Raw genomic sequence first — 72,089 nt, 5'->3', positions numbered from 1 at the left:
CTGAGTAGCCAGGTTGGTGTCTGAGTTATCATTACAGCCCTGGAGCCCAGCACAGAGCCTGGCACATGTCAGATGCTCAGTCATTGTCACCTCCAGCTGTCCTGGGGGCAGAACTTGGACCCATGACACAGAGAAAACCTCTGTAGGTTTTCTCCACGTGACCCTTCGTTTACATTACACAAATCCACACAAAGCATCTGTTGTCTTCCAGTGATGCAGGGGCATGCATGAGCCACATGTTCTGCATTCTACGTCCCCAGTGCCTCCTGTCGAATGAATGAATGAATGAATGAACAAATGAATGAATGCTAAATACATACTGAACCAAACAAATATCTATAAATAGGTACAAACTGCATTGCTCCCATAGGAAAGAAGTTCAAGTTGAAGGCGAACCTCCTAAGGTTACTCTTACTCCCTGCCGCTCAAAATAAAACTACCCTACTCTTTTCTGAAGAGCTCCCAGATGGTAGCTCCTCCTCAGAAATAAAACTGCTCCCTCTAACAGCAGGGGCAGGTGTCTCTAAAACGTCAGCTGCTTTTCCGACATGCTCACGGGACTGCTTATCGGTGCAGCATCTCTGCATCCTGTGGCCAGATAGACCAGTTGGTGCTCAATTCTGCAATTGACTGGATGGCTCAGGGAACAAACCCTCAAATCTGATTACAGGAAAATTCATTACTCTAAGTCTTCCCTCAGGGTTCAGAGCTCATAAAAGAAACCTCTAGAGGCCCCAGCTTAGGGGAAGAGAGGCTCCCATACTGCAAATCTACAGATTGCTAATAATTAACCTGAACTAATTATTGTCAAGCCCGGGGTCAGTTTTCCCAGATCAGGGCTCCCTCCTGACAACTGAGTTTTCAGAGCCAGAACTTTTCACTAAGCACAAAAGGAACATTCAGCCGATTTTAATATAAAAAAGCATGACCCAAACAGGATCCTCTGCAAGGCAAAGCCCCAGCGGGTTGGAGGTTCACCGGCAGGGACAGTTCAGAGCCCCTGGTTGGCACCTGTCCAAGGGCTCTTTCCTTGGCCTTGCTTAGGGCACTCTTAGGATTTCAAAACAAAAGGGACTCTACACCTCGACACATGAAGACAAATAGCAAGTTAGGAAAGATGTGTATATTTTATGCAATATATTAAAGCTGACATGAGAAAATAAGACAAAAAATGAATACTCTGAAGGAAAAAACTAGTAAATTTTAAGGAAAGATAATTCACCACAGCAACAACAGCCAATAAATACAATCGACATGAGTTTTTTTTAATGTGCAACCTCACTCTAGTCATTTATAAAAATCAGGGAAAGAATTTATTGTTTTTCCGAATTGGCAAAATGTTTTGGGGTGTTGGGTTTTTCTAGTGGTAGTGCTCCTATTCATACGGGGAGTGAAATTGGGCACCATTACACACTGTTATCTGGAGTATATAGTGATAACTTTATACTCCAGTGCAACTTGTAGAAGGTAGTTTGGCAATAAATAACAAAAGTCTTAAAATATGCATATTCTTTAAATTTTTATCTTAAGAACTTTACCCTTAGGGCAGTGGTTCTCAAGCAGGGGCAATTTGGCCACGACACAGTGGCAACCTGGAAATATTGATTGTCACCATGTTGGGGGGGGTGGTGCCACTGGCATTTGGTGGGCAGAGGACAGGGATGCTGCTAAACATCCTACGATGTGCAGGACAGCCCCTTAGAATAAGAATTATTCGTCCAAAATAATGGTGTCACAGTTGAGAAGCCCTGCCTTTTGGGGGGGGGGAAGCCCAGGTAAGCACAAAGGGATACATATCCAAGGCTATTCAGTGCAGCATTGTTTAAAAAGTAAAAAAATTAGAAATAGCAGTTTATCAATAGGGGACTAGTTAAAAAATCATATGCCATGCACACAGTACAATACCCTAGGGCCACTAAAAATCAAATAAATCTGTGTTTATTGACATGGAAGTAAATTATCATATTGTGCTATGCAAGAATAACTGGTTTTAGAATCCTCTGCCTACTGCAAGAATCTCTTTGTGTGTGCATATATATGTATAGAAAAAACGTGAAAGCTTTTAACTACCATGTTACATGTTTAATAGCAGTTATCTCCAGGTGGAACCATTATGGGTCCTTTTAATTTTTTGTTTTAGTTTATCAGTGTTTTCTATTTTTCTTCCATTATCATAGCTAATGAAGACCTTTTAATGCAGACCAAGGATGTTAGAATCAGACACCATGAGCTCTGGCCAGTCCGTTCCCAGCACTACAAAAGACTGAAGATCTGGCGACAGTGAGCTGCGTCCCTACATGGCAACAGCCAGCTGAAGCTGCCCCTCACCCAGCTTCACCCCATTCCCACAGTGTCACCTCACAGTGGGATGTCAGTATTTCCCTTTCCTGAACATCATCCCAAAGCAACAGTTTTTATTGAAATGTGGAGACAACCCAAACTCCAGAGCCAAAATTATTTGGAAGAGCTGCCCAAAGACATGGAAATAAAACAGGAGATCTTGAACAGGGGGGACTCACAAGGAAGTGCAGAGGCCGCAGACTCCGACAGGGCCAGCAGACAGAATTCTCCAAAATGGAGCATCCCGTGATGTGCAAAGCTGGAATCGCTTGCTCAGAGCAGTGGGTTCATAGTAGGGGCATGGGCTAACAGAAGGAGAGTTTCTGGACCTGGTTTGCTTCTAAGAAGCAGAGGAAAGGGAGCTAAAGGAGAAATCACCCAAACTAGCTACATTTGCTGGAAGCAGTTTGGGGAAGCAGGTGAGAAGAGTGAATTTGCATAGCAAAAACAAGCATCACTCCTTTTTCTCTTCCTGGGCATAGGAAAAAAAAAAAAAAAAAAACCCACTCCCCTCCCCTGAAAGGACAATAAACAAAAACCAGCTTCTCATCTCCACTGGCTTGGGAGCAATAACAGATAAACAAACTCATGTACAATACCATGGATCACTTAAAAAAAACATTGCACTGGGGACATAGTGGTGAGGCAAGTGGATATACCTCCTACCTTTGCAGAGCTCACAATCTGGCTGGAGACTCACAAATTGCAAACGCAGTATGGTGGGTAAGAGCTTGGGCTTTGGGGTGAGATAAACCCAGGCTTTCACCCCTACTTCTCCAATAACTCCTCAGTGACTCTTTGCTCCTCTGCAAAATGGTGTATAATAGCACCTACCTTACAGGGTTGTTGAGGGTTTACAAGAGAGAATGCAGGTAAGACACTTAGCACAGTGCCCAATAAGTAGTGGGTGCTCGACAGATGTTTGCCATTCTTATTACTAATACTACTAACATGATCAAGTAGCAGCAGCAGCAGCAGTAATAGTATGATGAAGAAAAAGCAAAAGTTGCTGTAAGAACTTATAATAGGATGAGGTTGGGGGAGGTCTTATTTAGGTCGTGGGTCATGAAAGCTTCTCTGGGGAAGAGCTAGAGGAAACCAAAAGAACACGAGTCTTCAGAATTTATGAAAATCCTGGGGATGATCTGGATTCGTCCAGTGTGCAGCAGGGGTGTTCTAGCTGAGTCCCTGCCAACATGGAAGCCACTGATAAAGCAGAGGTCCCTCCCCCACCCGGTTGTTCGCCTCTCCTGTCGGCAGGTGCGGCAGCCTGGCAGGAGCTAATGAAATGTTTACTGAAAAGATTAGCTTGTCAGTGGAGCCCGGACAGATGGCTATTGATCCTCTGCTCATCTGTCACCCCTGTTCCATCTGAGACGAGGTGTGGGAGCAGGCTCTCTCTGACCCAGAGCTCGGGTGGGGGCTCAGGCCCCAGGTCGAAATCCCCAGCGGCACACGGGAAAAGACGTTTGCAGTGTGAGTTCTCTTAGATCCGTGGCCTGGTCAGAGTGGTCTCTCTCTAAGCCACCGGAAGCCCCCCACTCTGCTCCCTCAGAGTGTTTGGGTGTGGGATCCTGGGAAGAACATAGGAAATGCCAGACCTGAGTTCAAATCCTGCCTTAATTATTTTGTGAGCTTGGACTCCGTGAGACTCAAGTTTTCTCCTCCGTAAAACGAGGACAATAAGACCGACCTCAGAGAAGGTGACAAGACTTAATTAGGAAATGGAGACCGAAGTTCTAAGAATCAACATTGTTGAGGGCATATTTGTTTTATTTTTTAAATGAGAAAAGTGAGGCTCGGATTAGAACCCTTGTAGAGTTCGGGAATTTTCCCAACATGTCATGCTCCTTGGTGGTCTTGAGGAGTCTGTCTTGTGTCCTAAAGAGCTTGACCCTGAGGGCAAAGCCATGCTACGGAAGGGTTGACGTGATAAAATGTGGGCTTAGCAAGATGACTCTGCCTGTAGGGAGGTAAGGCTGGAATTTGTCACAGGGAAGGGGATGGCAGTGGAATACAGAGGTTTGTTGGAGATCGGATGCATAGGACTTGAAGATTGATTCACTGGACGTGAGAGAGGGGGCAGGGGACTCCCCTGTGCATGGGAGCGCTTTTAATGAGCTGAGAAGCCCCGAAGCAGAAGCAGGAGAGGGGAGATAATGAGCTCATTTTGAACTTGGCCTGTGGGAGGTGCCTGGGAGACTCCCAAGGGAGTGGGCTCCCAGCCCAATATAGAGATTGGGGGTCATGGTTGTCATCCTCCTTCTCCTCCTCCTCCTCCTCATCATCATCTGGTTGGTACCAGAAGCAACAGAGTGGATGAGGCTGCCCATGGAGAATACGTGGCCGGGAGAGAGGGGCCCAGCACGGAAACTCCTGAGGCGACAGGCAGGAGATGCCTGCACAGCAGGGCGCTACCACAGGAAGGAGGGAGGGAGGGAGGGAGGGATCAACAGTAGAAAATGCTACAAAAAGGTCATATTGAAAACAAAAACCTAAAATGTGTTTCCTGGATTTGGTCACAGGGAGGTTATTTTGAACTTGGGTCACCTACGGCGAGAGCGGTGGAGGCGAGAACGGCAGCGCAGCGCGTGGCGTCCACCTGGGGAAGCTCATCCCTGACCGGGGGAGGACGCGGGAGAGCGGGCGGTCTGGGATGGGGGTCCCTCGGGATGGGGGTCCCTCGGGATGGGGGTCCCTCGGGAGTGTTGCAGGGCCGAGGGAGAGCGGAGACGGAGGGGAGTCAGACAAGGCGCCCCGGAGCCCTGGAGGCAGGGCAGGCCGAGCCGGCGGGCAGGGAAGCTGGGCGGGCTCCACTGGGGGCAGGGGGGACTCGATCTCCTTGGGGAGGGCGGCGAGTGTGCACGGGAAAGGCAGAGCTGCGCTCCAGTGACGCGGCATGGGACCGACAGGACTTGGGGGCCGGGGGCAGGGCGGGTGAGGGAGACGGGGCATCCGCGAGGCCCTTCCGCTAGCTGGGCTGGGGGTGCGGGCGCCGTGCCCACGTGGGGACAGCCGGAGGGGAAGCGGCTTTAGAGCGGGCAGCCTGCAGCGGGACAGCGGCTCCCCACTGGGACGGGTGCCCCTGCCTCCCCCTTCCCCAGCCCCCGGCTTCAGGAGCGCAGGCAAGCCCCAAGTCTGAGCTGCTGCCACGGCAGCGTGCAGAGAGGCCCAGCTAGTGTCTGACCCTGGACCCTGGGAACCTTCCCCAGCCTCAGTTTCCCCACCTAGACACTTAGAAGGTTGTCTCCAGGAATCCCTAAGGCCCCTGGCCACTGCGGACAGTCTTCAAAGTGAAGTTTTATTTATGACTGTGTTTTTTATCCCATGAGCCGCTGGCAGTGGGGTGGGGGGCCGGGAGGTGGGCTGCGGAGCTGAGCTCGGAAACACAGACACATAGTTAACTGTCTAAACAAGGTCTGAATGGAAACGCAGCCCCGTTAATTAATGGCTGCTTTTGAGGTTATTAAGTTAGACTGGGTAGGTGTGTGGCCTTTCTTTCCACTGCCCTTCCAATTAACAGGCACTTTGCTTGGTAAATGTTAATTTAGAGTAATTGGGCGTGCAGAGGAGGGGCGCGGGCAGGGAAACAATGCTCCCACCACTGCAGGTTAATTGCTGGTAAGCGTTGTTCCCAGCAGCCCAGGGCCCAGATGATTAATGGCCTGGGAGTACCAGCTGAAACCCCTGAGGGTCAGCAGAAGCTGCAGCAGGTTTAACCCCTCAGTGACCAGGACAGGAAAGAAATCCCAGTGGCTCCTCCTGGGTTTATAAGCAACAGAGCTCGTCGCTTGCAAAACAGGCTAACAGTTCACTCACGAGGATGTTAGGGAAGTCAAGTACCAATCAAGATAACGTTTGACCAAAAAAATGCTTCCTTCCACCGCTGTAAGGAATACCCGATACCAGTGATTACCCTGAGATAGTATCATCTGGGGAGAGAACACTGATCCTCCCCCAAAAAAACTCTAACACCACTCCCACCCCCACACACAGAAACACTAAGCCTCTGGCCTCACATTATCCCTTTCAGCTAAGTGACTGTGGTGGTCAGTTTGATGTGTCAGCTTGGCTAAGCTACAGCCCTCACTTAGTCAAACAAGTGCTAGTCTAGGTGTTTAGCAGGTGGCAATAGTCAGTTGACTTTGGGTAAGGGGGACTGTCCTAGTGGAGCTGAGCTGAGGCTTTCCTAAAGAAGAAATTCCGCCTGTGGACTGCAGCTTCAGATCCTGTCCCAGGGTCCCAGCCGGCATTTCCTGGTGGCCTGCCCTACGGATTAGGATTCAGACTCACCTAGTCAGCACCCATAACTGTATAAGCTAATTCCTTGAAATAAATCTCAGTATATATCCCCTACAGGTGGAACTCATTGATAAGCAACCCAAAAGTCACTCAGAAGTGGAGGACAGTCCACTGATCCATGCTTATTTTCCCTGACTGCCTATCTCAGAAATGCAAGTCGGGCTCGCTCCTCTCAGAACCACCTGGTAAGAAAGTTTCTGTGCCCCGCTGGGGGCCATAGCCTCCCAAGCCCAGTTTTCTTTGGGGCTAAGGATTCTACGATCACCAGGACAATTTCTCCCCTGAAACCTTCCCCTCAGGAAGAGGCCATGGATGGATACATTTTTCTTTTGAAGAAAAATCAGTTATTATAACAAGCTTGGGATTGTAGCTATACATGTCTTATTGTGAAAAAGAAAATGGATACATATTTTAAATTTATTAATTTAAAAACCTTCAGGTTACAATGGGAAACAATAAAAGAACATATTAGATACCTTCGGTATAGGAAAGGAGGGAGGAACAAAGAATATATGTTGATATTTGCACAAAGAAACGTTGGAAGGATAAACTAACAGACACGGTTATCAGTGGAGGTGCTGGGGTGAGGTGAATTGGACAAGGGCAATGGGGAGACCTTGCAGTGAAAGATATTTTGATTTATGAATTAAGTATATTATCTATTAGCAAATAACATTAGAATTCAAAAAGCTATTCGATCCACAAGAAGCTCCTAAGCACCCTATGGATGGAGTCTGGGAACAGAGAAATGAATCAGACACAGCGCCTGTGTCTGTATGTGTGTAACAGAGAGACAGGCAGACAGACGGACAGACAGACATTGCCAGCTTGGAGAGGGAGTCTACCTAGAGTGGAGGATAGAGCTGTGAGCTAGGTGGGATTCAGACAGGCAGGAGTAAAGAAAATCAGCAAGTTTGACAATACTGCCACGGCCAAGGGCAGCTATAGCTGTCCCAGCCCTGAGACCGATCTCATTCCCCACCCTACACGCCTTTGCCCTTACCCGCCAGCCTGAATGGATTCCTGGCTCCTCCCTCCTTTTTAGAAAGGGTAGGAAGCTCAGAGGAGATACTGTCCAATCTCCAGGGCTTTCTCTCACGAGGTCAGTTCAGGGTACAGAACCAGGGTGGGAGCATGGTCGTGGGGGAAGGGGAAATGGACAGAGAGAAGAGAGGCCATTCAAGGAGGCTCCATTCTTCTGCAAAACATCTGTGCTCAGGGCTTCCATAGGCAGCACCAAGGCTGGGCCAGTGGCTGGACCCCCTGAGCATCCACCTGGAGCACCAACTCCGTCACTCAAAGATCCCAGAAAGATGGGGAAGAGGGGGAAGGGGAGAGAAGAAATTTACTGATTTGCTGGAACTCCTCACAGGGAGATTAATCTGTGTGGGTAGATCACTTCGATAAATCTCTTTTTTTTAGAGGAAAAGGGCTAATGAGTCCCTGAGGGATATGCTTGAGTAATAAACTGCCTGAAAGGGGAGTGGGTTCTGTTAGCTGCAAAGTTTGGATTTGCTGGGGGGGCAGTGCATGTCAGCAAGAAGAGGAAAAGCTGAGCTGAGGCCTGTCACCAGCAAGCCTTCTCCAGACAGAGTTTGGCCTCTTTTTAAAGAATAGCTGTTTGGTACAGTACCATGTATGCAAAACTGGAGAGAGGGCTATATGTATGTATGTATATGTTTATGTATATATCCGTCATTCATGCATGCATGTATGTACTTTTTAGTTTATACATGAAATATCCCTGAAAGAATCCAGCAATATGATCATGTTGGCCGCATCCAAGAGCTGAATATCCTAGAGATTGTATCAGTTAGGAGATAGGATAGGCTGTCATAAGACGTGACCCTAAAATACAAGGCTTAAGCAAAATAGCTTTTCTATTCCCTCTCCCATAACAGGGCAGGCACAATGGTGATGAAGTGTCAAGGGCCCAGGTTCCTTCCACTCTGTTGCTCTGCCAGTCCTACAGTGTTGCCCTCCTTTGCATGGATGAGGATGGTTCACCATCACACCTGCAATCCAGCCAATAGGAAGGAGGAAATAAAGCAAGTGGAAGGCATACCCATGCCCTGCAGGGGAGCCTGTGGAAGGGTAAGCACATCGCTTCCACTCACCTACCACTGGCCTGAACTCAATCACTGGGACACACATAGGAGATACCCACCTTAGCTGAGCAGTCGTGAGTCCAGCTAAAATTGGGGGCTTTATTTCTAAAGAAAGAAGGGCAGACTAAATATAAAAGGAAAACTTGTCATCTTTTCCTGGGGTAGGGTGAAAGGGACAATTTCCACTTGATATATCCTCTTTGTACCTTTTGAAACACATGAATTAGGAAACAATTTAAGTTTGAAAAATCAAGAGATTGGATGTCACAAATTGAGCACATGCATCCACCTCTCCACTATTACCATGGACCCATGAGAATAAAACATAAGGTATTTTTAAAAGCATGAAATCATATCAGTGCTAGAAAACAAGACAGGGTGCCAGCAGATCTGAAAGCCTGAGAAAATACTGGAAGCTAGAAAGTAGATGGATAGGATCAACTGAGAAAGGGCAAAGGCAAACCACAGCCCCAAACACCAGGACCAAGAACTTCCTTCTTAAGGGAGCCCCAGAGATACTCCAAACTCAGAGCCAAGAAACAGAAGGCAAGAGCAGGCCACAGGGCAATCACCAGAGTAATCGGGCCAAGGACTGCACTCACAGTGGCTGGGCAGTTGGGTCCCCCATCTCTCGCCCTTCCCAGCCCCTCAACATACCCTCAACCCATAAGGAGTAACTAGCAGTAATTTTGTCCCGTAGGTTCCTAGGATCCAAAAATAATTCTCAGAAAATGTGGGTGATCTATCCAAGAAGGGATTCTCTTAGGTGTCCAAACTCAGGAGAGAAGCAAGACAGGAACAGGGCTGAAAGTCAGTCTATACCTCCATAGCAGACATGCATGGCAAGTTGAAGGTGGAAAGGATGAAGGGTGTGGAAATTTCTCTGCCCAAGAGGAAAATATAGCACGGTACTCCAGTGCGTTATTTAAATCCCTCCTTACATCAGCGAGTGTGGGCATCTCAGGCCACCTGCTGCCATGGAGAGGGAAGCCTGCTGATGACATGGCCCAACCACTTACAGGAACCTGGAGCTGATCCTCCCCGAGCCCCACCTCCACCCCCGTGCTTCAAGGGAGAGGCCTCTTGGGGAAACAGGACATACCAGCAGTCTCCACAGAGTCATCTGACCCTTCATTTATGAAAGTGGATGAAGAGCTGTGGTTCACCCAACATTTGAGGAAAACCAATAGCATGACGGAGCCGAACAAAGATGAACAAACAAAACGAGCCATCCTGGGGGAAAAAACAACACGATGCAGTAGAAAATGTTAAAGAATGTTAAATTACCACCTTTGGAGACATTTGAGAGCACGTGAAATCTCTAAAAGGAGAGCCAGCTGCCATGAAAAAGGAGTCATCAGAGAACAAGCAGTAATTTCTAGAGATTTAAAATGACAGTCAAAATATTAAAAATCTACCAAACAGAAGGAATAATAGAATGACTAATACTAAAAACCAGACCAGTTGTCTGGAAGTCAATGAAATCTCCGGGAATACAGGAAGAAAACAAAGCAGCAAAAAAGGAAAGAAAAGTCTAGGAACAGAGGAAAGATTCAAGAGGTCAATATCCATTTTCAGTAGGAATTTCATAAGGAAAGAAAAAAAAAAAAGAGAGAGAGAGAGAGAAGACATCAAATCAAAGACATAGTAGAAAATATACCTGAGTAGAAAATGTACAAGAGCCCACTAGGTACAAAGTAGGATGAATAAAAACAAAACCCACACCCAGGCACTTGTAGTAGAAATTTCAGAACTGTGAGAACAATGAGAAAGTCCTAAAAGCTTCCAGAAAGAAAAAAATCAGGTCATCTACAAAAGAATGAGAACTAACATCAAATTTCCCATCAGAAATGTTTTAAAATTCCAATGGAATACGAGTTTGAGTCTAAGTTATATCCAGGTCAAGTCAGCAATCAGCAATGGAAGGAAAATGTATCCTGTATGCACTCAAATGTAAAAATTGCTCAAGGAAGTACTTGGGCAAAACAAAAGGAATATAAAAATGAGATTTCAAAAAACACGAGACTAAAATAAACAAACAAAAAACAGAGAGAGTTGAGTAAAAGTGAGGAAACGAAAAACTAAATGAAAAGACAGATTTGAACGTTGTTAATTGTGTGGCAGGGGTTAAATGCATAGAATATTCTTTCTTTCTCTATAGATTTGATCACACTTGGTTCTGCAGTGACTAATATTTACATAACCACAATATGGTAAATGCTATTTTTATTGGGTTTAAGTATTCAGGAGTTCGAGCCTAGAAGACTCGATGATAGCTCTGGAACAGAATGTAAATGCTGTAAGCCATGAGAGTGGGAAGAATGAAGATCATAAGTATTGATGTGAAGGATGCACACTATGTAAAAAAAGCAAATGTTGAGATGCAGAATAATATGGGTACTATGACTATGATAATGTTATATATCTGTATGTTTTATATTTATATGCACAGGGAAAATGTTCATTCACTTTCTACTTTCTATACTTCTGCAACTTTTGAAATTTTACAACCATGTATAACTTTTGTAGTTCAAAAATTTTAAATAATAGAATGTTAGTTTGAAGATTACCTAATTTTTAGCCTGCCTAGGAAACTTAATGCTTTTGGCAAAGCCCCAAGCAAAAAAGTCTGATCAAGTATAAAAGGACTACATTTGTGGGGCCCTCAATCTAAAGCTGAGTAGAGACCTCAACTATTCTCTTATACGAAAACAAAACAGAACAAAAATGCCTGTAGACTAAAAACCAGTGAAAGATCAACACTGCCACCTATTGAGGATTTATTGGAGAACAAGCCAAGTTGGGAAGGCTTTTTGTTCTGTTTTTTAAACACTACTTTTTGAGGTCTGCACAGACCTGACATCTGCGTTATCGTCCACCAGGCACATGGATTACTGCCAATATAAGTAAGAAATCAGGATCATATAGAGAGATTCTTGGGAAAGTCTGAACAACATTTTAACAAATGGAGTCTGTTCACCCCAGTAAAGAGCCCACGCAAGGGGACTTTTCTCAGTTTCTGACTCACTGTGCTAGGGCAAAGGCTCAGGATGTGGGACCCTAGAAGACACATGGGGAGGAATTATAGGGTAACATGTTTTGCTCTGCTAGAAGGAATTTTTATTTATTTATTATTTTAAAATTTTTTTAGAGATGGGGCCTCACTATATTGCCCAGGCTGGTCTCAACCTCCTGGCCTCAAGTGATCTTCCTGCCTCAGCTTTGTGAGTAGCTGGGATTACAGAAATGAGCCACAGCACCCAGCTATAAATAATTTTAAAATAAGTGTTACTTTCTAAAAATAACAATGTTCCATGAAAATAGTGAATGCACCCTGGTCACAGAAAATGTGTCAACAGAGAGGCAATGTGACCTTCTGGAAGTTACAGAAGGATGCCTGCATTTCTGAGGGAGTTAGGTTACATGACTTCTGATGCATGCATGTATCCAACAAATACTTCTTGGGGCCTACACTATGTTAGGTACTGTGTAAGGTCCCTTACACCCGGAGTCACAGATCCCATTCAACTGGCTTTTGAAATGACTCGAACATAGCCAAGCCATCAAAGGGTCCAGGAGGAATCAAACTATATATCTGGTGAGTCATCCTGTGACACCCACCCTGTATTTGGCGAGCTGGATTTGAATTTCCGGATCACATTTAAGCATGCGTAGGACATATTTTTTAAAACTTAGATGCTATAATCTGATGAACCAAACTCTTGTTCATTTTTAAAGTGCAGGTTGAACATATGAACATCCCAGTAAGATCAAAACAGACTTCATTCACTTATTGGTTTAAAAAAACAAATGTAGAGTAAGAGCTATATTAGAATCACAAAATATTAAAGCTGGAAAGACTTCCAGAATCATCTGGTTCACTAGGCTCATAAGCTGAGCTGAGGTCTAGAATGCTGTAAATAAGAATTCTGGTTGTTTTTAACTTGGGAGGACAGTATAAGAAAAGAAATATAGAGGTGAACCATATGTACAGGACTTGCTTGCGATATAGTCCATGTACAATCTTTATTGAGAATGTAAAAATATTCTTTCACTTTAAGTAACTTAAATCAAAAGGTCCTAAATGTCCCTCTTCCTAAAAGGTGCTGGGTTCTGACTAAGGAGAGCCCATTGTTTTAAAAAGAATGATATCAAGTATGAGAAAAATACAAACTAATAAAAATATAATGGTAGTAGTTGATGGAATAAATAAACAGAATAGCAAGAGGACGCCAGAGATTGGTGGGGCAGGAAGGAAGAAAAAAAAGACCTGAGGGGAAGCCAGGGTCAAGAATGGCTTTATAAAAAACTTGCAAGCCCTGCATTTGTTGAGCACAGGGTGAAGGACTCTGCTTCTATAAAGTAAATTAATATCCACCTCCATAGCTGCGGTCTGTCAGATCAGTTCGTATTCATTTAGGATTCCTTTCACTGGATGTTCATTCATTCAGCAAACTCTTCTTGGGGCCTGCTCTGAGCCAAGCCCTGGGCTAGGCAAGAGGTTCACAGAAATGAATCAGACGTGCATGGTTCCTGTTCTGGGGGTGTTCATAGCTAGTTCCAACGGCAGTCCTTGGAATCATGCAAGGATGCAAAATTAATACTAGCACTTAGAGAGAAGCCTGCGTACAATAGGATGTGGCATCAGAAACAGGCGTTGGAGAGGAGCCACGTAGAGAAGGCCCCCTAAGAAGCGATGTTGTTCTCTGGACAGAGAACCCCACAAACACGCCAGGCTCCCTGAGCATCCAAGGATCCAGCAGAGTTAGCCTCCAAATAACCACTGAACCTATTTTGTTAATTCTTATATTAGGTGTTTGGAAAGGGAGAGGTGTGGAAACCAACTACTTCCTTCGAGGTGGAAAGAGAGAGACAGAGAGAGAGAGAGAGAGAGAGACTCCTAAAAATCCCCCCAGGGGATTAAAATGTGAATGAAGTGCCATCAGAGGCTGAGCTAAACGATTTGGAAACCCTGTGGAGGATAAATGATCTACCAACAGGCAGCATGAGGAACAGTGGTGGAGGAAATGCCTTTTGACACTTCACTTAGCATCATGTTTTTGGGGTTCATCCACATTGCAACATGGATCAGTAATCCATACATCATTGTGTAAATATACCACTTTTTAAAAATCAGTTCACCAGGTGGGAGACAGATAGTTTGTTTCTATTTTGGGCTGTTATGAATAATGCTGCTACGAACATTCACCTATAAGTCTTTGTGTGGACAATGTTTTCATTTTTCATGGATTAGGGTTGAAAGATGTAGCAAGTTAAAATACAGCATGCCCCGTTAAATTTAAATGTGAGATAAACAACAAAATTTTTTAGCATAAGCATGTTCCATGTAGTATTTTAGACATGCTTATATTAAAAAGTTATTTGTTGTTTATCTGACATTCAAATCTAACTGAGCATCCTGTATTTTTTTCTTTTGGCTATTTTAGATACTTTGCATTTCCATAGAAATATATCTGCTTCTCAATTAGAAAAGATGCTGCTGGGATATTGATAGGGATTGAGTTGAATCTATAGAACAATTCGGGGAGAATAGCCTTCATAACAGTATCGAATTCTCTAACCCAGGAACATGGAAGTTCTCTCCATTTATTTAGATCTTTTTTAATTTCTCCCAGCAATATTTTTTATTTCTCAGTGAAATGAATTTATTCTTGTACTCTTTTGGATGCTGTTCTGAGTGGAGTTTTTCTTTAAGGGACTTATTCATTGCTAATATAATTTCAATTTTTTTACATTGATCTGTATCCTACAACTTTGCTAAATTTATTAGTTCTCCTAGCTTTTTTTGGGTGGATTCCTTAGAATCTTACACGATCATGTTACTTGTAAAGATAATTTCACTTTTTTTCCTCAATCTGATGCTTTAGTCTTTTGCAGGGGGAACAGAGAGCAGGAACTGGATAGAATCTCCATGACAACATTGAATAGAAGCAATGAGAGTGGATGTTCTTGACTTACTCCTGATTTAAAGAGAAAAGTATTCTTTCACCATTATGTTGGCTATGGGTTTTTCATAGATGCCCTTCATTAGGTTGAGGAAGTTGCCTTCTATTCCGAGTTTGGTGAGTTTTCATTATGAATGGCTGTCGAATTCTGTCAAATGCTTTTTCTGTGTCTATTTAGTTGATAAGGTGGGTTTTATTATTTCTATTAATATGGTACAATACATTAATTGATTTTTGGATGTTAAATGAAGTTTGTGGCCCTAAGATACATCCCATTTGGTCTGGCGTATAAATCTTTTTATCTGCTGCTGGATGCAGTTTGCTTTAAGAATTTTTGCATCTATCTCCATGGGTTTTAAATACCTTTTACATACAGGTATTTAAAAACTATAAATTTCCCTGTAAGCAATGTATTAGCTGCATACTACACATTCCGATATGCTGAGCTTTTTCATTCAAGTTTATTTTTTAATTTCCCTTGTGATTTCCAAGACATGGGTTATTTAGAAATGTGCAGTTTAATTTCTACATATTTGGGGATTTGCAAACTTTCTGTTGTTGACTTTTAATTTAATTTCAACATTGTTGGAGACTATACTTTCTATTTCAACCCTTTTGAATTCACTGAGATCTCTTTTATGGCATAGTACACGGAGAATGTTCCATGTGTACTCAAAAAGAATGTGCATTCTAGGCCGGGCGCGGTGGCTCACGCCTGTAATCCTAGCACTCTGGGAGGCCGAGGTGGGCGGATCGTTTGAGCTCAGGAGTTCGAGACCAGCCTGAGCAAGAGCGAGACCCCACCTCTACTAAAAATAGAAAGAAATTATATGGACAGCTAAAAATATATAGAAAAAATTAGCCGGGCATGGTGGCGCATGCCTGTAGTCCCAGCTACTTGGGAGGCTGAGACAGGAGGATCGCTTGAGCTCAGGAGTTTGAGGTTGCTGTGAGCTAGGCTGACGCCACGGCACTCACTCTAGCCTGGGCAATAGAGTGAGACTCTGTCTCAAAAAAAAAAAAAAAAAAAAAAAGAATGTGCATTCTGGTGGTGGGTGGTGGTTTATTAAGTGTCAGGACAGGTTGGCTGATAGCATTAAGACTCGTATAAGATTGGTGATTTTCTCTTGAGTTGTTCTATCAATTATTGTGAATGAGGCATCAAAATCTCCAAACATTATTGGTGAATTGTCTATTTCTCCTCTCACTTCTATTTTTTTCTTCATATTATTTTCGGGTTCTGTGAGGTGCATATATATTTGTTAATTGTTATATCTCTCTGTTGTATTGGCCCTTTTATCATTTGAAATATCCTTCTCTATTTCAAGTACTATTTCTTGTCTCAAAGCCTACTTTGATATTAATATAGCCATTCTAGCTCTCTTATGGTTACTGTTTGTATTCTGTATTTTTCCATACTTTCACTTTCAAACTATTTGGGTCTTTGAATCTAAAGTATGCCTCTGTGGACACCACACAGTAGATTCTTGCTTTTTTTCATCCTGACAATTTCTACCTTTTGATTCAAGTGTTCAGTCCACCCACATTTAATGAAATTATTGGTACAGTTAGATTTATGGCTGCCATTTTGCCATTTGTTTTCCAAGTGTCTCGTATCTTTTTGCTTCTCTGTCCCCCTCTCTTGCTGCTTTTTGTGTTAAATATTTCTTGGGTACCATTTTAATTTCTCTGTGTTAATTGTCTAACTACATTTTTAAATTAATGTTTTAGTGGTTGCTCTTGGGGCTACAATATGCATTTCAATTATCATAATCTTCAGATTAAGACTAATTCCAGTAAAATATAGCTTTGTTCCAATATAGCTCCATTTCCTACCCTTCTTTGTGCTGTTATTATAATATACACTGCATCTGTTATAAACTCAACAATAGTGCTACAATTATTGCTTTATACAATCTTATGCTATTTAAGGAAGAGAAAACATATATTTATGTGGTAGGCAAATATATCCCCCAAATTCCCATCCTCTAGTTATTTAATCAAACATTAATCTCAGTACTGCTTTGAAAGGACTCTGCAGATACATCTGAGGTTACTAAATATGGAGATTATCCTGGATTATCCAGATGGGCCCAGCAGAAGACTCAGATGCAGCAGAAGGGGAGACCACAGAGAAGTGCGAGGACAACCCATTATTGCTGGCTTTGACAATGGAGGTGGGGGCCACAAACTAAGTAAAGAGAGTGGCTTCCAGAAACTAAGAATGACCCCTGGGCAACATCAGCAAGGAAATAGGAACCTCAGTCCGATAACCACATGGAATTGAATTCTGCCAACAACCTGAATGAGCTTGGAAGCTTATTCATCCCAAGCCTTCAAAAACGAATGCTGCCCAGCCGACACCTTAATTTTGACCTTTCAAAATATGAAGCAGAGAACACACTGAGCTACATTATGCCCAGACTTCTGAATTACAGAATTCTGGGAATGGGTGTTGTTTTAAGCCAGGACATTTGTAATTATTTGATATGGTGGCAGTACAATCACACTCTTTTGAATTTACCCACATAGCCACCATTTCTGGTGCTCTTCAGTTCATCCTATAGATTCAAGTCACCATCTGGTGCCATTTATTTTCTGTCTGAAGGATCTCTTTTAGTATTTCTTTTGAGGCAAACATCCAGAGGCAACAAATTGTCTTAGTCTCTTTGTCTGGGAGTGCCTTTATTTTGATTTATTATTATTATTATTTTTGGCCTTCATTTTTGAAATGTCCAAATCCTCTAATGCTTATCTTCAACTCCCTCAACTCTTTTTCCCTTTCTCCTCTTAGGAATATTAAGGTTGCCAATCCCCTCTTTTTCTAATTCTGTTCTTTCATAGTAGGAATGAAAATAGTCTAGAGTTTCTTTGCTTTTCCATTTTTTTTTTTAGTAGAGACGGGGCCTTGTTCTTGCTTAGGCTGGTCTTGAACTCCCGAGCTTATACGATCTGTTCACGTTGGCCTCCTAGAGTGCTAGGATTACAAACAGCCACCGTGCCTGGCCTCCATTTTTTTTTAACTCATACAAAAAAAAAATCTTTTATTTCCATAATGACTTAATGTAATATCATTTAAACTGCATCTTGCCTATGATTCTTGAAAACCATACATGGCTGAACAATGCACAACTGAACTCTACACTTTTTCTACTCATTTTTTCAGAATAGTCCCACTGTTTTGTTAAGTTCCCAATTACAAAACCAAAGACATGAAGAGTTGCAAGATATGTCCATCAGGCCATATATGTGAAAACACTTTTCTCCAAATTGTGAAACACAAAGGCAGCAGAGACCTGTGTAAAGCTAGTTCTGCTGTTTCTCTGAATTTATGATGTTTTTAAAATAAATTCACTTTTTTTTAATTTCCAACAAAAGCTCCATAACCTGGTGATGTGTCTTCTTCATTATGATGAAAGAAAAAAAATCCCCCTAAATCAAGCCTTCAAATTGAAGTGACCAGTCTTTACTGTAAGAGCCATACCATCCATAAAACCAAGGACTACAACTCCTCTCCGAACCACCATTTCCCCAGTTCAGCCAAGTTCTCACCCCCAGGAGACTATTCAAATATACTAAAAGAAAAAAAAAAAAAAAGCCTATTGTTACAAATTATCCCCATCCTCACAAATCCTTAAATCAGGAAAGAAGATGAAAATACACAAATTTTTCCTTTAAAAAATCAATGAAAAACCTTAAAAATCAAAATAGCAATACCATCTTAACATAAACTTAGCAAACGTGCTGAGCCGAAGGCAACAGAGTTCAGGAGTTCACGTGTAGACAGGTCTTGTCCACTGGCAGACCCACACCCCCAAGCAAGTGGAAAGTAGACACCAGGCATGGAGACACACCTGTAAGCAGGTGGGCACTTCTCAAATATGCTACAATATTGTAACTTGCACTGGGTAGGGTTGGGAAAACCTCTAAAGACTCTTGTAACCCAAAGATTCCAGTTGCTATCTCCAGCAATTGCATTTTATAACAGCATGGCTCACTCCAATATACACACTTATGTTAAAATATACCACTGGCACTTGGGAAAAAAAAGTATTTTATTTGCATTGCTTCCATGTTTCTACTGTAGTGTTAGGACTTAAGCATCACTCTTCTATTTCCTATTTACAGCTCATTCGGAATATTACTACAAATACAATATACAATTTAAAAAAACTTATGGGGAAATGCAGCTTATTTTTTTTCTCCTCTTTACAGGCTTCTCAAAATCATTCAACTTAAATGAAAATTTATATGGACATTTTCTGTACATATCTGAAAGGGCAGAGATTACAATGATAAAGCCAAAAGAATTTTGCACAAATACAATAAAATACAGAAAACAGAAAGTATAGATGATGTTATCTGGGGTACAAATATAAACAATACAGTACCATTTGAGTAATTTAGCAACATAATACCCATACTTTATAGAAATAAAACTGCAAACCTGGAGAATGCTCTGACAAATATTAAACATTATATATACAATGAGGTAAATGTACCTTGGTCTCTTGAGAGGTAATTTAAGTTTAAAGCAATTGACATTTGAAGCATCTCCTTGACATATAAAGAAATATCAAACACCCGATTCCATTGGCACAATGTGAAAAAGGGATATCAAAACATGGTTCATGATATTCAATTCATAAGTCTTATTAAAAAAATAAAAACAAATTCACTGAAGTTCCTTTTCAGTTATAAGAAACAGGTTGAATGTTATTAACCATATTTTTAAAAGTTTACATTTACAAATAAGATTGCATAATGGGATTGAAAAATCTAATGTACTGACAACCCTTATAAAGAAGTCCAGCATTCTTAGAGAGAGGGCACACAGGTATCCAGCGTTCCAAAACAGACACAAGAAGCTACAGTACATGTCCAAAGCTATTTTTTAGGATCTCAAAATATCTGAATTTTCTGACATTTTCTGCTGAGCTATAACAGAACCATTATTTGGAACCTCCACAATTTGGAGCCAGAACACTGCCATGGTCAAGAAACAAACAAACAAAAAAAAAAACAGTTGACTTACAATCTTTCTTTCAGTGCAAGGATAAAAATAAGCTTTTGATACAACATGTATAATGGGATATTGATTTTGTTGTGCATTTTAATTAGCTCTTTGCCATCTTGTTTTACAAAATAGTCTGTATCTGACAGTTCTCAGACACAAAGAAGAAAAAGGTAACTCATGCACAAGACTATAAAAATGGCCAAGTTACCACTTAAATTTTGTAAAAAGAACGGAAATCTGAAATTCTTGATGGCCATGGCACTGTACTCCGACTCAAGGCACTTCTTGAGCACTATCATTACAGCAGAATTACAGGCTCAGCTCTCCGGGCCTTACCCTGTCCTATAGGGGATACAACTGGCCATTGCTTCTGGCACAACTCCCACTGCCACAGCTGCCATCCCCCTCCTCGTCCAAGGCTAAAGTCAAACAAAGCAGGGCAACCAGCAGAAGCACCCCAAGCCTCATCTGCTCGATGTCCAAACTTGGAGATCCCTCCCTGCCACCTTCAATGACTCAAGGAAATGGAAGTATGTCCCACAACTTCCTTCAGCCCTTTTACTCTAGGTCTCGAAAGCGGCTCTTCAATCAAAAGACTGGGGGGAGGCAAAGGTCTTTGGGTCAGGGACCAGCAGGAGAGCAGGCTGGGAGAAACAGAGCTGAAGATAGGAAGGAAGGATGGACCAGGGGTGTCCGTGTCCCACTAAGTCACAATTCCTCCAGTCCCACTCCTTCTGGATACTGACAAAATGAATGTGTACAGGTAATTTGCCAGAGGATATGTTTTAGCCACGTCAAATCTTGGAAGGTAAGCATCCTAGGATAGGCAGTATAAACAAAGGATTGTGTTTCAAAATGAAAAAATTGTTACTCTAGTCAAATCTACCTGCAGTTTACCACAGTAATCACGATCCATCTCATCTTTTAAGTTACTTTCACTTTCATTATTAGCCAATTGGGGTTTATTAAACTGTCCCTAGCAAAAAAAGGAATTAACTGCAGTAATATGTAAACTCAATTTAGAACTAAATTCCAACTTTTAAAAAAATTCCCTGATTGATCAAAAGTACATTTTATCCACTTAGGCAAGAACAGTATAATTGCAACTCAATCTTTGATTTAACAAAGAATATCTTCAGCAGAAGTTGATTACTTTATATGAAAATGAGAAATCATGTATTACAACTTTAAATCAGACAACTTTTGGTATGTTCTTAAAATTATATAAAAATAGTTTTAGTGATAAAATGCATTGGTCCCCTGGATTTAATAAAGCAGATCTGGTAGGCTTAGAAATGGCCCAAAAAAAAAAAAAAAAAAAAAAAAAAAAGAGTACCTGATCACAGAACTAGAGATTATTATTAAACAAGTAATATAACACAACTATAAAAACAAATCTCTCAAACTCATTCATTTGCTTCGATGAAATCACGGTAACTACAGAAAAAAACTCAAATTTGTAATCAAAATAGTAACCTCTAAGCACATTTTCCCCATGATGTTTTTAAACACATGAAAAATTGACATTAAATTCCTATGTAATATGTCATTCATTCTAAAATTACTTTGGTTTTAAGACCAAATAGTCTTTTGAATTTATTCTATGTGTAAGAGATAAGACATTATCAGAATGCAACTCATTCAGTGTAAATGGCCACTATCTCTTCCTGACCAAAATACTGGAAAGGTTATTCTGACCCTTTCACTGGGGAATTGATAGCACTATAAAGTCAGTCTTGCCTAACAGCTATGATAGTTTCTCCCTCCCCTCCCCCCCCAGAATAAGATCACAGTGATAAAAAGGACTTTGAAAACTGTAAAAGCCCTGCAGAGACTTTATAGCACTGGAAGTAAAAACCAGTTATTGTAAGCTAGTTTCAACTTAATGTAAGAAGACCACAATAAGTGCTTTGAACATTTAATCTGACCGAAAACATCTATAAACGGAGAACCTATATTCAGAATGTTCTTTAGCTACCACCTCTCCCAAATATCAAGGGTGCACTGAATTAATTACATAAATTACATGTAAATTAAGCAGTTGCGATCTGCAAACATAAGGAAACACTGAATTAAAAGCTGCCTTCCTCAAAGTGTAGTGAGACCTCAAAACCACACTAACTCTCTAACCTTGGTTACAAAGACAGAGAACCCACCTTACTCCTATGTAACAAATGTGACTTTCTCACACACCTGTTATCTATGCAAATTATTAACTACCTTTGCCTTCCTAGAAAAAGGCCTATTATTTAACATTAACTGCATTCTAACTTTAAATGTAATTCATCTCTTAAAAAAATAACACTGTCTTTGAACAGATAAAGAAAAAAATGGCTTACAGAATACCACACAACTTTTCACAGGCAGCTAGACAAACTTTCCCTTTTAGAAAAATTAGTCTGTACGCTACAAACTTTAAATTATTAAAGTACTTACTATAAGCATCTAGAGTGCCACTTGATTTTTTTAAAAGTATACTTAGACAACACAATCAAAATGCTTGATGTGAGAATATTCAAACATGACCATGAAAACGATTTACTAATTAACACCACTTCATTTCTTTAGTGGTTTAAGCACAGTTTGGTAGGAGAAAGGCATTTTCAAAATGGAATACCAAATGACATACCACAAAAACCCTTCCAAAAAAACAAAACAGAAAAAGTCTGGATTGCCCAAATAAATAGACTTTTCAAATTCAAACATTATTGGTTTTAACACAAAAACTTTAAGCAATCCTACTCGTTTCCATTGCAAAGACACAGCAGTGGCACTTACTGGTATAGTACAATCCCATTTTGAAGGCATGTAATGTTCTGAATATGTGAAAGAACGGTAATAGTACACAAAATACAATTGCATAAATTACGTTCCTCACTACTATATGAGGTCATTTTTAGACTCAAGATAAGAGTTTTATAAGTGTTAGTCTTAAGATCCTGAAAAATGATAGAACAGTACATTCGAAGTCTGAATCAAGGAATCTCTTTAGTGGTTCAGAATCCTCTGAGAATGTACTAACCAGAATTAAATCACTTTCTTTAAAAATAAGAAATGTTTCATTATAACTTAGCAATCCAGCTCCTTTACCCTTAAAGATGATCTTCAGCACAGCAGAGTTACCTCAAGTTAAGACCAGCAATCATCTTTTTTTAAAAAACAAGTTTTGTTAATAAAAAATTAAGGTAGACTACACAATATTTTGTAACTGTCCTGGGAAAGAAGCGTTCATAGTGCACAGAAAGGACCCACGTGGCTGTTTCCCGGGTCCAAAGAAATCCTGGGAAGTTTTTAGCTGACTCTATTACACTGCCGCAAAAGGAAGCAATATCCTTCTGTTCCCTCTCAGTGAGGTAGAACAATTGACCTTCCAAATTAAAACCCAGGAGCAGATCTGAAGAAAAAAGTAGAGTTCAGGCAAAGCCACAGAATTACATTTTGATGCCTTCCTGTTGACTGAGTTGGGACAATGTTTTCTTAATGCGCAAAGCTGTAAGCCTAGCTGCTCCATTGGCATACCAACATTCTCTCATAATTTTAGCCATTACTCTCAAGGCCTACAAGAAAATACAAAAAAAAAAAAAAAAAATTAATACATGTTCTACTTTCCATTGATCTGGATAAAATCTTTACCTGTCAATTTTCTTTTTACATATGTACAAGTTTTTTTGTTTCAGTATTATTTGGAATAGCAAATGAGTAGGAACGACTTAAATTTTCATCAAAAGAGCACTGGTGCCAGCTGCTGGAAAGCAGATGGACAAGGGGTAACTTACTTAGCAGACCTGAAAAGGCTGAATCCTAAACCAGAGCTGGGCAAGGCAAACAAGGAAGCTGACTCACATTGCAAATTTAAGTTTGTACTGTGAAGTATGCACATCGAATTTTAAAAAGATAAAATCTAGCTCTACTCTCGTTGGTTAAACTATGTCACATACAAATTCTTTGAACATGCTAAGATATATTTCATCTGGGCCTGGATACTTGATTTTGTTGGAGGCAGCAAGCTCTCTCAGTATCAGAGGTTCTGCTGAGTCCCCCGTTTTTTGTTGTTTTTTTTTTTTTTAAAGAAATTTCTCTTTTTCCCCTTGTAGCGTTAGCACAGACCCACATTATTTTAAGACGTAAAATCAACCACTGAAGCAACTGGCTTTTTATAGTCATTTTAAGCTACAAAACTTCCAATTTGGAGGAATATGGTCCGCTTCACCAATATTATAATAGTAACAACTAGAAATTAAGGAGAGATAGATAAAATTCATCTTATAAATTCCTCAAATTTACAATTAAGAAAACATTTCTAAAACTTTTGGTGAGAGCTGAGGTTAAGAAGCTCAGATATTACTGGAAAGCATTTTCCCCAAATTCCTGGTTAATGGTCCTCTGGGTAATCATATAAATAAACTGCAAAATCATTTGAAGCATCTTTGTAATCATCTTATCCAAGTTCTTCATTTTACGAAGGGATATTGGGTCTCAAGAACTGAAGTGATTTGTTCAAACTCAGACTCTAAAATGGTAGCCAGGCTGGTCTAGAATACAGGTCTGCTGACTCTTGTCCATTACTCATCCCACTATGCTGGGCTGCCCTGGCTGAAGGGAAGCATTCATTTAAAAAGCAGCCTGTGCCTACAGTCCTAGCTACTCGGGAGGCTGAGGCAGGAGGATCACTTGTGCCCAGGAGTTTTGAGGCTCCAGTGAGCTTAGGTGACAGAGCAAGATCCCATCTCTCTCTCTTTTTTTTTTTAAAGCATGTGCCTTAGTTCATTTTGTTCCGTTCATCTGGCAGATCTAAATGATGTTCTGATACATTAATGGCCATTGCAAATGCTCTATGGGCATTTCAATGTGCTTAAAATTGAACATGAAAACCAAATTACTGTTTTTACTCATTGGTTTACCTGCTATGAGAAAGAAAGAAAAGAGAATTCTTGTCCGTTTTTCTCAAAGAAAAGTGCAAATTTCAACTTAGGAAGCAGAAGCAGTTTAGAAAATCGCCTAATACCAAAAAGAAACACTCACTTCACAACTCTGCCATCTGTTTGGAATATTTGGCCTTAACTTCTGTTCACAAACAACTTTTCTCATTTCTTCAACTGATGGATCAGAAGGTACAAGATCATAATAAGGCAGCTGGTAATCTTCATGAATTCCTATATTGGTAAAAAGAAAACAATTCTGTTTTGAACAATTTATTCAGCTAATGCCAAACCATTAGAAGGATCACCTGAGAGTTATGTGCCATTACTGAATTTGATAGGTGGAACAGGGCTTACAGCTTTCTCTATCTCATCCACATCTGCATCAACAACCCACCTCCCTGAGTTGGTACTGGGCCCGCACCTTGAAATGAAGCATTGCCATGAGATTAGTAAAGGCTATTTTAAATGACTATGACTATGTTAACTATGAGCTGTGACGACTAGATTCACATGTTCCCCTAGAAACCTTCTATGCAGCAAATGAGATTTTATTCTGTGGGTATACAGCCTCTCACTTGTATAGGGATATATACTCTATCAGTGAGACACAAATCCTACAAGGCAAGTCTGAGGTGCAAGTCCCTTTCTCTGCTTGCACCTGTCAAATAACACACCCTACTTGCTACTATACAGAGACACACCCTGTCCCTCACTGCCTCAAAATCCTGAGGCTCTAGGTCTCTGCCAAGCCTGGGCCCCCAGCCTAAGAGATAAGAGACTGTTACTTGACTAAACATTAAAAAGAACTCAATCTAAAAACCTAAAAGTTAAAACAAATTTACTCTAATAAGTAATGTAATGTTAATTGTATTCTGTGTATGTAATCTCCAAATATCAAGTTGGAAAAAATGACCACAATCTCAAGGAAAAAAAAATAAGTTTGACCCAGATACACGTTAGAAACAGCTTCCTAGGTGGCCTCTCAAGCAGCTGTTGTTCTAAATAACTATATTCCAAGCTAACAGGGGTTGGGTTCTGATGATTCCCGAGATTCAAATGGGACTAGGAAGTGAATACCCGGGGCTAGGGCTCTGCGTCTGCACACCATGCCATGCCCCTCCTCATGGGTTTCATCTCCTTTGTTTTCTCTGGCACTCTTAGTGACCACTTGTTTCACACTGTTGACTGGATATAATTTCATTCAATAAAAAGGAAGGCAAGTCTTGAACAACTTCTGCTCATAACAAACTGTTGGGGGAGAGGGGAGCAATTTACCACCAATGGAACATCGTCGAGCAATTTCCCAGAATACTAAGCCCATTGCATAGATGTCAGCTCGTTTGAAGGATTCAAAATGTTTCATATTTATGGAATCATCTAGAACTTCAGGGGCCATGTACCTAAAAAAAAGTCAACATTTTATTTTACTGAATGGCAGACACAAAATTTTTGAAATGTTTCATAAATTTTCTTTTACTCCTGAGAATTAAAAAAAATTATTCACTTTAAGACTTCCCCTCCTTTGGCATGGTTCTGCCATTTTTAAAAATGATTCATACTTCTTATAAAAAGTTTCCCAAAGTACATAAAGCACTTTAAAAATCAGCCCCTTACTGCCACACAGTATAAACATTTTGATCAACATCCTTGCAGACATTTCTCTATACATAAACATGTACATACAGTATTATATAACTGAGATCATATTAGACTCAAGAAAAATATTAAATATCCACACTGTTTTGCACATTAATGATGTCAACTAAATCCCACTAAATGCTGAAACAGCAGTTTCATGCTATCTGCTTTATGGTCTTAGTTTCTAATGAAAGACACATATATAACTGTTACGAATGTCCTGATGATGGACACCATCTGCTTTGTCACGTACTATGCAGGGACTATCTATTTTAATCTAGACATCTTCTCACTGAAACAGGATGAAAGGAAGGGCAGGAACATATTCCAGGAAAGAAAATAAAAGATACAAAAGAATGCCAGTCCTCACGCTGATGTCACATTATAGGGTTGTAAAGCTTTAAAAACTCTAAGGTTACAGTTCAGGACCCACAAAGACCTGCAGCAACCACCCCTTAGCTAATCAAGAATTCCGAGAGTCCCCACTGAATCCAGAAAACCCAAAATCATAAATGCAATTTAGACAGAGTAACGCTGCTGGCTCTCTCTAAGGCCAAGGCAGTAGTTTTGAAGAAATATTGTGAAAACATGATGTGATAGTATCAGTTCAAATCTCAGCTCTTCAGCTTACCATCCATATTAAGTTAGCCATATTACTTAACCTCCACGAGGTGGTTCCTCATCTGTGAATTCAGGGTAACAACTCCTACCTAATTAGGTTCCTTTGAAGACTCGTGAACTCAATAAATATTTATTGAGAATCTACTGTGTAGTAGGCACTGTGATGGGTGCTGGGAATACAAGTCTGCTCTCAAGAAGGTGGTAATCCAATGGATTATACGGAAAAATAAATGGACAGTTACAACCTAATGGTAAGTGGGTCAAAGGGACAAGTTCAGTGTTCTATGACAGCGCTTGGCAGGGACACCTAAGAGACCTGAGGATCAAAAAAGGCTTCCTATGGGAAAGGAAAGGTAAGTATGAGTTAGGGGAACAGTAGAGGAAAGTATGCTGCAGGATACAGAACATGCAAAAGTCCTATGGAAGAGAGAAAGGCATATTTTCAGAAGCTGGACATGTGCAAATAGCTGGGCAAGCTATAGCACAATATTTAAGAAGGGCATCAAATGAGGTAATGTATGTAAAAAAAAAAAAAGAGAAAAGCTATTAAGATGATTGGCACATAGTAGGTACCCTATAAATGTTAGTTATCATTGTTATTATAATTAAGATAACTAAAAAATAGTATTTTCTGGAAGGGCCACCTTTCATCAGCAGGCATGTTTTTAAGTCAGGTAACCCTGGCTTCAGAGCAGGCAAGCCCAGGAGATCTTCTACCTGCAGGCAAGCTAACAAAGAACAAGTTTGAGTCGAGTTTCAGAAAAGATACGTATATACATATGAGAAGGAGAAGGAAAAGAAATTGATTTCAAAAGATATTAAACACTATTTATTCACAAGTATACCTTTTTGTTCCCACTCTGTGGTTTGGGGCAATATCAATAGTATCTGTGGCTGAATCGTGTCTTACTGCCAGTCCTAAGTCTGCAATACAGCAAGTTCCATTCTTCTTCACCAAGATATTCTTTGACTTTAAATCTCTATGGGCAATAGCTGGTTTTCCTAAAGAATCGAAAATAAGACATGATTGCTTACAACCCTCACCTTCAGGTTCAAAAGCCTCTCCTTCCCGTCCCAGTACCAAAGCATTTCAGCCCACATCACCCACAATACCTAGGACATTACTAAAAAAAACTCAAGTGAATCACTGGCGAAAAGTTGCTAAAATAACATTTCTTTTTTTTTTTTTTTTTTTTTGAGACAGAGTCTCACTCTGTTGCCCAGGCTAGAGTGAGTGCCGTGGCGTCAGCCTAGCTCACAGCAACCTCAAACTCCTGGGCTCAAGCGATCCTCCTGTCTCAGCCTCCCGAGTAGCTGGGACTACAGGCATGCACCACCATGCCCGGCTAATTTTTTCTATATATATTTTTAGCTGTCCATATAATTTCTTTCTATTTTTAGTAGAGATGGGGTCTCGCTCTTGCTCAGGCTGGTCTCGAACTCCTGAGCTCAAACGATCCGCCCACCTCGGCCTCCCAGAGAGCTAGGATTACAGGCGTGAGCCACCGCGCCCGGCCTAAAATAACATTTCTTTAAAGAAAAAGATTAGAGGTGAAAAAAGTTATCAGTTTGTTTGCCCCTTATAAATTCTTTACAAGAATCTTAGTCACAGATTGATATTCATGCCCAGGAACCAAGCATGTAGATCATCATTTCCCTTTCCCGTCAACTGGAATGTACTCAGAATTAAGTATATTATCTAGAAGAAGTGCTATTAAAAATAATAATTAAAATGCGGAAAACTTGGAACCTTCATACACTGCTGATATGAATGTAAGGGCTCAGGCACTTTGTCAAAATAGCCTAGCAATTCTTCAAACCATTAAAAGGCATTACCATACGATCCCATAATTCAACTCTTAGGTATATACCTAAGATAACTGAAAACACATGTCTACACCAATGTTTATTACAGCATTAATCCTAATAGCCAAAAGTGGAAACAACCCAAATGTCCATCAACTTATGAATGGATACACAAAATATGGTATATCCATACAATGAAATATTACTCAGCCATAAAAAGAAATACTGATACATGTTACAACATGGATGAACCTTGAAAACATGCTGAGTGAAAGAAGCCAGTCACAAAGACCACATATTGTATGACGCATTTATATAAAATGTCCAGAATAAGCAAATCTATAGCCAGAAAGCAGATTAGTCGTTACCTAGGAATAAGAAGTTTATGGGGAAAGGGGAGTCAGCACTCGTAACTACAGGGTTTCTCTTTGGAATGATGAAAATGTTCTAATATTAACTGTGGTGTTGATTGCACAACTCTGTGAATATTCTAAAAACCACTAAATTGTACATTTTGAACAGGTGAACTGTATGATATGTGAATTATAACTCAACAGAGCTGTTATAACTAATAATAACAATAACTACAAAGATGGAGCTGGCTAAGATGTGAAGGAGCACATGTGCAGTAAAGCAGGAGTGGCAGAGCCACCGGGCAGCAAGGGGACAACGGCCAGAGCGGATAGGTACATTGGTGTCTGACAGACTACAAGTCACGGATACCACAGCAAAAACATTTCATAACTAAAACAGCACTGAATTTTTCAACTGTAAAACCATTTCATGCAGTTTCCTTATCTCAGGGTCAAATATCATTATTAGTGGCCACATAACATTTATACAGCATAGCAATGTTTACAAAGCAGTTTCACATTTCATTTGATACTACATATAAAAATGCATTCACTTGAAGACTTGAATGCTGAAACTGAGATCCTTAAACATCATAAGCAAGACTGAATGCTACTTTTAAGAACCGACAAAAATATCCCAGTGTTATTACAATGACTAGGGAATCTAAATAAATTCCCAGGTTCCTAACTCTATCTGAGATTTAATAGAAAGATAAAATGTTCTCATCTAAAACATTAGTTTTAAAATCTCCTGTTAGGCTAAATTCTATTTTCTTAATAGACATTATTCATAGGAATTTAAAGCTTAAATAATAGAACTGCTTAGTTACCTTGAGTACCAACAATCTCCATGTGAAGATGGGCAAGACCACTCGCTGTGGATAGAGCGAGTTTTATCATTCCTTCCACAGTAACTGTGTATCTGTTCAAGTAATCAAAAAGGGATCCATGCTCATGATAATCTGATACCAACCAGAGCTGAGTCCAAGTACCATTGTCTGTAAAATAGCATAACAGTATTTCAATTGGGTTGCAGAACAATTATGATTTATTTATTCAAAGGTTATTACTCTCAATCCTGAATCACACAACTGCAGTATGATGCCACCTTTAGTCTGTATGCATCTCCTTCGCATTTTCTTGTATATTCAATCTGTCTTACACTTTCATATACATATCCTTTACATCTTCAGAGTAGGCCCCCGTTCTTAAGATAAGGCAAGGATAATGAATCCCATTTAAAAGACAAGAAATTCTAGCTCAAAGATGGTAACTTTCTTAAGTCTACACAGATAGGAGCAGAGCTGAGACTACTGAGTGCCTAGAACAATGCCTGGGTCAGGTTAGGTGTTCAGTGGCTGTTTCTGGAAAAAGAGAAGGAAAAAAGAAAGGCAACAGGGAGGGATAGAGGGAGATGAGAAGGCTCCCAGCATGGCCACAGAAGGAATGGATTAGTATGGGACAAAACTGAAAGTGAGTTTTAATGAGAAATGACAAGCTTTAGTGACAGACTGTACACATGGTTTACAAAGATGCAAGACAAGGTGACTGTAATTCCAAGGTTGCCAGCTTAGAAAAACAAAAATAGTGGTACCTCTGACACATGGGGAAGCTGAGATAGAAACTGAAACATTACTAGAAAAAGCAGGACAAGCTCAGACAGAAACCAGTTTTACACAGTTATTTTGAACCCAAATGACAAGGAACATGGGTTCCAAAAGTTCCTTTGTAAGCTGATACATGAGTTCAAAATGTGTTTTCTCACAGGAATAATGGTAAAGATACTGGCTAGGCTCATAGGCTAGACTCATCCACAAAAGCCTGTTTAACCCAGAAGTAGCTGGAAAACCCACATATTTAATTAAATCATGGAAAAAAAAAAAAAAGACACTGCATCATTAGGAGATAGCACAATTCAGTGAGAGATGCACACTTGGAGTCATTCTGACCTGGAATGGAATCCAGGGCCCGCATTATTGATTACGCAACTTCAGGCAAGTTTCTTAACCAATGAATCTCTGTTTCTTCTTTTATATAACAAGAATAGTACCTTACTTTGCAAGACTGTTAAGAAGATTTAAAAACCAGAATGCTAGATTTAAGCAGTTAGTACATAACAACCTAAAATGTTCTGTTTCCTTCCTTATTAGTTGTGAAACAAAAGATAAAAACCCCAAATTGACATAAAACAATTCTATATTTTGAAGGCTGTTGCTTGAAGAAAAGCAACTCATTAGAAGTGATTAAGAAAGGAGATCAGAACTTTTCAGAAGATTCTGGAAAGGACTTCTGGGTACTTTGAAAAGGCCTTAGAGATTCATACCAGTTCTTTGTTAACTTGTTCTTCATAAACTTTATAAACTGATTCTGTCCAAATTTGCACTTTTTCTTTTCCCTTATATAGCTAATTTGCAGGCCTTTTAACCATGGCTGAATTTTGAGAGGTTCACAAATACAAGAACTACAGCGGAAGACAGGAAGATGGAAGAAAGGGAGATCTTCTGAGGTTACTGACAAGGAAGGTTATATGAAGGGCTGTGCATATAAAAGGCTGTCTGAGGTGGAATTCACTAAATCAGGAAGATGAAGATAAAGAAAAAGGGAATTGGGGTGGAGGGCTAGGTTCAGAACAAAGTCCATAGTAGGCAGGAAAAAACCAGTAGGGTCAGCTAGTTCCTGTGGTGACCACCAGATGACAGCATCAGCTTGGTTGGAGAAAGTTCAGGGCACAGCAACACCAGCATTTTGTGACTGTGTATTTGCAATGTGGAACATGGTACAAACAGACCCTGGGTGAGGTTTAAGCTTCAAAATGCAGATTTCAAAGCCTCACTATAGTAGAGTTTGGAACCATGAATGTAGTTAAGTTCTTTAACGGAGCAATTACTATTTGTAGAATTAAAGCCTTCAAATGAATCAGTAAGAAGAGTAAGACTTTGAAAAAAAAAAGACAACTATTAAGAAATAAGAAGAAACAAAGAAAGTCTAGGGTCATACAAGATAATAAAGGTTATTTTAAGAGTTGGGGGAGGAGCTAAATGGTGTCAAAGGCAGATAAAATGAGAACTAAGGCTTTGGTTAGGCTGATTACTGCTTTTGTTTGTTTTGTTTTTAAATTAAGTAATACTGAATTGTTAGTAGCCACTAATAACCACTGCCTACAGCCATCACTGCTCTTGTCATAAACATTATAGACCCCATGATGTGATGCAATAGGAAGTATACAATATCCCTAATATGTATTCTGGGGAAAACCAATAAAACCTCAATCAGATTCAGCCTCTAAATCTAACAGTTTTGAGAAAATACAGAGGAGCTAGATAAGAGACACCATGGGAATTCAATCAGCAAAATCGAGAATGTGATAAGCCCTACAAAGACAAACAATCCAGTCTCTTCAACAAATAAACTACAAGGAAAAAAAGATAGAGGGGGGAATCTAAAGATTTTAAGGGATGTAAGAGAAATATCAACGAAATACAGTGTGTGGACTTGAAATCCTAATTTGAATAAAGAATTGTTTTAAAAAAATAGGAGACAATTGCAAAAATTTGAACCTGACTGGTTATCTGACGACATTTTAAAAATAGGCAATGGTAGTATGATTGTTTCATAAAAGTTTCCTCATCATTTAAAGATACGAATTAAAATTGTTTACGGATAAAAAGATATGTTATCTGGGACTGGCTTCAAATAATGGAGTTGAGGCAGAGTAGGTGGGATCAGAGATCAATTATAATTGGCAGTGAGCTGATAATTATTGAAGCCAGGTGATGGAGGAATATTATACTAATTCTCTACTTTCCTGCATGTTGTAAATTTTCTATAAATAAAAGTTAAAAAATAAAGAAGCAATACATGCTTGTTGTACATAACTTTGAAAATACAGAGAAACAAAAAGAAAATCATAAAAATCACCCATAATCACCAACTGAGATTAACACTGTTAATATTTTGAAGAAATAAATACTGCTGAAGAAAATGGAAGGGGAAAGGAGGAAAAAGATGACTACAGGTCTGGCCAAGCTAGAAAAGATAATGTTTACATTTTATAAATCAATTAGAGACTCAGGAACATGTTGCCAAGAATCAAGAAAATCTTAAAGAAGTTTCTGTTTTTAAAAGTTTCTAAAATACTGTATTTGACTTAATGGGTCTAATTTTATATGACAAACATCTTTTTCTCTTTGAATTTGCTGATGTTTAGTAGCTACATCTTTGAAAAGGCTTAAATAGATCTTGTATTACAAGCAAATGTTACCAACCCTTATTGTCTGCTGCTATAAATCCCAGGATGTTTTCATGACGTAACATGACAGTTTGATAAATCTCTGCCTCACGGAACCATGAGCGCTCTTCTCTGGAGGAGAATATCTTAACAGCAACTTCTTCTCCCCGCCACTTTCCTCGCCAAACTTCTCCAAATCGACCTTTGCCAATGCTTTCTTGTAACACAATAGTTCTCGCAATTGTTCTCTGAACAAGCAATGGTAAACCTAAAGATAAAAATAAATCATATTCAACACAATCAACAATATTATGTGTTTCAACACCATAATAGGCACTAGAGAGTGATCCAGAAAGGTATTATTCCCTATGATATCTTACAATCTCACTGGGGAGATACAGACTACATTCGCAATAAAATAATTAATGAAAAAAGGAAAATAAGATAATAAATACATTAAGAGAATCCAGAAACTCCTGTCTAGAGGGTAAAAGTGGCTTTGTAAATTAAGTTGAATTTTGACTATTCTTTACAGAAGGGATAGGGCCAAAGAAGAGAAGGAAGTAAGGTGGTTAGGCAGGGGGAATATGCAAGCAAAGGCTGAAGATGGAAATGAAGGCTACATGTTTAGGGAACAAGTCTTGATATTCAGAGAGGATATATGTGGCAAAGCAGTGACAGGGAAGGTAAGCTATCACCAGAAGATGAAGAGTGCTGAATATCAAGCTCAAAATAACCACCAATGAGAGCTTTAGGTAAAAGAGGAACCACTAAAGATTTCTGAAAAAAGGGACCATGAATGGGGACAGGGGGGAGATAATTTTAAAAATCTTATTTTAGAAAGATGAATCTGGTAATGATCTTACTGATGGGCAGAGAAAATGATGTGGACACAAGAAACAGAAATAAATTCTGGCCTAACTTTCAATAAATCAGTAGAAATCATCACAGAAACTATTTCAAAGCACAAAATTTACTTGTTAGGAAATGGTTAATATAGGCGATACTAGTGTCTTAAAGAACAATGCCAAGTAACTTACCTTGGAAATGGGGCACTTGTGGTTTTTTTTTTTTCCCCACTAACTGACTTGCCTTACTTCAAAATACATATTTTAAAATATTGCCATACTTATTTCATTTAAAAGGATTTACTATTAATAACTACCTACATTAAAGTGACACTAAATTTGAGACAATCACTTAATATCATATCCCCCATCTGCTAAGGAACTATCATTTTAAATTATCCTGACACTAACAAATAAAATGCCATTGTACATCATGTTCTACACTAGTATTTTATTTATACTATCTATGTACATATAAATCTGTGTAATTTATAATCTACATTCCAAGCTGCTTGCTAGATCAAATTAACCCAATGACAGTAAATGAAATTATCTGCTCTCTTTGGTTCCTTGATTTGAAATGCTCATATATCCAAATGTTAAGTCTTTAAAGTGATCAGAAGCTTTTTCTTTTTCATCTTTATTCTCAAATGGGTCCTTTCTTCCCCTAGCTCTACCCCCCTACCTCCTGCAGTTAGCAATCTAATTATAAACAACTGTTTTTGTTTATAAGGAGACTGCTAGTTAAAAATAGATCTGTTCCAAATCTTTATTTAAATCAAGGTGCTCTTCTGTACTATGAATAATCACTTCCTAACTATGTTGTTTATTGTATATACTAACTTTTTCTTAAAGCCTTGTACAGGGCCATACCATGTACTGAAAAGTATACTTAAGAGTTAATTTCAGGAGACTAATTTGGAAGTTACAAAGTCAGGTAATAAAGAAGAAAAAGGCATCACAAACAGGAAGTCTGAAAATGTCTAACAGGTTCAGGACTCCTGTAAATGGTATGGTCAAGAAAGGCTAACAAGACAAGGGACATTTCTGTCTTCCCCTTCTCCACTAGATTCTAGACACAGAACTAAAATTAAAAACCAAATCTAGACTTGTCATACTATCTACATTGGGTTACCATACCTCACATGAATAGTTGAAAATTTTTTAAAAGTAATTTTCTTCTAAAGACAAAATTAAGTAGGCCTAATTTATTTTAATAGATCTCTGAATTCTGTGCTTTACTCTTCTGTACCTTTAGAACTGCTTGAGAAAAAACTCCAACAGGGAAACAGGGTCCCAGCAGCTTCACATACAGTGAACAATGGAAATAAGACCTGAACAACACGCATATATTACAAGAAATCATAAGCATGCACAAGACATAATGAACATTGGCCTAATCTGAGACTCACTCTTTCAAAAACTGGCACATATGCACATGCACACACTCACACACTTGGGTTGGAGCTGCCAGAACTCAGCTCTTCATTGTCTTCCCTGTTAAAAGTACAGTCTTTGAGAGGTAGAGATAGAGCACTCCTTAACTATGGTCGTGGTGTTGAGTAATAAACGTGTGGATTCAAAACATGAAATGCTTAGTTTTACCTTTTCCTCATTAAATCAAAGAACTAAAAAGGGTATTATAGATAGACATTTTATGTATTCATAGGCAGAAGTCCCATGCATAAGGTGGCATTAAGGCTTTTTTAGTGAATAGAAGGGAAACAGATGGCATTTTCTGCTATCATTCAACAGAAAATGGCTTCTGCCTGCATAAGTTCAGAGAGAATTCAGTACACAATGAACTATGATAGGGAAAGGAGGCCTTAAACTAAGCTTTTTTGTACAATGCAGCAAATTAATACTGTATATCAGATTTTTCCTCCAAATATGTGTTCAATAACATTAACACTTGTCTTTGGACGTAACTTTACAATTTACTGAGTGCTTTCATGCAAACACTTGTCTCATGTGAACTTTACAACAATCTAATCACAACAATCCACAGGGCAGGGTTCATCACTTTCATTTTAAAGATGAAATAATTCAAGGATGAGACATCGGCTAACTGCCCAAAACCACAGAGCTAGCAAGCAATATAGACAAGTTTTTGCAGGGTAAGGCATAAGAGGGAGAAAAGCTTTCAGAAAACAGAGAGCTGTAGTCCCCGATGGATCTAGAAATGTATATAAAAAGGGAAAAAGAATAATTCCATTATTTCACATCTACATTTAAAAAATAAACAAATATATTCTTATTCAGAAATCCTCTTCCTAAGCCAGCACTCAGCAAGAATGCCATGTTCAGTTCAAGTGCCAAGATCATGAAACCCAATGTTGAGAAGCCAGACGAGTTCAAATCCAGCATTTCCTAGGCTCTTCTGGAGCTGGAGATGAACTCAGACCTCAAGGCTCAGCTCATGGAGTTGAATTAACAACAGGCAAGGAAACTAAATTGGTGGTGGTAGGAAAGCTATCATAATCTTTGTTCCCATTCTTCAACCAAAGTCTTTCCTGAAAATCTAAGTCTGGCTAGTACATGAATTGGAGAAAAAGTTCAGTGGGAAGCATGTTGTCTTTATCACTCAAAGGAGAATTCTACCTAAGCCAACTTGAAAAGGCCATACAAAAAATAAGCAAAAGTGTCCCAGGAGCTACACTCTGACAGGCATACACACTGTCATCCTTGAGGACTTGGGTCTTCCCAAGCGAAACTGTGGGCAAGAGAATCTGCATGAAACTGGGTGGCAGCCGGCTCACGAACGTTCATTTGGACAAAGCACAGTAGAATAATGTAGAACACAAGGCTGAAACCTTTTCTGGTGTCTATAAGCAGCTCACAGGCAAGGATGTTAATTTTGAATTCCCAGAGTTTCAGTTGTAAGCAAAAACAACTAAATAAAGTATATTGGATGGGAGGAAGGGAGGAAGGAAAAAAGGAAAAGTAAAAGAAAAGAAAAAGAAATGAAATCAACTGCCATCCACACAGCAATTTCTCTTAATCGTTTAGATGGGCTTGTTCCAATATATCAAGTGGCATGAGCTGCTTTTGATTTCCCTTGCTGTTGGCTGTTAAGTTTGGTGACAAGAGAACAGGTCTAAGGGATTAATTCAAAATGATCTGTAGCCACCCTGATTTTCTGTTAACTTTGGTCCTTGCTTATTATAGTTTTGGACCAGGCTAATTTCTGGAATGAGCTAAATCTTTGTGAATCGTCTGAACTCGGAATCAATGGGAAACACCAGGAAAGCCCTAAAGTAATCTCTCTCCACAACTTCTGCCCAAAGACTATCACATCTTCAGTACTAAGGCTGCTCCAGCTAAGTCCAACCTCTCATTGCCTTCTTCCCACAACTATCTCAGGGGTCCCTAAAGTTGCCTTAAAAAACCTAGGCTCCAGTGCAAGCCTGTACGTGCCGTAGTAGTCAAGAACAGAGCTCAGTTATTGACTACATATGGCCAAAGTCTACAGAAGACTTCAGGTAATGGAATCAGTTTCTCATACTAAATGAATGAACAGATATGCATACATAGCAATATATATTCATTTCCTTAAAATAGACATTTGTCATTCTATGAGTTTTCTTTAATATCACATATGATTTTTTGCTTCAGCGTTACATTCTTGCCCAGTCATAACTTCTGCTTTAGTGTTCCTTTAATATCACTTGATTATATAATAAAATTAGTGAAATTTTCATTGTTTTCAAATCTTCACTTTATCCATGAATTTAGCCCTTATTTGAAGATGATTTATATTAATACTTTTCAAAGGATAGTACATCTCATTTAAAAGTCCTAAGAAACCACTTTAAGTATTATTATCAATAGTATCTGTTTCACACTTCTGATGAGGAAACAGAAGCCCAAAGAGGAAACATGGCTTAACCAAGGTCATATAGCCAATCAATGACAAAGGTTACACTGGAATCTAGATCTATTGACTCCTAGCCAAGTGTCAAATTCCAAAAATGTAGGAGATAGGGTGTTCCTTTCTCAGTATCCTTACAAACCACATGCAAGAAAATGTAAAATTCCCCTGCGGTTTAAACGTGAAGCACTGCTATGCCAAAATCCACCTTGGGATGATTCTGGCAATTAGCCAGTCTATTTCTGCTCCCATAAAACCCAACAAACAGAACTGAGAAAAGCAAACATCACAGGGGCCATGGACTCCCACAAAACATTAAATAACAGGGTGGTTAGATTTTTTTTCTGAAGTGAGAAAATGACTAAGAATTCATTAGTGTAATAAAACAAGAAAAGAAAACGGGCCTACACTAAAGACAGCAATTTCATATAATGTCAAAAAAGCAAATAACCTTCACAATTCCAAACACATTTGTCTCATGCCTGCTTTCAAATATAAAAATAAAGCTGCTAAGTAATCCTGAATAGAATGGGTAGTTGCAGACTGAACATCTTTGAACTTCAGCCTCATCTATATGAGAATAATTGTCCTTATCCTTTCTACCTTAAATAGTCATGAGAAGCAAATTAGATTATATAGGTGAGAATGCTTTGAAATTTATACAACTATGGGGTTGACTTACTGACTTGTTTAAAAAGTAAAAGTAAGTTCCAATCTGTCTATACTAAACTATCCACAGTCAAATACAGACCATGCTTAAAGACCTTTATTATGCTCAAACCTGGAATATTGTTTACACTATCTCAAATTTTAACAAACTAAGTCAATTGGCTTACCAAACTAATAAATACCACAGTTAATTTTTAAGACTTCTTAAGAAAAAAGAGAAAGAATTACATTACCTGATCCAGAACCCGATGTTGTCATATCATAAATTAAGTCTTTTAACGTAGTACCCTCTGAAATAAAAGGGCGATCTAATGAAGGATCCTCTTCATTTGGCACTCGATGGTGAATGACAGTGCGGTTATGGCAGATATAGACCATCAACATGAGTGAGATGCAGACGAAGCAGACTGGTCCAGCAATGACAGCTGCCAGTTCGACAGGACCAAGGCCAGGTGATGGCTTTACTGAAAAAGGGCCTCAAGTGAAATAAACATCAGCAACAACAAAAACATAGTAGGTGGCACCCACGGGTTCCTAATCCTCCACAATTTCTGCAGTTGGCCACTGCCACCACTTAGTCTAAGAGCCTCACTACAACAGCTCATAGGGACTCAAATCCAGAATAAGTAAATCATTCAGTCTCCTCCCACTGGCCCTCTTTTTAAGATCACCAGCTCTGTCAGCACCCACTTATTCTTCCCGGGTTCTCCAGCCATCATCTAAATCACAAGGCCAGCTACCACCAACACCCTCTCCATTTATCACCTCAGGTCACTATCAAATGAACCAATAATCTGGCACCACTCACATTAACATCTTCTGAAAAGTCTTTTTTTTTTTTTTTTTTAAAAAAGTACTTTTGGCTTGTCTTCTTGTTCCAAGGCCAGCACATGCTGATAGCAGGAAAAAGTATATAAATACATATATCGCCACCAACTTTTTTAAGGCAAAATATATCCTTTGTTTTAATAATAGAGTTTGCAGATATATACTTTCTATTCCTTTTTTAACCACCTAGACTTTTAATTCCAGATCATTTATTTACTTATAATCTCTTAATAATTAACATTTTGTGTTGTTTTAGAACCACATTAAGTACAATTATTTTGACATTCATCCTGTGCCTTACTGGTTCACTGTTTAGCAACATTCTTTCATATCATATCTTTCCCATTCTTGAGATGTCCATTTGAATTGATTTCTTATACAGAATCCAATTCCAGTAATTTCTTTCAGGAAGAGTCCATATGGATCCTTGTACACTGAGGACTTAATTACCGAAAGATGGCTATTGCCTTTGTATATGAAAAATCTTGGCTTATTGTGAGTGACACCATATGTTATAAATAATCCATTGCCCCCTGATACTTAAAGCAGAAAATCTGAACTTTTTTGCTTTTTATAGGTAACCAGCATTTATGTCTGCCAAATGCTTATATAATTTTTTTGTTCTTAAAATTGATACTTTTTATTATATGCATTTGGGTTAATATTTTTTCATTAGTTTTGCCCGATATTCTTCTTTTTCTGCTATTGTGCCTTTTTCTGGAATTCTGATAATAAACGTATTAGGTCATCTAGATCTGTCCTATACAGCTCTTAACTTGCTCACCAATTGTCTTTTTCTCTGAACACAATTATAACACAATTTCTTAAGCTTGTGTTGCCTTAAGCTTGTCTCAAACTTGACTATAAAATTCCAGCATCCAGTCTGCTGTTCACTATCAATATTGTATTTTTAAAAAACATTCATCAATTGAGCTTTTCATCTGAAAGCATTTCATAATGAACTGAAAATAGATGTTGGACTGTCTGAAAGTTCCTCCTGAACATGTGGTAAACCTATTTCACAAGACACTGACTCTAACTTACCCAGTTCAGAGTACTTCTTTTGAACCCCTGAGTCTTTTCATTTGTTAATTTTTTCCTGTTTGCTTATCCTGGAGCTGGAAATAAGTTTATGTATGTTTAGCATTAGAAATGAGGTAACTTCTTCACAAGGTTTTGTATATGTCTATTCAGATATTTCGAACTCAAAAATGGACATGGGAATTGTCATTTTCTTTGCCATATTAGAACTGCAGATGCCTTCATAAAAGTCACAAGAATTTATAGTCTGAGAGAAGCTTACCATGAGGAGCTTGACTACCATGCTGAACGGTGGAGGGCTGCCTACCTTCTGTAACTCATAGAACTGGCCCTTTTCCCCTGGGCTATGGTGGTCCTTCTTACTTAGTTAGCATGAGGTCTGGACCAACTCTGAGTGGGAAAGTGAGCACTGTGGTCTGCTCCTCTGAGCACTGAACCCAAGTGCTTCCTAAGAGAGAATTGAGAGTTGCCCCTATAGCCTAACCTCATCCTCAATCCCTCATCTTAAGTATTGGTGGGATTTCTTGAGAAGTCCTTTCGCTTACTTCTTTCTTGTATGGTTAGTCAATTCTTCGCTAGTCTGGTGTCATCTGTACTCTAAATTGCAGAAGTTCTTCACAAGTGTTAGCGTGCGGGAGGCATTCTTCCATTAATTCCACTAGCACTAATACAGGTTTCCCTCATTTTTCTATTCCTTTGATTACTCCTATTACAGTAGGAATTTGGTATTTGAGGAAAGTGGTAAAAGAGTTGAATACATGTGCTCACACTTAAGATGTGTGTTCCATCTTAAACCAGAACCTTAAAATTAAAGAGTTCACAAAGCTTTCAAATGACTGGCTCTGCCAGAACATTTTAAAATGTAAACTATGGGTGAAGGACCAAAAATCTAGAAATCATGTATAATTAATTTATACACAAAGATCATAAACAAGGTGAAATTACAAAATGAAAACATCTGCACTGTTTAGTGCTACTCTAAATCCTTGCCCATTAAAAGGCTGTTGACTGCTTTAAAAGGTAGGAGCATTTACATAAGGAAGAAGAAATTCACTCTGAGGACAAAGTGGGGACTCTGAGGACACAGTGCTGCTGTAGGCTTTGTCAGAATTTGCTTTTATGAGGCACCCTTTTAGGCATAAAAGACCTCAGAGAAATTCTATCCTGGAACCACCTTCTCAAACAACACATATCCTGGAGGCAGGATCTTGGCTATTCTTATAGCTCTATAACTATGGACAAGTTACTTCTTGCCTCTAAACTGAAGAAGTTAGGCTAGATGATACCTATGATCCCTCCCAGTTCTAAGATCATAGTCAGGGTTTTAAGAACTTTACTTGTAGTATAGAGAAAAAAAGAAACAAAAAGAAAACTTATACAATAACTTACCAGTAGTTGGGAGTTCTATTTTATTGCAATGGTCCTGATTGCAGCAATATGTTGTAGTAACAGACCCCGTTTTTGAAGAAGGTGCACATACAAATGGCCTGTCTCGAGGAATTAGGTCAATTTCAGCTATACACATGCTATTGTGTATAACTTTGTCTGTGGTCTCTGTGACAGAGACAAAGCAGAGCCCATCTGTCACACAAGTAAAATTGTCTTTTGTACAGAGGTGGCAGAAACACTGTAATGCTGGAAAAAGAGAAAAAGATTCTATTAGAAAAAAATCTCAAGGTTAATAGTTTGAAAATATCCAACATTCACTCTAACAATACACTCTCGATCCTATTATCACACAATTTCTATGCACTGTTCAAAAAATAACTGTTTCCCTTAGAAATTCCAAATTCTGTTGCCAGCCACATACATGAAGAAGCCTATGGAAATGTGGTAAAAATTTGGACCCAGGTTTTTTCCTAAAAATTTTTTGCTTCCAAGTATAGAAAAATTTTTGTTACATACAATTTCATTGTAGTAAGGCAAGTATTTGCCCTCTCGTTTCAAACAAAGTGCACATAAATTTTTAATGGTTATACTTGTTTTTATCACCCCAAAACTATACGTCCACATACTCCGCCATTGGGGAACAAAGTATGAAAACACTACCAGCCATTACTGTTAAGCTGGGAATGACATTTCAGTGATTTACGGTAATGGAGTAATAGAAATAGATTCGTAGTGAGCCAGACATTCTCTATTCCCCTTGGTGCAAACCCTAAGACGCATGTCTTCCAGCTAGAATTGGGGTACTCTCTCAGTGAAACCAACCAGACTACACCATTATCAGCACATATATGCTCCAACCACATAGGCAATCTAGCTACAGAAATGACTGGAGAAAACACTAGCTCCATATCCACTTGTATCTACTTGATCTTTATAGCTCAACTCTAGGAGTAACCTCTTTAGGGAAGGAAGCCTTGCAATTATCACCAACACCTTCCCATACACACAGATACACACACACTCAACCGTGCTCTCCAGTGAGGTTAAGCGATCCCCAAAGCACATACTGGTTACCAGAATTGCTACTTTTATTTTTCTCTGGTCTATGAAACTGTAAGCTCCTTAAGGCCAGAGACTTGTATTAATCATTTCTGTAAATCTGCTATCTAGCAGTAAGTCTGATACAGAGCAGCTTTCAAAAACTACTTGTTGAATGAATGATAGACTGGGTACTTATATTTCACCATGGGTCTCATGAAGTTGCAAAGCACAGACATGTCCTTAAGTCCTATCAAACTTTCCAATTACTTGTTGGCAAGGGAAAAGTAAGAGTCTAGGTATGTGGAATGGCCATCTAGGATGAGACCAGGGAGGTCCATGGTTTCTAGAAAAGGAGTGGCTAGGCAGACAAGCAGGCCAGAAGAAAGCTAACTCCTTGAACAGCTAATCTGCTGTATAGGAAAGGGCAACCCTGGGTTGCTCAAACCCTGCACATTCCCAAGAAAGTCTTATTTTCAGAAATGGCCTTGTCTGGTTCCCGGGAGATGAGCTCTGTGCCTCTAGAACATTCTCCCTGTTAAGAATGTTTCTGTATGCCTGAGGCCTTGGGTCACATGGTACCAGTTTGATCAGACAATTTATGCTAAAAATGTTTTATAGTGAACACCTATTATTGCTGTGAAGGGGTAGAGTCTGAGTAGCTGAAGCCAGTCATGCAGATGCTGCAAAACTATGTAACTGACCCCAATAAAAACCCTGGACACCAAGGCCCAAGTGAGTTTCCCTGGTTGACCAGACTTCACCCATTATGCGAACATATTATGTTGAAAGAATTAAAGCCATCTATGCTACGCCACTGGGACAGGATACCTGGAAATTTGTACCTGGTTTCTCCTGGACTTTCTCTAGGTGCCTTTTCCTTTTGCTGATTTTAATCTGTATCTTTTTGCTGTAATAAACCATAACCATAACTATATCAGCTTTTCTGAGTCCTCTCACTCCTTCTAGCAAATCATCAAGCCTGAGGGTGGTCTTGGAGACCCCCAAATCACTTGCTAAACTCAAACTCAGGAAGGTCACATTCTCCTCAAGCAGTTGCTTTTTGGTTGCTGGTTTAATTACCACACTTGTCTGTTATTTCTACAGCAAAGTTTTACCTTAATCACTATAAACATGTTTTCTTCAAGACAGTTCAGCTAACTGTCTGACTTAACTCTTCCTAAGGAGAAGGGAACTCAAGAAAAGTACAAGGAAGAGACACATCATAATCTATTTAAAGACTGTTAAAAGAGACAGTTGTTATTCATGATGATGTTTGATGGTGATAATTTCTCTGGGTATAATTTCTCTGGTGATAGGTTCTCTGGGTATAATTTCCTAAGGAGGGATTCTGAATCAAGAATTCAGGGACTGGCATCAGGGGTACATGAATCCCATAAAACCACAGGCCAAATGCTGTATATATTTGCATTTTCAAGGAGAAGATCTATAGCTTTCAACAGGACTAACAAAGGGGTCTGTGAATCACAAAAGATTAAAACCACCTCCACAAGAGATTGCCATCAATCTCTCCTAAATCCTCTTTACTCATGATTATTCAACCCATATTTTCTAAGCATTACTTTTATCAGTTATTCTACCAAAAGCTTAGTATACAAAGATTAATAACTGATGGTCACGATCCTTGAAGAGCTCCAATGACTAGTGAAGAAGAACATTATAATACAATGTGGTAACTGCTATATATAAAAAATATTGCCATGAATACTCTCCCAATTCTAAGACGACCATGGCTCCCCTGGTGTACAGGAGACAGCGATTAAACATTTGGTCTAATAATTAAGACTTTTACTTTTGGGTTACAATTTACCTTTCACATTACAAATGCTATCCAAGTCCACATAATTCTCACCACTATAATAACCACGTCTTCTATAGCCTTGGTCTTTACACATACTATCTCTCTGCCTAGTTTAAACCCATCCTCTTATCTGCCTTATCTTTTAAGACCCCATTCAAACAAGATCTTTCCCCAGATGTGCTTCTAAACCTCTCCCCTACCCTTCTGACAACTGGGAGCTCCTTTCAGTATGTACCATAGCCCTCTTTGCATACCTTTAGAACAGCACAAATCAATCTATTTACAGTTTGTTGTTAAAGTGTCTTTCATGGCCTTAAGAGCCACATTTGTTTTGTTTTCCACATCTTTGAATCCTGGACCCACCCCACCACCCCCACCCCTGCCCCAGATTGCAACCAGAAAAATATTTGCTAAAACATTGTTTCCCAAACAAGAGATCACAAATATATCAGGAAAGGAAGGGGAATCAAGGAGTTGTCTACAAATTTCTAAAAAATATTTTCATTTCAAAGATAATCTAAAAACAAGGATAAACATTCAGGATCCTGAGTACCCACAGTCTAAACAAACACTATTAACTAGGCTTTCACTGCTTCTTCAGCTGTGTGAAGATCTCCTTCAGGCCAAATGTCTTCATAGAACACTACATATACACAGAGCAAAAGTTTCACAGCAATTGTAATAGAAAGAGTAAAAAATATAAAGAACTTGAATCATCAGAGCATACACCAATATAGGCATGGCACATTCAAAAGCCCAAAGCCAAACAGCCAATACCATATATGCACTGTATTAATATTACACCCAAGTGTTATATATGGGTCCTATCTTTGTAGTACAATTTGCAGAAGTTCATTAGCAGTAAATGTGATTCTAAGTATGCAGTGATGTTTTTCCATTTTCATTTCCAGTAATAACTGGTTTACAAAAACATTTAATGAAGATTTCAATAATGTTAACCTTATCTTTCAGTGAACGAAATAACTGACATCTCCTTAAAACTTAATATTTGAGGAATGCTTGCTGGTAAGTGTTTTGGTTACATATGAAGTCTCATTATCCTGAACTTACCGAGAAAGCCTTCAAGTCATTTATACCATCTTACACAACATTACTGATGAGAATAGGCACTCACAGCTTTCATTATCACTGAAGTTAAAATACAGAAACAGATTTAAAATGGAATCAGACCTAAAGCTATTTTTTCTACTGTAAAACCTAAACATCATCTGTCACACTGTATAACTGTATTAATTAAAATTTTGCTTTTTTGAAGTTGTCTTGTATTTAATTTACAGATTTGGTTTATAGTGGTAAATGATTAAAAAACATAAGGGTTTTATATCTAGTTTCATGTCTATACAATTTAAGTGACATGAAAAATACATTCTGTACTTCTTTCAATGGGGTTATTTCAGTATGGTAAATTTGAAAAAAATCAGCGCTAAAGAGCTTGTCTTTACTCTTTCAATGAGTCTTTCAATAAGAAAAACAGGTCACTAGACAAATATAATATCATATAACACAAATCTTAACCAGGCAAGGATTTTTCTCTAGAAGGAATTTTGAAATTCTATTTCAACACTCTAAATCAGTATTTTGAATACAAGGTTGCTATTATGTGATATCACAAAATAGTTTATGGAAATACTAAAACAGGAATTTAAAAATTCCCATGAACACATGGGTTTTAATTGTCATTTTTTAAAAATTCACATTTATTTTCTTAATAAATGTTTCTGGCCCTTGGCTGCCCTCCCCCCTTTTATTAAACTAGGTTTTTGTATTAATTTTTTTTTTTTTTTTTTTTTTTGAGATAGAGTCTCACTCTGTTGCCCGGGCTAGAGTGAGTGCCGTGGCATCAACCTAGCTTACAGCAACCTCAAACTCCTGGGCTCAAGCGATCCTCCTGCCTCAGCCTCCCGAGTAGCTGGGACTACAGGCATGTGCCACCATGCCCGGCTAATTTTTTTTTTCTATATATATATTTTAGTTGGCCAGATAATTTCTATTTTTTTTTTTTTTTTAGTAGAGGCGGGGTCTCGCTTTTGCTCAGACTGGTCTCGAACTCCTAACCTCGAGTGATCCACCCGCCTCGGCCTCCCAGATTGCTAGGATTATAGGCGTGAGCCACTGCACCTGGCCGGGTTTTTGTATTAATTTTTAAATGCATGTACAGGGCAAAATCCTAAAAAAGGCAGATACAATGATGTCTCCTTCCTACCACCCCAAAGCCCAAGTTCCACTCTCCACTCCACACCACCAGCCCATCAACTTGACTCTTTCATTCGATTCTACGGTTACTCGCTGAGCATCCCTACATGCCAGGTACTATGTGGGCTATGAGGTGTAGGGATGGATAGGATAAGGTATTTGCTCTTAAGTAGTTCACTAGAGTAGAAAAGTAAGGCATTAAACACATAATTAAAATCCAGAGTCCCCAGAAGAATGATCAAAGTGCTTCAATTCTGCTGAGGTAAAAGAGATATCAAGAAAAGTTTCACAGGGCATTCAAGTCAGAACCTGGGGAATATGTACAATCTGCTAGCTGGATAAAGGTGAGAAAGCTATCCTGACTGGGTTTCCACCACCCCCCACCCCCCGCCCCCAGCCCCTCAATGGCAGGATTTCATCCTTAGTGGCTAGCATTTCAAGTAAGATCATCAAACTTAAATAATTTTTCAAGATGCTAACCACAATGGTTTCATTTCTTCAGCAAAATGAACATAATACCTTCCTGACCTGTTCCATCATTTCACTGAGATGATCAAATGAAATACTCTACATTAACACATTTGGAAACTGATATAAATTATTATATAAACACAGAATTATCACATATGATAAATGCCATTATTTCAAACACGTTTTTATTTGTAGGCCACCAAAGGAAAACCTCTTCCCATAGTGCCTAAAATTCCACTGTAGAATACTAGATTGACAGAACCACATGAAGATCATCTAGTTGTAATTCAGTTCTGTCATTTTATTAATGAAGAAACCAAAACTTAAGAGAACCAGAATGATTTATAATAATATTCTACCTTACAGATGGATGTGAATCCCCACTATATTATCATCATGAACACAAATGAAATATACGCAACCATTTTCTGTACTAGTAACCCTATGCTCAGAAACCCTAAACTTTAAAGACTCCCGGGTGGACCAATAATACAGCTTTGTGTTTAGACCCCTAGAGTTTGACTTTTCTGCTTGATAACAAAGATAAGAACCAAACTCTCTATTTAGTAGCTTTCTACTACTCTAGCTTTGCTTCCATGCCCCAAACTACCATTAGGCATAGTTTTCTTAATTTTGAGACACACATTTCCCCACACTTTAACACTTCTGAAATCTGGATACACCTTATAATCAAAGCCAAAAGAAAACTCCAGTCTCTAGACAGAAAGGTAAGACAGAATGAGTTGTTGGAATCTATGCATGTACAAACTTTGCTGTGCATAAAAAATATTATGAGTTGAGTGTACCTTATGAAATGCTTGGGACCAGTGTTTTGGATTTCAGATTTTTTCAGGTTCTGGAATATTTTCACATACATAATGAGATACCTTAGGAATAGGACCCAAGTCTAAATATGAAATTCATTTACATTTCATATATACCTTAAATACATGGCCTGAAGATAATTTTATACAACATTCAATAACTCTAGGAATGAAACAAAGTTTGTGTTAGGTGCTTATATGTGGAATTTCCCACTTGTGGCATCATGTCAGTGTTCAAAAGTTTTGAATTTTGGAGCATTACAAATTGCGGATTAGGGATGCTCAACCTGTATTCATTTCATCATCACTTTAATTATCTGCCTTGGTAGCTCCCCTGCAACTAACATTTAAGTTTGATCCTTATTACATTGTCTGAACAAAGATTTCAATATGATTCAGCACTACAAGGAAAAGTTACTGTGTTCACAGAAAATTGTCAGTCCCATGCCAGGAAATACAAAACTAGCAGTGACACTTCCAAATACTATGGAATAAATCAGAATTGTCAAAGCTTGCAGATGTTGCTATGATGTGAAGGACCATCAGAAACTAAACATGTAGCAAGTCAAAGGAAGTGACAACAGTAAAGAGGCAGAAGGACTCTTGGGATTATTATTTTCACTGTACCAGGGTGATAAATCCCAAATTGAGATTCTTTATAGTCAACTCCTGGTTCCAACTATAAAGGATTTCCATGGTTGCCTCATTCCAGTGTGTCTCGAGGTCACACACGGAAGCACTATTACTTCTACCTAACGCCAGAGCTATTAAGTGTTGATTCACAAGCTCATGTCTAGCTAGAGAAATGGAGTGGTAAACAGCCTATGTATAGTATATTGAACAGACATTTCTATTACTCTTCTTGGAGAAATAAAAATTAGCACCAGAAACCTTGTCTTCCCATACCTAGAGTGACAGCATCCACACAACCTATCCCTCTTTTAATGATACACTTCAATACTCTTTACTTTTTCAACCCTTCTTGGCCCCCTCCATCCTTCCGTCACCTATCTTCCCCCAGTCCAGAACTCCACTGAAACCTCTGTTTGAAATTCACTAGTAATGTCCTTCTGGTTGAATTCAACGTTCTTTTCTAAATGTTTCAGGATATGAGACACACAGTGCCACTCTTTCCTTATTTGTTCACATGACACTACACTTCCCTTACTTTGCACTCAGCCCTTTGCTACATCTCAGATCTACATCTCCAAACCTCATGGCCTTTCACCTGTGCTTGAAACTCATATTTTAACTGCCTCCAGGAAACACTCTGCTTGGCTTACCTTTCGGTGCAAAGCCAAAACCAAAATACAGCATTATCCCCTTAATACTCTTACTGGTACAGTGATAAAAAGGACCCTGGAAGGACTCTTAGGTTTCTTCTTGCTGAGACAGCTCAGCAGTTAAAAAAGAAGAGTTTCTCACCAAAGACCGAATTTGAATCTTTTCACCACTCTGACTTTATTGGTGATGACCCCTGTTTCCCTTACCCTGCCCACTACAGCACAATTTTACTTTACTTTGCAGTGAGAGTATTTCCAAATATTATAAATATGTACCAACTGGCAAGTAAAAGATCTAACAGGCACTATGCCCGCTTAGCTACAGTTAAAAGCAAGTCACAGCACTGTTGGCAAAGGTGAAGGCAAAAGTTACATGGCATAACAAATCCTTTCCCATACTCACGTCAAGCCCTTTAATCACCCAATCTATTCCTCTACTCCAGTTCTTCTGAGTAATCTGCCTTCCCCTTTTTCTCCATCCATAGATACTCATAGAGTTTTTCAGCAACAAGACTGTTGGAACAGGGCTAGCTCAAGAACTTCACTGTAGTAGCATGAGAGGCACCTACAGGAAGTATATTTTCAGTTCCAACCCAAACTGGAACACATCCAGTTTGTACATTTATATGTATGACCCTAACTAATAAATAATAACTTACTAACCATCTAATGTTCATGCTAGAAGAAACCTGAAAAGAAATATCTGATCCTAGTCCCTTATTTTACAGATGAAGAAAAAGAAATGTCCTAAGAGCTACATCAACATAAAACAGACTTATTCCACAGCATAGAAAGAAAAAAAGGACTTTTGTATAATCTCTGGTGATTACCCCAAGTAGGACAAGATGAAAAACTCAACCTTTTCTCTTTGGAAAACAAGAGCATCTGCAGGCAACATTGTGACTTGGCTACACAGACAATGAGGCTTAGCGTTGAATGTAAATGAAAGCAGATCATCCGGGCTAGGGGAATGACGTATGAAAAGAACTGTGGTAATAGAAGGAAGTGGTAACCACCCCCCAGCTGCCACTGACTTAGAGCAGAGGGGAGTAACACCTGGGCCAGCAAACAGCAAAAGACCTACGGGGGCCACAGTTGAAGAAATGAGCTGATGGTGCTGCCTAGTTCATAATTTTAAAAGCAGAGAGCAGGGCCTGAACACCTGTTCTCAGAAAAGAACAGTGTATATAACCTGCACAGGAAGAAAGAATACACCTTTAAGAGGACAGAGATGATTAGGGTGAGATTCTTGCCCTCAAGTTCACAATGCAGACAACAAACATGCTACCGATAAATGGTGACATAAAGTGCAGAGAGAGAAAGAACAGAAAAGGGAGATTTCTCTGAAAGATGACACCTAGACTAAGACTCAAGGAAGGCTGATGAAGAAAGGAAAGTCATTCCGGGGAGATGATATACAAAAACATTGTACATTTTAATATATGCAGGAATAACAGAGTTTGGCAGTTTAGATGATGTTAACAAAAACAAAACTGATAACATTCAATACTTGTTCCTGATTTTTAAAAAATCTTAGTAAACTATATAATAAAAAAATATGGAAATAATCAGCTTAAGGAAAAGGCACAAAACAAGCATTACATTTAATGATGAATGACTGACAGCATTCCCCTGAAATCACAAATAAGAAAAGGATATCTATCACTACTTCTCCTCAACACTGTATTAGAGGTCTGAGTGCAATAAATCAGAAAAAAATAAATAAAAGGAAGACAGTTGGAAAGAAAGAAATAGGTCTGTCATCATTTGCAGAGAAACAATTATGTACATAGAAAATCCAAAAGTAACCTACAAGTCAATCATTAGAATCAATTAGTAAATTTAGCAAGGTCACTCAGTATAAAAAAAAAATCAGCTTTTCTTAAACCTGCAACAAATAGAAAACAAAAATTTAAAAATATCAAAAAGAATCTAACAAGACATGTAAAACCTCTACAGTGAAAGGTTCAAAATATTACTTTTTGATAGAAATTACAAAGGAGATAAAATAAAATTAAAAATTTTATTTATAAATAAACAAACATGCCAAGTTCCTAACTGGAAGATACAATACTGCATAGATGTCAATATTCTATAAAGTGATCTATATATTCAACAAAATCAAACCAAAATCCCCACAGGTTTTTTTGGTAAGAACTGACAAGCTGATTCTAAAATTAACATGGAAAAAACAACATCCCAAGAATAACCAAAGCAATCTTGAAGAACAATGCTTTTGGAAGACCTATACTACTACATATCAAGACATGTAACATTATAATAATTAAGATAGTGTAGTAATGGCACAAGGACAGACAAATAGGCCAATGGAATAGAGAGTCCAGAAACAGACCCTCACATAGACAACTACTTGATTTATGATAAAGGTGACTCTGTAGTACACTGGGGGAAGGACGGTATTACCAATAAATGGTTCTGAATCAACTGGATATCCACATTTTAAAATGAAAATACACCTCATATCGTAATAAAAAAATCAATTATAGATGGACTGTACATCTCAATGTGAAAGGTAAAATAAGAAACCTTTTAGATGAAAACACAGGAAAACACTTTTAAGACATTTGGATCCAGAAAGATTAAACACGACTCAAAAAGTACTAATCTTAATGAGAAAATAACTGAAGTTGGACTACATTAAAAATACATTAAAGTTATCAGAAAGACACCATTCTTCTTTGTCGTTTTTCTGTTCATGTTGTCCCTTTTTTTGGATTTACTAAATATTTGTCTATTATAATAATGTATTTACAAAGAAACAATTTAGTATTTTACTGATCAAATCTATTTAAAAAAATTTTTTTTTCTATATTCCCATTGTGTTTGTATTTACTTAGTTGTTCCCTTTCTAGCTTGACTTTTCAAACATCTTGCGTTCAAATTTTCCTTTGGGTACTGCTTTAGCAAAACTCCCACTAGTTTTGGCATGTAGGGCTCCTGTTCACTTCAAGATGGTTTGTAATTATAACTGTGATTTCTTTAAGAGATCATTGAGAAGAGTAATCTTAAATTTTCAAGTAGACATATTATTTTGTCTTTTTAAAAAATTATCGTTAATTTCTAATTTGAGTGTTCTTTGTGAACCTCCATATAGTCAATTTTCTGGGAAACTCAAGAAATACTTTGAAAGAATGCTGTGCATGATCACAAAAGTGGAATACATTAAATCTTTGTTATTGTTATTCAAATCTTGCTTTCTTAATCTATGAACCATGATTTTTATCAATTTCTTCTTGTATTTTTAACAGTTTTGGTCTTATATATTTTGAGGCTATTTTATTTGCTGCATAAAGATCTGTGACCTGTCTTGAGGAATGGTATCTCTTATCAATATAAAATACACTTCTTTCTTCCGTTTAATGTTTTGTAGCTTGAATTTTGTCAGGTATTAATCTTACCATACGTACCTTTTTGTTGTTGTTAGATTTGCCTTTTTCTAATCCATTATTTTCAAACTTTAGGTGTCATTTTAAATGTCTCTTAGAAAAAAATAGCTAGATTTGCAGGGCTGTGTGTGTGTATTAATCCAGTCTAAGAGTCTATTTTCCAACAGGGGAACTTAACCCTTCAGATTTACTAAGCATTCATAGACTTATGGCTGCCATGTAATTACCTTTTTTTCTTTTTAATTTAGACTTTATTTTTATCAAAGTTATACAGTATAGAGTTTATAGTGTCAAATAGTTCTACAAGGCTGCTACCATTTAAAAAAAAAAACAAAAAAAAAACGCAGCAGCTCCCCAACATCCAACTCTTCCATTTCCTGCTCCACAGAAGCAAACATGTTTTACTCTGAATTGATTCTCTTGGTATTTAATGGCTTTAGTATGTTACTCCTACTCCTATGCAGAAGAAAGAAAAAAATTACTGAACCTAACCAAAAGATAGTTGGTCAGAAATCTTGCAGACCTGGTGAGCCACACATGTAGTTACACTAGCTCTAATGTTCTTGACTTCCCACCAGAAATGTTCATCTCCCTTGTCAAACAAAATGTCAATGCATGCAGTTCAATTCTGGTTGCAGTCTCCTTGAAGAACATAGCTGAATTTGACCAAGCAAGGATAGAAAAATCAGCCAAAATAGAAGAGCTTTTTTTTTTATTTCTATAATATTTATATTTTTTATACTATTTATTTCTAACCATTGAATTGTGGACTCCCTTGGGGCATGAAGATGCAAGCATCTAGTGTTGACTCCTTTCAGGGGAACACTTGCCCTTTGAGACTAGACTATGTATATATGAAAAATGAAGCTTGGGATCCACTGTAACCAAGCTAATAAAGTTTTCAGAACTCAAAATCTAGACGTCCAGAGACCTGGCACCACGAATATGGGTTTCCAAGTGCTGATAGCATTGATACTAGCATCTTGGTTACTGAAGAAGGCCTCTAGTAGGGGGTTGGTTATTAAAAGATAACGGCTCTAGTAGGGGGTTGGTTATTAAAAGATAAGGGTCTGTCGGGGTCAGAGGTATAAGGGTCTTTGTATCCCTTAGGGAATTAAAGATACAACATAGATGACTATCTTGCAGAATTATGACATCTATATACAAGTCAATAATTACAAGGCTCTAGCAATGGTTTATAATGGTTCATAGGTTCATTATACCCATTTCTTCCCTGAGACTTTTTCCCTGCCAGTTATAGGGACTCTAAGCTAAATTAGATGCAAATACCTAATTGCTTAGGGCAACTACAGTATTTCCTCAGGGACACGCCATCTGTTTGCAATGCACAGCTAATTCTGAGCCTGTTGATCCTTGCTCAGTACCCCCTAAGATTTCTGCCTGATGCCTAAAATCCTTTGAAACTCCTCCCTCTTTTCCCTTCTCCCATCATAAGGCAAGGGCAGACTGGATCTGACAAAACTTAAATGATAGATGAGATATAGCTAAAATATTTATGTGGCCTTTTTTTTTTTTTAAGAATAAAGAGGAAGAAACAACTGTAATCATAGGGAGAAAGAGTATGTGAGAACATAAAGACTGAAGCTTATATACATACATCAAAATAAGAAAAGAACAAAAGTAAAATGCACCATGGAAAAGACGAAAGCAAAATGGAAAGGAAAAAAATAGAGACTTGGTTCACAGGAAAGTAATCTACAGCACAGTGTTAATTTACCAATGCTTTGGTGGGAATGGCAATCAAAAATTATCTTTCCTCATTGAGAAACATGAGCAAACTCTGGGGCCTGGTTTGTAATTTTTTTCCAAATGTAAAATGAGATAAAATAACTAAAATACTTTAACTTGCTTATTTTAGTAAACTAATTATATATAATTATTGTTGAAGGAAATCTACAATACACAATCTTGGTGTTTTTATTTAAATCTATTACACATTGAATAACAAAATTAAAATGTCAGTTTTTCAATTGGAGAAAGTACTCAAATCAACAGCCATGTGCTAAACAAAGAGACTCAATTAGAGCACATTAGAGTTCGATTTGGGAATGAATACATCGAGCAAAAAAAAGCAACCCATACATATATCATTTGCATGCGAGTGCACATGTGTACGTGTGTGTACACAAATGGAAAGCCAGTTACTGCTTTTCTTCCTCTCTATTCCTTTTCAAGCTAAACTATATCCACCATGTTAAGTGCTCCCAAATATGTATATTAGTCCTGGTTTCCAGAGGAAAAAGTCATTTGTTTTTGCTTTTTCCCGTAGGAGCTATTTGTATTTCAATGCATATTTAAGGAAATTATATTGTAGAAATGTAACAGGATGCTTGAACAAGGTGTCCTAGAACTATAAATACACACTATTATGTAATCAGTGAGGTTCACACCTAGGAAATCTAGGTGGAATGGTTATCCTGAAGCAATGTACAAAAATAAAGAGGTTTAGTCCTGTTGAAAACAAGAAAACACTGGAACAGACAGACCTTTAGCCAAGCATCTGCCAAATAAGAGAACAAAGTGAATCCCGTACAAATCATGTACAGTGATAAACCCAAGCTGTTCACTTTGTAGACCCTTATACAAAGACTTCTATAATAGGTTCTGCTCAAGAACAGGGAGAAGCTTGTTTTTCCCAATGAAATTACAATGTTCTAATTAAAGAATGCCCCCATGCTAATGTATGTGCATATCTTTTATATGACTATTGGGATTATTGTGAGACCAGTACAGTAGGACCACACCCTCTGGGTAAGTGCGGTCTCTCCTAAAGTAATCATTTCCAACGTCCATCACCCAGAAATGAGGCAGCTCTTCTAAAAAGAAACCCAAGCAAAGACATTCTCTGGATCTTGCTGACTTAGACCTGTTTAAAGAAAGGTAAATGTCTGGCTCTTTTGTAAATGTCTGGCTCTGTTCACCTTTGGTGGCAATACTCAGATGAAGTCTGCCAAATGGAGACAGGCCAAAAGATAAGGACATGAGAAAAATGTCTTTGTAAGCCAGACTGAATAGGTTCATGTTGCTCTCTATTCGTTATCCTCTAGCTTTTAGCAAAGCTTGATTTAAATGTCCTAGCCTTTCCTCAGCTATTCCATTGGCATTAGGGAAACACTAGTGTGTCCATACTTGGATCAGAGGCTTAAAGTGGAGAAGAAAGATGGCAGCAGCAGTACTAAATTGAACCCTCAATGTGTATTAAAGTGAAAGCCTGAGAACAAGAATCATAACTGTCAGGTATAGCAACAACCTCTTACCACTTGGAGATTCTCCTTGCCTTGCCGTCTTGGTGTTTGGGGCTCCATTTTTGTTAAGGAAGGTGGCAGTCTCCCCATGAATTCTCAATAATAGGCAATGAGATCTACGCAAATTATCAGGCTTGCTTATTTGCCCCTGCTACTAGAAAACTCAGAGCTAAGTATTGTGCTCAATTGCTAAAGCTCTCCTCAGCTAAGTTTATGGGTAACTGTTCTCTTTCTTTTCCCTTTTTACTTACTGATTCTTATCTTTTATGATCATTAGTTTTGGTTTTACTGAATTTGTTTTTATTTCAAGCTTCCTAAATCCTTTTTAGAAAATGCCCAGAATACAAGCCAATCAATGAATAAACTTTTCTAATACAATAAGTAAGTTACAAGATAGTGTCCACCTTGAAGCCATGAATCCTAGAGAGGTTTAGACCTTATTGTTGGCTAAAAACAGTAAGCAAGGAAGCCTGGACTACACCTAAAAGTACAGAATTCTAGAGTGGAAACAGAGCTTAAAGATAATTAAGTCCAACCTCCCACCTAATGCAACAAATTCCTTCTACAATTTCTCAGAAAGTTATCCAGCCTCTGCCTGAATATTTCCAGTGACAGGGAACATACTACTTTTACAATGTCCCATTTCATGACAGCTACAGTAGATAGGAAGTTCTTCCTTATATTGAGCTGAACTCTGTATTTCAGCCTACCAATTAATTCTAGTTCTTCATTACATAGACATGTATTTTTTCTTCCAAAAGACATTCTTTTGCTCATTTAAACATATAACAATTCCCATTTATTGAATGTCTACTGATGTCAGGCTGTGTGCTAGGTATTTTATAAACACTACTGTACACTATCTTCACAACCATCATGTAAGTTGGAAATCATTATCCTTTGAAAAGTGAATCCCAGGGAGATACACTGATTGGAATCTAATTCCAGACAAATAATGTCAGGGCTTTTATATACCTATTTCCTATACAAAAAGATTTTATTAAATTTCTGGCAACCAAGTCACATGAATTGAATCTGCCTTCATAACTGGAAGAAAAATAAACTTAAGTTGGATCAATCCAAACAGAAAAATAAAGATGGCCTAGAGATACAACTGCATGAGTGATTCATAGAGAAAAACAGCATGAAAAGCATATGGCAAGACAGCCATCAGGGAACTCCAGGAGATAGCAAAGGTGACACCTGTAACATGAGCAAACATGACATAAGGCCAGAGGTGTAAACCCAGGCCCCAAACAGGAAACTTCCTCTCTTCTACCTGAGCCAGGAACCAGAGCAGTTTCCCAAAACATCAAACATATTACTGCAGAAAAAGTAGAATGCCTGAAGGCTAACTTCAACCATAACATTATATACAATTCTGAATATATATTTCTTTGGTTTTAGGGAGGTGAGGGTAAAAACACAAAGCATGGACCTGAAACATAGGAGGGAAAAATATCCCAGTGAACTGAGCAAGACTCTAGATCCAAGCTAAGACTTCAGGGTCAGAATAAAAACTCCAGTTACAGTGGCTTTTTAGGCCACTGAAATCCAAAAAAGGGGGTGGAGGGTGGGAGACGGAGAGGAACAATGAGAATACGAAGTGAAGTGGAAATGCTAATAGACATTTCTTTGCCTAAGGTTCTCTTCTATTTCCGACCAAGTTCCAGTTTTTTATCTTTGCTGCCTACCGAACAATTTCATTTAGCTACCTTTACCTCAAACTCAACGTGCTCAAACCAGAATTCATTTCCCCTTAATCTTTCTCTTGCCAAATTCCTTATGAGTTAAAGGCATTATCCAGGTGTAAAAAGCTTGGAGTCATTCTTTTTTTTCTTTCATGGAGGCATTCTTAATTTCTGTATTCCACCTTTTTACAGCTAAAACCTACCTCCATTAGACAAATATTTATTGAGTATCTATGATGCACCAGGCACTTTCTATGCACTTGAGATACATTAGTGAACAAAACAAAGATAACCATTTTCACAAAGCTTATGTTCTGGTAGGAAGGAGGAGACAATAAACCTAGTACATAAATACACATGATAAGTAAATACAGTATGTTAGAAGGTAGTAAGTATTAAAGAAAAGAAAAACACAGTAGAATGATGACAATCTCTTAAAAGGTGGTCAGGGTAAGCCTCACTGAGAACAAGTCACATTTGAGCAAAGACTTGCAAGAGGTGCAGGAGGAAGCCACACAATTATGTGGGTGAAGAACACACAGGCAAGGGCCACACAAAGGCCCCACGACTAATTCCTCTGATTTCTTTGAAATGTCAAAGAGCCACCCTTCTACTCCATTCCCAACGCCATCAAGCCAACTCCAAAATCTCCCTAGGTAACCATCCTGCTCCATTTCTTCTGTGGTACAGTGAGACATTCTTTTTCCATATTAAGACCACAGCGTAATTTTCAAGGTTCATAATTCTCTGAGCCCACCTTTTACATCATGAACTTCCACTCCTCTCCTTAAAATTCCTGACACTTAGCATGCTCCTTCTCCACATATGCCATCCTTTTCAGCCTAGAAGTGTGTCCTTTCCAGCCCTCACTGATTCTAAACTCTATCCAGCCTGCAAGGCATGGAGAGATCAAGTTCTACCACCTCTGTAAAGTAGTCTGGAGGTTGCTATTATTTAGTCTGTATTCATCATATTTCCTCAACATCATATTTCTTAAAAGCAAGTCTGCCTCTTAGTTTTCCTATACTTCCCATCATGTTGATCACTACTAAATACTCACTAAGAATAAACGAGCTATTTCTTCTACAAGCTGAAGCTCTTTGTCAACTTAGAAACTTTTATTAGTTAACTTTTATTAGCTTCGATAAACCGCTGAAATAGAATGAAGAATGGCTTATTATACTAAAAAAAAATGTGTGAGATAAGCCAAAATGTTAATGATGGCTGGTGATAGCTTTTTTCTTCAATTCAAATTTTCAGTTATTTTTAGTCCTATGCTTATGTTACTTTTAGAAGGATCTGATATGACTATATACAAATTAATACAAATAGTAAGTGATCAACTATCTTGAATTCATTAGTGAGATTCAAATTATCTTAAAAAATAATGTTAAAGCAAGAATGCAAGTATTGAGTAACCTAGAGTTGCAAAGACATAGTCAAACAGGGCCAGGCACATGCCTCATTCCTGTTAATCCTAGCACTCTGGGAGGCCCAGGAGGGAGACCAGCCTGAGCAAGAGGGAGATCCTGTCTCTACTAAAAATAGAAAAAATTAGCCTGGCATAGTGGCGCACGCCTGTAGCCCCAGCTACTCGGGAGGCTGAGGCAGGAGGATCACTTGAGCCCAGGAGTTTGAGGTTGCTGTGAGCTAGGCTGACGCCACGGCATTCTAGCCCAGGGAACAGAACAAGACTCTGTCTCAAAGAAAAAAAAAGAAAAAGAAAAAGTCAAACTGTAATTACGACAAGCTGAAGCAAATTCTTATGGTTTAAAACAAAATGAAAACTTTCCTGCTGATATGAGTCTTAACAATTTACTGTATATGAAAGCAGCATGATATATGTAACCCCATTGTAAGTCGAGGAGCATTTGTATAGGAAAGAGCTAATACCCTGGAGTGCTCAAATACAGGCTCCACCATTCATTAATAACACAACCTCAGTTTCCTGGTCTATAAATTGGGAACAAAGAAGCTCTTCTTTCATAGATACAAACTAGGTTCCTATCTGAGCAAAATCCTGTCAACTCTGCCTACCCAGGCAGATGGGGTTAATGGTAAGACACGATCATTTGAATCTTAGTGGTTGGACTACTGTTAGTCTACATCTGTTCTATTTGAAGCAGTGTCCTCCTTTTATAAATGTATTTATGATTAAAGGATTAAAGACAAAATACATCTTTGGATAATGTTTAAGAAAGTTGAAAAGTATCTTAGATTAGAATCAATGTCATCAAAACCTATAGTTACCTTCTGAGCACTGGTCCCTGGGAACAAATGGACTTTAAACAATTTTCTGGAAATTAATCAGCAAATAAGGAAGAAGTTTTTGTACTACTGCACAACTACTGTCCAGGGTTGGTTATGAGAATTAAATGAGACAAAGCAGGTAAAATGCCTGGCACATTCCTATAATATATTCCTTCAAAAAATGTCAAAGCAACCTACGTATATACCCTGCAAGTTATAATTTTTAAAAAAGTCAGAAATCATTCTTTCTAATGCATATTGCTCTCAGACTGCAAAATGAGGGAGCAGCTTTACAAAAGGCCAGATCTGATCCAATATTATAAAATTGTACGCATAAAACCAGACTTACTCTACTACTGCTTGAGAAAGTGATGTGTAAAGCAAAAAACTCAACCTTCTTTATACTGAAGAAGGGTAGCCACGAGAAACCTACCTGCATTATTTGAGCTGAAAGCAAACCAAACAGCTAAAATTGAATCTAACTCAGAGTAGCAGAAAATTTTCATGTTTATGGAGACTTGGATTTGACGTTGAAAAAATTCAGTTAAGAGAGCCATTAAATATTATCCTAACTATTGGAGTTAGGCTAAGTCAAAATAGACCATAAATTCTGAGATGACTACAAAAGTTTCCTTGAGCCTATGGGACAAAGCATAAAAATCCCTGAGAAACATGCCAGCATCTGCCCTCAATTCCAGAAGCAAAGATGTGACCCAATCACATGATATCAAACCACTGTCCATCTGTTCAGAGAACTCTGTATTACGTAAGCCATGACCAAGGAAGAACAGCAAAAGGCATGTGGTTTGTCAACGTTGGCAGGGGGCTCTGTGGTTTGAAGAGACACGTTCTCATTATAAAAGGGCCATCCCTAGGATAATAGCATTTTCAAAACTCACTTCATTACACATGAGCATATTTGATGCAACATAGTGGTACTACAAGAATCATGTTGAGTCCAGATAACTGTTTCAACTAGGCCTAGAACCTTTCAACAGGGGTTTTCCCCACATGATCAGCCCTCCTCAGGGAATAAGATTTAACATCTTTTTGATTATTTTGATCTTGTCAGTTCCCCATTTAATTTCAATAACAAAGTAGATCATCTTTTCATAAATTCTGTGAAGTTCAAGACCAACCTCACTTAGGTAAGTAAGTCACTCCATTACTCCATTCATTAATCCTATTCCTCCCCTACCTCCAAGTACTTCACATTGTAAAGCACTGTATGGGACACAAGATTTGGAATCAGAAAATCAAAGTTCCTGTCTCTGTTCTGCCCCTGTGCGACCCGAAGAAATTCACATAATCTGAGTTGTGTTTTTCCATCTGTAAATTGAAGTGATAATACACTTGTAACTTTCACTGTTTGAATGCCTATACCAAGTCGGGCGAGCAGTCCATAATGTCATTCTCCCTCATTCATCCTGTTTAGATTACCTTTCTGTTTTATTTCTAGCCACATATTATGGCATTTTTAGGATTAAGGGGGAAAAAAGATAGAGGTTAATACATCCAAATCCCACAGCACAGAATAAGGAACCTAACTCTCAGTCAATAAAGGCTTTGTTTCCTGCCCTTGGGTAGGCCATAGGACAGTTGGGGATACAACTTAAAGAGAACTTTAACACTCATCAAATCCCCCTCTCTGCCCATCTGAATTCTAGCCACCCTCCAAAGTCAGTTTAAGTCCTAAAATGTCCAGGAAGCCTCCCCCAATCACTTCAGCCTACACTAATCATTTTCCCCTTTCAATATTAATGCCTCTCTACAAGGAAGATATTAAAAATATTTAGCAACTGGCACTACAAGGGTATCAACCAATTAGAAAGGATGTTTAACCAAAATGCACATGGTCCAGTGTGAATTGCTGGTTGATCATCAGTCCTACTTATTACTAGTAATACAAAATATTAATAGCAACCTCAAACTCAAATACAACTTTCTCATTTGATCTTCACAATCTTACAAATTAGGCAAAGTAGGCATCACCCATGTTTTCTGCATAACTGGAGGTGAAGTTGGGACTAATAACCAATTGCTTTCACCACACAACTTTTCCAGATTATATACACAGAATTATAAATTAATACTGCATAAACTGAACTTACATATAACAGTATAAATACTAAAGGAATGCTCAAGCAAATGGAATTCATTTAATCAACAAGCATTTATGTGGAATAGAATGTAAAACACAGTGCTGGATTCTGAGATCATACCATAAAGGAAAGAGAAGGTATGAACCTTGTCGTCTGGGTACCTATATTTGAGTGCAGTTAAGTAGCAGTGCAAGATAGTAGAACAGAAAACACAAATTTTAAGTGCTGTACAGTTCAGGGAAACAGACAGTTCAAGGAGAACTAAACCAGTACAGAAGTTGGGACTGAGAACTTCTCTCCCCACACCCCCCCCAAAAGGGGCAAAATTAAATGTGTAGTGTAAAAGCTGAACAGTGTGTGAAAACAGAAATCACTGGAATTGAGGATTTGCAGTAGGGAGAAATGAGATCCCTGGATGGATACTCAGAGATGGCCCTAATCATAGGCCTCAAGCGTTGCTCTAAGTGCTGAATACAAATGGGAAATCTTGTAAATCTTTATGGGGATGGCTGAGGGAGATTAGTTTGACAGTAACCCATAGAAAAGCCTAGATGACAGAAACAGAAGAAAGCAACTAGATTTGGGGGATGACAGGCAGGACTAAACTGAAGGCTGCATACTAAGAAAGGAGGAGACATTCAACAGGCATTAATATAAAAGAAGAGCTGGATTTTTAGGAATGCTTTCAAAGCAAAAAAAAGTTATGAAATGGCAGAAAGGAAGCAAACAGCAGTCTCACATGGAATATATATGCAGGCATAGTGGTACTAAACTGTACTAGACTGTACTAGAGACAAGGAACAATTTCCACAGAGAAATCTATGCTGGAGAGAGCAGAAGCTGGCGGAGAACTATAAAACTGATACCCAGGCAGTAAGAAACAATTCCAAGTCTTTAAAACAAAGCCAAATTATAGAGGGGGGGAAAAAAGCATTTGAGCTTCTTCAGAGAGTATTAAAAAATAGACTGAAACATCATCATGACCAACAGGGCAGGCAGACAAGCTGAGGCAGTCTGGGCTTAGAGTAGTAACGAGCATCTGGACCAGCTTTGCACTGTATTTGTGCCCAGGGAGACAGTAAACTCCCCCAGGGCATGGACTGAGCAATGTTCTGTATATCCAATTAAGTTCACTACAGTTACTTGAATACATGAACATTTCTTGTGCTACCCTAGGTAGAAAAGAACTGTTATTCAAGTTAATAGTGGTGTGGAAATGTTACTTATATTTGATGCATAACTATATTGATTCTCCACCTGTCCACAGTTATCTAGCCGCTTTCCTTAGGCCAATGTCAAAAATCCATTGTTTCCTCTAATGCAGGCCTACCTGAAGGGAGTCAGAAATGTGCTAGGGGTCAGAATGAAGCCAACCTGACACTCAAATTGTGAGGGTAAAATCTAAAAGTGAGTAATGATGATCAATTATTCATCAGAACGACTAAGAAAGAAAAACAGGCTATGCCAGATAGTTTGGTGTATATATATATGGTGTATAGGATTTGGAAAGAGAGCCTTAAGTGGAAACCCTAACTTCAGCACTCAATAATTGAGTACTTAACCTCTCTGTACCTCAGTTTTCACATCTATAAAATGGGACAAAGGCCACCAGCCCTGAGGGTTTAGTTGTGCAATTAAATAATGTACTTTGGTGCACTTCATGCATTTATATCATAGTACGCTCTTAACAGACAGTAGTTATAAGGACTAATTGTAATTGGCACTCTCAGTCTTGAGTTTTAATTTTTTTTTCAACATATGTTGTCCAACTCTAGAAACAAAAATGTACTTTTACTGTATTTTAGTTGCTAACAGTGAGGCTACATATTTTAGTTTCTAATAATTAAGTTTAGTTGCTAATAAAGTTTTTCACTCCACCCCTCACTAAGGTAGATGACAACCACCTACCCCCAGTCTGACCTAATATTTTGGAAAACAGAGCAAACGTTCTCCCTTGAAAATCAGCTACACAGGCGTCTGATCCAAACTACTGTCACTCAAGAAAAGGAACGACACAAGCGATGTTCCTTCGAGGAAATAAAAGCGTTCGATCAGTTCACAAGAGTCATTCCCAAAAATTCCAAACCCCGCAGAGTGAGCAAACGTTCAAGTTTCTACTACGAAAACAATCCACAGCCTTCTGGTTACTGGATTCACTTCAACACTTCCAGACGCAGGGAAGAAGAAACATTCCGCGCATCTTGGTGCTTTCTTCTCACACAAAGCTTCGCAGCTCCCTTCCAAAGCCACCCTGGCTGGAAAAGCAGCCCCTTCGGGGACAGAGCCGAAGTCCAGGGCAGCCTGCTGACCCCGGGGTCTCCACCACACGTCGCCCCCTCCCACCGCTCCGGGAAGCCCTCGAGGCTCAGAGCTCACAGCCGGCCCGGGAAGCTGCCTCCAACCCCAACCCCGCCCGGCGGCCTCGGGCAAAGACTCTCTCGGGGCGGGGGTGCCCAAAACAGGCCACGCCGTGCCCCGGGGACGGGAGCAGCCCCGGATCTGCCAGTCCCAGCCAGCCTCACCCCCTCCGCCCCTTGGCCCTCGCGCACTCACTCATACCCCGAGGAGCAGCCCCCGACCTCGGACGACTCCGCCCCACGCCACCTCCCCCGGGAAGCTCCGCGCCGGACGGCCTCGGGCAGCCGGGCATGTCCACCCGCGCCCAGACACACGCCCCCGCCCCGCCTCCGCTCCCCGCCTGCGGCTAGCGTGGCGGCGGCCGGGCCGCGCGGAGCCACGAAAGCCCAGCCCGGGCCCCGGCGCCGCCACCTGCGCCCCCGGCCCCGCGCCATGTTTGAGAAAGAGCAGGAGCGAGCCAGAGGCCCGGGCCGCGCGCCCCGCAGTCGCCTGCCCGCCCGACGCGCCACAGCTCACCCGTCGCCCCCGGGAGCAGCGTCCCCGCCGCCGCCAGCACGAGGAGGAGCAGCCGGGGACGCGGAGCAGCGGCCGCTGCTTCCATGGTCCCGCCGCCACCGCCTGTGGCCCGGCCCGGCCCGGCCGCCGCCTCGCCTCAGCAAGCCTCGCCTCGCCCCACCTCCCCGCCGCCGCGGCGGCCTCACTCCGGCCCTTTGTAACTGCTCCGGGGACGCGCGTCCATTGGCTGCCGGGCTCCCGCCGGCCCCGCCTCCCCGCCGCCTGCTGGAGGCCGAGCGGGACCCCGCCGGGAGCCCCGCCTGCGGGCCCGCCGGGCAGCCAATCCGCAGCCGCGGGCGCCGGCCGCTGGCCACGCCCCCGCCCCCGGGGGCCGTGCCTCCAGACCCCTGCCCCAGGCGGAGCGGCTCGGGGCTCCGGGAGGCCGGGAGGGGGCAGGGTCTAGCCAGCCACGGCGCGGCCGAGCCTCTGCCCCCGGGGCCGGGCTGAGCGATGGGTGTGTCTGTGTGAGTCGCTTTCGGAAAAAGGCTGTGGCCGCTTGACGCTCTTTTCTTCTAGCCTCCTTAGGCACCAAAATGTGGTACTGACCCAGCCCCACCGTGACCCACACTCAGCCCTGCGCCCGCTATCCCCGAAGCGTGCCACCTGGATCCGCAGCATCGTCAAGCCCCTGCGTCCACTTCACCTTCCTCTCCCCACATCCACACCTCAACTTTCATCATCCCTTCCCGAGATCCTTCCTCAGTGCCTTTCACGTGCGACTCGGTCTCCTCTTTCCTCCCGCTCTCAGCGCCCACCTCCAAATTCCCAGGGAGTCCTCAGACCCCAGACCCTGGGCTCAAGCACAGCCCAGAAAGCCTCCCGCCGCCTTCCGGAACAGAGCCAGAGTGGGGATCCAAGCCGCTCTCTCCCTCTTCCCCCTTCCTGAACCAGGTTGGAAAGGAAGGGTCCCCACTCCCACCCCTCAAAGGAAAGGGATTCCCTTTCTTAGCACCCAGCTCCTCGGGGCGGAGGGGGAGCAGTCATCGTTACTTTGCGCTGTCTCTGACACGCCTGTACGATAATTCTGAGGTGTCACTAAAAACGCAAATAAACTTAACTACATTTTCATTCTGAACTCCTAATTTACTGTGAGACGCTCCACCCACCTTTCCTCTGAGACGCCAAAATGAGCTCCAGATTTGTAATTCTTCCTGTCAGACTAGTCCTTTCTTCAGACACAAACACAGCCAAGGAGGCTGTTGCATAGAGCGGAGAACACTTTTTCCACAGAACCTTTTAAGGAGAAAATTTTATTTTCTGTGTGATTTGAACTTGGAATTAAATAAACCTTGAATAGCAGGAATCAGAACCAGCCTCTAGTATCAATTTACGAGTTACTTTAGAGCCCCCTCGGTGAGCATCTTCCCCACCTGTGAAGACTTCCTTCCAGGAGCCGTAAAGGGGAAAGCCAGGGTGTTGGAGTGGGAGCCGAGACCGGCTCTGTTCCCCTCCTGGCTGGGACACTTAAGCAAGTCAGCTGACCTCTCTGAGCCTGCCACAGGCTCAGAGAGGCCTGCAGCTTGCTCTCTGGGTCCAGCATCGCCTGCAACAGGCTCTCCTCTTGCTCAGGCCCATCAAGTCCAGAGAGACTGCTCCAGGCCCCCTTTGTCCTCTGGCTCCACTTCTTCAATGGAGACGTCGTGGGTCTTGTGACACCTGAGGTCTCTAGACTGCCTTTTTGCTGCTCTCACAATGTCTTGCAGAAGGCAAGAGCTAGTGAGATTTTTATTGTATGAATGAATGAATGATTCATCTCAGAAAGTGACTGTTGTTCTCTGGCCATTAGCTTCCTCATTTCTAAAATGTAAATAATAACAGTACCTACCCCATTTATAAATAAAAGGGATTGAATCACATGTCTTGGGCCTCGTAAATGATGTAATGTGTCTGGTACAGTGTCTGGAACATAGTAAATATTTAGTTGATGCTATTTCCTTTGCCCATCCTCTTCCAGCTCTGTATGATTCTAATCAGCATTTATGTTCATGTTAATCCGTGTCTTTGCCTTGCAGAGCCTAGGTTAATCAGTGTTAGTTGTCTTCTATGACACACCTCCAGTCGTTAACATTTTCCATGGAAATGAATGTGTTCAGTAGGAAACGAGGAACAGGAAGGAGCAGCAGACTATTTTTAAATTTTTTCTTCCTGATATTAGGAGGAAATTTCCATGAGCCACAGAGCCATAAATAAACTACATAAGAAGGGCACAATAAATTATAAGTTTACAATCATGCTTCCCAACCTTTAAAGTGTCTCCAAATTACTTGGGGAGCTTTTAATAATGCAGATTCTTGGGTCTTGGTGCTAGAGGATCTGTTTCAGTTCACATGGAAAAGGTATAGGAATCTGCATTTGTAATAAATGCCCCAGGAGATTCTGCTTCCGGTGGCAGTAGGCCCACTTCAGAAGACACTGGTTCACTTAAAATTCAGTACATAAAAATGCATAAGCTTATCTGCCTTTTGAAAAAGGATAGGCAGAGGAAAGAAGCCTCTAGCCTCGGAGGCCTGCAGAGCCTAGGTGGACGTCAGGCTCTGCCACTCACTAGATGTGGGTCTGTGAACACTACTTGATCTCTCTGAGAATTAGCATCCCCAGTGTAAAGTGGGGTAATGACACCTACTCACCTATTTGCTGTGAGGTCTAAATGAGCTAATGTACATAAGAAATCTAACACAGTCTCTATAGGTCCTCAAAAAGGCTTATAGGTTGTTTATTCCAATGTCTCAATTTAAAGGTGAAGAGACTGAGGATCAGTCCCCTAGCAAGTCAGCTGCAGACCTAGGACTAGAAGACTCCAGTATCTTGTACCTTGTATATTGCCACCTCTCAATCTCTATGCCAAGTACATTGTTTGCATTTCCTTTTGAATTATTCCCTTAAGTAAGATGTTTTCTCCAAAATAGAGAACAGAGACTGCTAGTTGCCTAAATTACATCCATTCCTACATTCACTTTATAACAGAATCATGATTTTCCTTGGGAAAGCAGTTCACCTAGGAAAAAAATGTATCAATTGCCCAGGCTCCTTGCACCGAGGTATGGCCATGTGCAAGAGTTCTGGCCAGTGAAATGTAAACAGAAGTCTACTTTCCATGAGATGGAGCTTGTAGGAAAGATATTGTTTCCCTATAAAAGGGAGAGACTCATCACATTCTCTTTTTTTTCCTTCCTGGAACATAGTTGCAATGCCTGGAGGTATAGCAGCTATGTTGTAAACATAAGGGTGAGCATTCAAACTAGGGATACTAGAGGGAAAAATGCAGAGTCTGGGTACTTGATAAATTTTTTGAGCAACTGTACCAGCTCTAAAATGCTTACTTATTGCTTATCATATGCGAAAACTAAACTTCTTTTTTTAAACTTTAGAACACTTCAATTCTAGTCATTTGTCCATCCTATTTATTGTTGCATATTTTATTTCTATCTTATTTTCTAACCTACAAGATATTACTGGCTTACACCATTATTAGCTATTACTAACCCCCGGTGCTCCTGACTGAGTAACAAACCACCTCAAAATTTAGTGGCTTAGAATAATAACCAGGTGTTATTTTTCATGAGACTGTGGGTAGGCTGGACAGTTCTTCTGGTCTAGGCCAATTTAAGCTGATTTCAGCTGAGCTTGCATAGGAGTCTTCTGTCAAGCGACAGATCAACTGAGGGTTGAACAGGCCTACAATAATCTAGATAGCTCCTGCATGTGGTTCTGCATCCCCCAGCAAGCTAGCCTGAGCTTGTTAACATAACAGTTCAGAGGTCCAAAATAACAAAAGTGTGAAAGACCACTCTAGTCTTTAGATAGCGATTTAGGTTTAGGACTGGCACAGAATCATTTCTGCCACATCCCATTGGTTTGGGTGTGAACTGGACGGAGCCCAAATTCAAAGGGTGGGGAAATAGACTCCATTTTTTTGATAAAAAGAACTGTAAAATCACATTGCAAAGGGGCATGGATATCAAGAAAAAAATAAGTGTGTTCATTTTTATGAACATTTTTCACCACCTTCTCTGATCTTTATTTCTTTTTATCTCTCAGACTGCATTTTTTTTAAAAAAAATTATTATTTATCTATTTATTTAAGAGATGGGGGTCTCACTATGTTGCCCAGTCTGGTCTTGAACTCCTGGCCTCAAGCGATCCTCCTGCTTCAGCCTCTGAAGTCAATCGGGATTACAGGCATGAGCCACCACACCCAGTTTACCTTTCAGACTTTCTAACTCAAATCGCTTTCATTCTGCCTAAAGTATATCTTTTCAAATTTCTTTTATTAGTAGTGAGAGTCATGGCAAACAATCTTAGTTTTTGTTTGACTGAAAATGTTTTTATTTAATCCTCATTTTTGAACGGGGTTTCATTGGATATAGAATTCTAGGTTGATAATTGTTTTCTCTCAACAATTGAGGATATCATTTCACTGTCTCTGCCTTCCATTGTTGTTTATGTGAAATCAGATAATAGTCTAATGATTTCTCCTTCATGGGTAATCTATCTTTTCTCTCTGACTGATTTTTTTTTTTTTTAGTAGACTTGGGTTCACGGCAAGACTGAGTTGAAATTACAAAGTTCCCATACATACCCCGCTCCCACTCAGGCACAGTCTCTCTCACTATCAACATCTGCACCAGAATGGTACATTTGTTAACATCAATGAACCTGCACCCACACATCATTATCACCCAAAGTCCATAGTTTAAACTTGGGTTATTCTTGGTGTTGTACATTCTGTGGGTTTTGACAAACATATGATGTCATGAATCCACCATAATAGTATCATACGGGATATTTTCACTGCCCTATCCTCAATCACAAAGATACTTTCCTATATGTTCTTCTAGTTGTTTTATAGTTTTAGCTTTTACACTTAAGTCTTTAAGCTATCTTGAATTAACTCTTACGTCAGATGTAAGGTATGAACCAAGGTTCAGTGTTTTCTATGCTGGCATTCAGTTGATCCAGCATGATTTGTTGAAAAGATTTTCCTTTCCCATTGAACTACATTGGTACCTTTGTCAAAAAATCATTTGTATATTTGTGGGTCTATTTATGGACTCTCTTTCTTTTCTATTGGTCTATTTACCTGTCTTAATGCCAATAATACTCTCTTGATTACTGTACTTTATGGTAAGTCTTAAAATCAGGTAGAGTAAGTCCTCCAACTTTGTTCTTCTTCTTCAACACTGTTTTGCCTATTTATAGTTCCAAGTAAATTTCAGTGCTAGTTTATCAATAGCTACAAAAAAACTTGCTAGGATTTTTATTGAAATTGCATTGAACTATAAATCTATTTGAATTATAAATCAATTTGGGGAAAATTGACATCTTTATAATATTTAGTCCTCTCATTTATAGTTCCTCATCTATTTAGGTCTTCAATTTCTCTCAACAATTTTTTGTAGTTTTTATTGGTACAAGTCTTTCATAACATTTGTTAACTTTATTTCTAGGTAATTTTTATTGAGGATTTGCATTCATTTTTGCCATTTGGACCACTGCTAGTCTCAAATTACTCTAAATTAAATTATTGGCTTGAGTTTTTTGATTTGTTTATTGTTTGGACCACACAAGTAATATGAATTTGGGCTTCAAACAACATGAGGGACAGAGAGTTTGTGATTCCAGATTCTCAATGATGACATTATTTTTCTTTTTTTCTTTCTTTCTTTCTTTCTTTTTTTTTTTTTTTTTTTTTTTTGCTGAGCACTTAGGTTCTGACAACCTCCTGGTGATTGATGGTAGTTATTTCTGGCTCACCCTTTCACTGGGGGTCTCATCTTTACAGGGGAAGTGTCCAGGGGCCTTGGATGGCCCCTGATTTTTGCCTCCCATTCCCTGTCCTTTGTGAGACCAGAAAACAGAGGCTTAAGTTCATTTGGTTCAATAAATGTCCTCAGCACAGCAGCCAGCTGCAGTGCTACTGAGTTTCTTCTTTCACTTAGTATTTTGGCTTGAGAATCTATTACTTCCTTGCCAGCTCATAAATGCATTCAGGAAAATATAGTTCCCCTGCATTTTCAGGGTTTTTCCAAGGGAGGGTCAATCAATACTAGTACCTAACCTTCATGACACAAACTTAGAAATCACTATCAGATTCTCTGCTATAGCAGAACACAATTGTAACTGGCACAGGTACCAAAGAGGATTGAAACAAAATCTATTTTGCCAATTCAGTGCAAGAGAGATTCAGCTTCTGGCATTGTCTCTGCAGCTTCTCTAACATTAAAAATATGTTCACAGGCTGTCTATCCTCACCCCCATCTTTCAAGCTGGTTTCTCCAAATGCTTGGGTTACTTTAGGAAAATGTTTTATGTTGTTTTGTGTTTTGTATTGTTTTTGTTTTCACTTAGACTTTTGTTGTGGATGTCTAATTTTAAATACACTGTGGGTAAAGAATTTAACCCATGGATAAATACTTTTCTTGCTTTGGGGAATTTATTTCTTAATTTACGATTAATTTTATAAATGTCCCATGGATGCTGGAAAACAAAAGTGGACTCCGCTCTTTGTACAGCACATGAATTTGTGTGTGAGCGTGTGTCTGTATGTTTAATTTGTGTGAATATGTATGTGTGTGTATATTTAATCCTGGTAGTTAATCCTTGCTTTATTTTTTGACTGCTTGATCTGCCAAAGACAGACAGAAGTTCATTAAGCTCTCTACGCTCCCCACTGCTTTCCCTGTTTCCCTGGAGATACATCCTCTGGCCTTTACCACCCTCCCTACCTCATCAGAGAAGTAAAATGGGATTCAGACTTTCTGCCTCGCCTGAGTTAGGGGCTGGGGAGTAGCAGGCTTGAACATCCTTGCTCTGGCCCTGAGACGCAGTCCCACAGCTGCAGTCCGGGGCTCTGTTTGCAGC

The 72,089-nt window shown here is 39.5% G+C and overlaps 1 protein-coding gene and 1 pseudogene across 21 annotated transcripts; one reads left to right on the top strand and one right to left on the bottom strand.

The window, feature by feature from the left end:
• Positions 1 to 18,449: 18,449 nt before the first annotated feature.
• On the bottom strand, positions 18,450 to 66,755 carry TGFBR1 (transforming growth factor beta receptor 1). Of its 21 annotated transcripts, none has more exons than XM_069476628.1 (10): positions 65,350 to 65,391; positions 50,656 to 50,791; positions 41,948 to 42,193; positions 38,923 to 39,153; positions 33,339 to 33,569; positions 29,904 to 30,071; positions 27,760 to 27,916; positions 25,931 to 26,055; positions 24,756 to 24,886; positions 18,450 to 23,290 (listed from the first exon to the last, which is right to left on the bottom strand). In XM_069476628.1, the coding sequence occupies exons 3-10, from the start codon at positions 42,081 to 42,083 to the stop codon at positions 23,165 to 23,167; spliced, it is 1,305 nt and encodes a 434-aa protein (XP_069332729.1). In that variant the 5' UTR covers positions 42,084 to 42,193; positions 50,656 to 50,791; positions 65,350 to 65,391; the 3' UTR covers positions 18,450 to 23,164. The 21 variants fall into 21 exon arrangements, 19 of the variants coding, with proteins under 19 accessions (XP_069332729.1, XP_069332728.1, XP_069332724.1 ...); XM_069476627.1 differs by lacking the exon at positions 50,656 to 50,791 and adding an exon at positions 59,857 to 59,916 and having other exon boundaries at positions 65,190 to 65,361; XM_069476623.1 differs by having other exon boundaries at positions 38,923 to 39,165; positions 65,190 to 65,361.
• LOC138388435 (small ribosomal subunit protein eS7-like) lies at positions 36,449 to 37,032 on the top strand (annotated as a pseudogene).
• Positions 66,756 to 72,089: the final 5,334 nt, after the last annotated feature.

The sequence above is a fragment of the Eulemur rufifrons genome, chromosome 7 (genome assembly GCF_041146395.1).
Source record: "Eulemur rufifrons isolate Redbay chromosome 7, OSU_ERuf_1, whole genome shotgun sequence".
In the NCBI taxonomy this organism is placed as follows: Eukaryota; Metazoa; Chordata; class Mammalia; order Primates; family Lemuridae; genus Eulemur; species Eulemur rufifrons.
The sequence above is the reverse complement of the archived record's forward strand: the minus strand, read 5'-3'. Positions and strand labels throughout refer to the sequence as shown.

Coding starts and splice junctions, on each gene's coding strand:
- TGFBR1 (XM_069476618.1), bottom strand. CDS start 65,274: ATGGAAGCAGCGGCCGCTGCTCCGCGTCCCCGGCTGCTCCTCCTCGTG. Junction 39,166..41,947: donor AATAGAACTCCCAACTACTG/GTAAGTTATTGT, acceptor ATTTCACTTGAG/GCCCTTTTTCAGTAAAGCCA. Junction 24,887..25,930: donor TCGACGATGTTCCATTGGTG/GTAAATTGCTCC, acceptor TTACCAATATAG/GAATTCATGAAGATTACCAG.